Below are 69,272 nucleotides of genomic sequence, written 5' to 3'. Positions count from 1 at the left end.
ACAATCACATAAAATTCTGGGGGTGGGAGAGCGGCACTTCTGGATCACTTGGCTTGGAATCCTCAAGGTACCTCAGTACAATAGTGACATTTTTCAATGTTTCAAATCAGTTACGTTTTGTTCAGAAGCTGTCACGGTATTATACAGAAAGTAGTGGTAATTTCAAGTATTCGTATCATGGCTAGTTACCTATTGGTTCTGAAGCCGCATGTCCACTGAGCACTTCTAATGTCATAGACGGAACCTGTACTTCACTTCAACAGTTTCTCATTCGATCATGACCAGTATCAGTGGCAGTTATGGCACTAGCAGGAATGCAGTATGCAGCTCTAATCGAAGTATTTCTAGCAAATATACTTTTTCTCTTATAGGCTTCGAAAAAAAGGTGTTCGAGAATCAAATGCCCTTACTGAGTGAACTGAGGAGCTTGAGAGCACTTTTAACATCGACAAAGTCCGTTCAACAAATCAGGATTCCAGACGATTGCCCGTCACTACCAGCAGAATCAGTGGAGGAGGTGTTCATGTTTGAGAACTACATATCTGCGGGGGACAGTTTCGAAAAGATGGTAAGAATCGTATTATAGTGGTGATCACTCAGCCTAACCTGTTCAATGCTACTTTACACACACGCACAGGTCTTGTACTTATCAAGGTTCGGGGGCAGAGACATTCAAGACACTGTATGCACTATCCTGAGGCAGCTCCTAGCAAAGAATGCTGCGCTAAAATTCAACTGGAAGGGTTCATGTGGCCTTTCACAAGTTAGAAAACACCATCAATCTAATCATGAGTACGTGTTTTTATTATAGTGTACAATATTTTTTACCAGTTTCTTCAGTTCTGCTAATTTATCAGTGAGCAGCAATGCACCGCCTGACCTGTTCGTGCCTTGGAGTAGTGTGGTCAGAGTTTTTGGTCAGAGTGCATGTGCAGCAAGTTGCAGTGATATGCCGTAAAGCTTACCATCCGTAGTTTCAGCACCTGCTAATATTAAACTATGTAGGCTATCCCCATGAGGTACGACAACTCGGGGAAAGGAGTCAGTTTGATCTATCCCAGACATGCATGCACATAAGATTTGCATCTCGTGAAAGACGAACTTGCATATTTTCTTTTAAATTTGCAGGTTGCATCAAGAATACCTGTGGCAGTGCTACCCTGAAAGAAAAATGTGGTTGGTAGGCGCTCCAGACAGAGATGGCAGCAGAAACCACCGACGTGTGGCCACAGGATCGTCTTCGCTCCGATCGGAGAATGATCAAAACGACAGTGACTCATGAAAGAATGCTCCTCAGACAGTGACACGCAGTGCAGCAAACGGGCAGCTGAACCTGTGGTTATGTGATATCCAACATTTCTGTGCTATGGGGATGTGACTATCACTGTTATGTCGCTGTACAACACTGTGATTGTTTGTTGTGCTCTACAGTGATGTAAGCATTGCAACAACGAATTAACTGGGAATTTGTATGAGGACTAGCCTGAATGCAAATTGGCATGGTCATGTACCTGCTGCTGTGGCATATTGTATCCAGCTTCTGCTGGGATCCAGCCTTCCCTTTCCCAATTATAGGAACTGTCACTTTTTCTGCTATCACTCTGTGCGATGGGTACCTAACCTCCTTTCGTCGTGCAGCGATTGTGCTCAAAAGGTCGTTGCGCGTTATGCTGGCCAGTGGAATAGTTAGGTCAATTATCATGAATTTGAGTAAATTGGGCATGTTCTTCACATTTGGGGGCTCGTTAAAAGGTGGACCTTCACTTGCCAAATTTCACAGTTCATTTCACAAAGAAGTACATAATTTAACTTGGGTTATATGACATTCACGTCAGGAGGCTGCAAAAGCCAAGTAGGAAAAAATGCCGTAGACCCGTTCAGTTCAATGACACGTTTTTGGGGCACCATGTATATGCTTGTCAACTTTTTTCATACTGCTATTTTTGTGGCTATTTGTATTTACAAGGTATACCTATTGACAGCAACTTATTTTGTTATGTGAGATGCTTGCAACAAAAGCTCTTTATATATATATGACTCATGCATTTTCTTAGTCTCAAGAGCACAGCTATCGTGCCAACATTTAATATATTTATGAGAAATGCTGACCACCCCATAACATGTCTATGCTACTAGTCCATCAGGTGACTATGACATCAGTTTTATTTCAGTGTGCTGTATTGAGAGCTATACTAGAGTGGGGTTCGCGCCGACGTTCAGTTTTGCTATAAGAAATACTGGCCACCTCATATATTTCTATTACTAGTCCATCAAATGACTGTTTTGTTTTAATGTGTATTGAGTGTATTGCTGGGGTGCAGTTAGTGCCGAGGTGCAAGTTACTTACGAGAAATGCTGACCACCCCATAACGTGTCTGTGCTACTAGTCCATATCAGATTACTGTGACATCTTCTTTGGTATATTTTAGTGTGTATTGAGTGCATTGCTGGGGTGCAGTCAGTGCCGACATTCAATTTCCTTGTGAGAAGTGCTGACAATGTGATAGCTTGTCTATGCTACTAGTCCATCAAATGACTGTGATATGTTTCATCCCGGTATGTTTTCACTGCATCACAGGGGAGCAGTTGTTGCCAACCTTCAGTTTATTTTTGATAAATGCAGGCTCCCTCATCACATACTTGTGCTACTAGACTATTACATGACTATGGTTCGTATTGTACCTGTGCGGTTGATTCACTCAAATTGCTGGAAACTGCTCTGAGCAATCTACGTGATATGTAGTAGTGTCAGCAAATGCTTCACGAACTTGAATAAAGTTGACTTTTATAGGCTTAACAAGCCACCTTCCTTCCTGTGACCACTACTCCTAATCAGGACCATCCTTATTGCAGACTGCTCAGAATGGCCAACTGCAAACACGTACGTGCAACAAAAAAAGGAAAATCGATGCCATGGCAGACACCCAAAGCATGCTTAGTACCTGATCGGGTCAACAAGTTTTTTAAAACTGGCCCATAGTTGACCCATTCACGAAATTCGCTTATGCTCCATCGCATAGCCGACCCTAGCCCGACTTTTTCCGAAGCTTGGTTCGAGGTTGGCCCTATTTTTTTTTAGGTTGGCTGTATGCAATGGCCCGACATCGGGTGAACGAAGTTGAGCCGGGTAAGGCCATTGTCAATCGCCAGGCTTCGCCCAACCATTTTCGTGTAGACGATTATGTTGTGAAATGGGGGTTCCAGGAGTACCTCGACGGAGCTCGTGGCATCCTCCTCCTCCTCCCCCGCGAACACGGTACGCGATTCGAAGCCCAAAAGCACGGCCAGGTACTCGGAAAGTCTTAAGCTGGAGGTGCCCTCGGAAAGCCGAATTTTACATTTCTGTTCAGTTCCGGCAAAGCTGAAGCGCGCGCGTTCGCCTACGCGCTGTTTAATCGCATCCAGAAGTGCTTGCGGCCTCGCATAATAGCCGGGAGGCAGATGTACTTGCAAAGATCGAGGAATTTTCATCTTGATCGTGAAAGAAAGTTGGCGCGCTACGGGGAAAGAGACGCGTAGCGTTTCTCCATGTCCCTCGACGGGTGTGAGATGTAGCAGCTTGACAAAGGGTTCCGGTACGTGCAACCCTTTCGGTGTTTTCAGAGAGTAGACGTTATCCGCGAATTCTAGCGAGGCGTCCAGCTTGTGCGTCTGGAAATACTTGTAGGGACGTGGTTTCCGAATTCAAAGTGACGTCGCCGAAAGCGACGGGTGCGTCGTGCTCCAATAGGATCGAGGTGGCTTCCTGTTCGCTCAGTTTGGGAGGTTTCACTGCATGACCTGCTTCGCGGGACGCTAGCGAGGCGTCGTGCGCCTCTGCGAGCCGAGGGTCCAATTCCACGGTTTAAACGTCCACCGGTAAGACGAAGTCGTATCGCGATTTATTGTACGCGAAAGAAACGTTGAATTCCGAAAGGGCTTTTCCCAAATCCCTCTCGAGATCCGAGGTGACACGAAAAGTTCTCCCGGCTTCCACCGTGTCCTCGAAAGAAACCTCGATTTTCGCATCTTGCCTTTCGTACCCGATATTTAAAAAATCGTTACTTATGCTGAGATCCATCAGACCGACTTTATAGCGATTCGAGAGCTATTGAAAGCTACCGTGAAGGCGTTGAGTTTGTTCGCGGGAAACTTATCCATGCTGGCGTTCGAGAGCAGGTGGACGTAGATGTATGACGTCATTTCCCAATCTTGACCACGTCGCTGCTCGGAACCCAACTGTCGTGTTCTTTGTCGTAACCGAACCAGCGAACCAAGGAGAAGCTCTGACCGTTCACTTGCTTCTTTCTCAGCACTATCGTTACTTGCCAAAGCTGATTGGCGCCTCGGGTTACGACGAGTACCTCCTCCGGGTAGAAAGATCCGTCCACTTCTTTACCCCGGTAATCTTCCAGGTGCACGACGGGAGGAGAGGTGTCTCTCAGGCGGGAGTGTGGTGAAAATCTGAGGGCTCCAACTCCCTTCCGAGCTCTTATGAAAACCTTTTCTGTGTAGTAGGACCCTCACTTTATCTCCCACATTGAGCTTCTTTTTCACGGAGGGTACGACGGGCTTCCCATTTATCTTATTGAACAGCTCCAATTCGTTTTCGGGTGTGACGTCGGACGGGCTGATGCCCAAAGTCCTGTGTTTGGTGTTGTTGTACTCGCGCACGATCTTGGGAAGCGCGGAAACGAAGTGGTATTTTCCGCTTACTCTTAAATAGTGGAATATTCTGTTGCGTAAAGTGTGTATCACGCGTTCAGCCTGCGATGCTTTGATTACTGGAGAGAAGGTGGAATACATGTGGACCTTCTTTTGTGAGAGATACTCCTTGACGGTCTTGTTGTAGAATTCCCCTCCTCTGTCGCAAAAGATGTGTGTAGGTACGTTAACTCCTCAGGTTAAGGTTCCTCAGCACGTTCGCACCGAAAGTAGATTTGCCGCACATGAAGGGGCTGCTCAAGATACAGCGAAAAGGATGGCGGAAACAAAAAGGTTCGGGGGAAGACATGTTGCGTGCGTACACGTTGCACGAAGAAAAAGAAGAGACTGAGACTCGAAGAGAAATGCATCGCTTTTATTTACACGTCGTCGTCGTCGTCGTCGTCATCATCATCCTCTACATCGGAACTGCGTTCCCAATACAGATTATCCAGGCTAAAGTTGGACTTCTTTTTCGCCAGTCTGTCCGCCGCTAAGATGCGGTCGAGCGTCTTCATCTTGTCCTGACACATTTCTTGATGCGCTTGCAACCATTCCAGGCGGTGGACTTGAAAGGCTTCCTCCACGATGCCGTGAATTAAATACGCGAAGTTCTTCGTTTTTTGTCTTTCCTCGCCGACGAGAAACGCAGAAGAATAAACCACACATGGCGTTTTCCACGTATCTGTCAGAATGATGACGCGAGCGCGGTGCGCGCTGCCTTTATACAGATAAACGCACGCGCAAAGAAAGGACAGCGAAACCGAAACTCAGAAGCCACCCGTGGCCGGTAGGAGCGCGCGCGCACAGCGGAGAGAGGAAACCGAAACCACCCGCCGGTGGGCGGCGCAGAGGGCGCTGCGAGCGCACGCGCATGCGCGGTCGGGTGGAGCAGAGGGGGCTAGGAGCGCGCGCGCATCCATAGCTGCCGTGGCGCGTCGCCTCAGTCAGTTTCTTTCTGGCTGTCGTGGAAAGCAGACGTGCGCTCCCTGCGCTCGCTCAGTTTCTGGCTGGCTGTCGTGGAGAGCAGACGTATGTTCGGGTGCTCCGCGCTCGCTCAGTTTCTGCCTGGCTGATGAGCAGTCGCCGCCGAGAAAAGGTGAGTGATTTGACGCGCTCCTTTTCTCGCATGTTCGCCGTGCTTAGGAGTCACCAACCAGTGATTTGACCGCGCTCATGTTAAGCCTTTTCTCGCATGTTTAGACTTGTTTTGCGGTGAGCAAGCCTTTTGTTCGTGTTGACGCATAGCTGCATAGTGTTGTGACGCTGTGGCTAGGCCTAAGCGATCGCCCCCGTAAGCGATTAGACCTTTTCTCTCGCATGCCTAGATTGTTTAGCAGTGCTGCCATTTTTACCTGCTGCTAGTATCTTCTTCCCTGTCTTTCTCGCCTAGAGCTATGATGATGGCACCATCTGGTGTGATGCCTAGCAACTAAGTGGCCACCTGTCGTCGATCTCTGCAACTACCCGACGTCAACAAGTGCTGGTCACCCCGGAGCCGTTTCTTCGTCACGCCATCTTTGATTTTCGAATAAATTATTTCTCTCCACTCTATTTCTATCTTTTTATTTTATTTTCTACCTATTTTTTATCAGCTCAAGTATCCGGAAACTCACACAGTGATCTGGACACGTCTTAGATGCTCCTCAATTAGTGTAATGACTCCCTGAATGATCCTAATTATTGTGTGGGATTACAAATTGCTCTAATTGCTAATTAATGGCGTCCAGAAGACTGTGTGAGTTTCCGGATACTTGAGCTGATCCTGTACTACTATCGAAAACCTTAATCTTCCTTTTGTATGCAAAGTGCGCACCCAGTTAGAGTAGGATGTAGACCTTGAGGAACCAAGCTTTGTATCTTGGGCTGCTCCAATAGGCATGTTGTAGTCAAAGATGACGTAACATGAAATGTGGTTCATATATTTTATTGTGGCACTCAGATAATATCTTCATAATATGTCTGCACAGATTGTTCCAAAATAGCATATGTGATGCAGCGTCATATATTATTGGGCTTCTGGGGAAAATCATGAATCACCTGATGCAGACCGCAGCCTTTGTAACGGTGTCTGACACATTTTTTTTGCAGCCACTGTTTTAAAATATACATTAAAAATGCTCCAACTATGAAAGTATCACGAAGTTCTTCATTTCATTTGTTTACTTTAAACACCCTTTGTGAAGGGATTGAAATAAAGGGGAGGTTTATCCAAAAAAAGACAAATACCAAAATGATGAACACAAAAATACACAAAATTTGTTCACTCACCACAAAAAAATTCATTCGATCTGAAAATGATCATAGCAATTGAAAATAGATAACAATATATTTTGTTCTGATGCTATGTGGACAGGAAGGTCATTCCAGTTTGACACCATCAGCTGGTGTGGAGAGTAGAGGAATTTTTTGTTTGTGTAGGTGGAGCAAGTACTTTGTGCGGGTCATCAAGTCTTCGAAGTAACTTGTGACGGGATTGACAGTAAGTGGGGTGGGGAGGAGGGTGACTGTAATATACTTACGAAAGAATGCCAGTCCTGATACCTGATCTGGTAACCAAAGTAGTAAGAAAGGGTTGGGCTTTAATGGCTGAGATGCTGGAAAAAGGATGATAATCACGATCAACAAACCATGCGGTTCTATACAAATTCTACTTTGTCGATTAAGAGGTGTTGGGATGGGTTCCAGATTGCAGAGGCATATCCCAGTTCTTTTGAACATGGCAGTTGATGTTCTGAGACTGGAACACATAGAAAACACAAATACATACATAGCACTAAGTGCGTAAGAAATGAATGATGAAAGAAGGCAGTCAATGGAAAGGTTAGCCAGTAGTAGGACCTGAACCCACATCTTCTGTATTACTGATCCAGGGCTCTTGCCAACTGAGCTAAGCTAACACGCCTCTCCAGTGACTTCCAAGGGTGCGGATGTACCCTAGGAATAGGTTTATGGGCAGAAGAACATTAGTCGCTGTTGTTATACAGGCATAGCTCTCTGTCCAGTATGATCACCGCAGAGCACATTTGCAGGAGTTCACAGGCACAAAACTTTCATAATAAATATGTAATAGCCTCAAACAGCTATTATATATAGTAACTAGGACATGGAACTCCAATAGCAGATGTTCGGGCAGTACAACACAGGTAATCTTGCCATCACTTTATATTTCCCAAAATGCTGAAAATAAATCGATAGAATTACTGCAATGAACTGCTCAATTTTTCACCTCAGATATATTTTTAGCACTCTGTCTTTCATTTTTCAAAATATACATGCATCGAACCTGCAGAATCTTTTCTGTGTAAGTAGAGTCACACATCTCATGTGCAAAAGGCAGGTCTAAGTTGTATTGAGATATGTCAAGTCCTTATGCGTTCTCACCACCTGTAGATTCCTTTAAAGGGAACAAAAACTTTTTGTTAGTAACAAATTCACGTTATATACTACATTTATAAAAGGAATTGGTCCCGTACCTGACGGACAAATGTCATGCCGCTACGAGCATACAGCAGATCACAACCACATAAATAAAATACACAATTTCGCCGAGCTGTGCACATTTTCACACACATGCGCACACACACACACACAAAATACATAACAGAGTGTCCTGTCCCTAATAAGACTTATACAAGTTTGTGTAACTCTGTTTTGAAACTGGACACAGGAAGGCCATTTCCAATCAGCTGAAAAAATTTGTTCGGAAAAGGAACGGTTTCTGCTCATTTCCGTAGTTGGTCCGTAGCAGTAGAACCTTGTAAGGTGGTACTACAGTGACGGATATCATACCGTAATAGCAAGTGTTTGAGATTGAGCTAAAAGATCCTGAATTTGCAAGGCAATTTTGTATAAATGCCTGATTTGCAAGTGAACACTTCGTCTACTGTATTTTGCATGTCTTGAAGGAGCTGAGGGGCTGGATGGATTGTAGTGGCAACCCTGGTGGGCCTCTTTACAACGAGGGTCCAGCACATTGCACTTGTAGACGTGGTTTGTTTTACATCAGGGTTTCTTTCTTTTTTTATGTGTGCACTGCAATTTTATTGTAGCTGCACTCTGTGGTGTTTCCCCAGATTAGACAACAATAGTACAGCTTGGGGTAAACTGAGTATTTCAACTGCGTTGGTTTAGAATCCAGAGCCCCTCTTTACTATGTGCAGTTTGCTGCATAATATAAGGAAAACAAATAGGAGAAAACTTGTACCCGATCCCTGCCTTGTATTTCCAACATTTGACTCCACATCTTGTCCAAGGAAGTCATGAACTACATTGGTGCACACTGCTGTGACAATTAAAATGTTACGCCTAGATGCGGAATACACATCTTCATTTCACGTACTACTCATTTCACGTTGCTTACTGCAAAGGCGTGGCTGCATTCTGAACAACACTCGGAATTGTACAGTATATATCGTTTGATTTAGTGCGTAAACTTCAGTTTTCTTTCGTCCTTTTTTTTCTTTGTTGCATAAATGGTCTCCTAACATCTGCATGCCACAACGTAATTCTCACAAGGAGAGCAATCACTATCTAATCCCTAATCTGTATAAATTATACAGAAGACACTAACCTCGTCACGTCCAGATGCAACAGTCTTGGAAGATAGATTCAAGCAAAGCACTGCGGACTGCTGTAGGCGGAAGTTCTTTGTACTCAAACTGAGGGGTCCGTCTGATAGTCTGCATTCTTCAAATACGATTGGCAAAATCAGCTGCTAGCCATACCTGCCGCTGCGGTTGAACGCGCAGTGTCGTACGGAACTGAATGCCCGCTGAGAAATCTCGCTTTGACGAAACCAACCGAGGCACGTCAAATGAGGTCTGTGTACCGCGATATATTGGTCGTTGTTCCAAAAGATATAAATAAAGAGGACTTGGAAATACACACACTACACTAACGCTGTGAAACAGCGCACTGTATCCCGAAAGTCGTCGTAGCTCGTAGCCTCGTAGCTAATTCTTCTTTCCACGGAAGTCGCTAATTGGATTATCGCAGTCATAAAACAGGTCGCAGATTTCGAACTATATACATACTTTTTATTTCCAGACATTGTGACAACACTATATCGGTGTAAAAATGTTTGGTTCCTGCTGAAAGTTGCTGTTGTACTGCTCGATCACGTGACGGCATTCTGCGCGCTGATTGCATGGGCGATTGACGTCATCCCATTGGGATGACCAGATGAGTTTTCTATGTATGCGTACCTTTTCTTGGTTTGACGCTAGGTGTGCCGGCGTTGGCGTGAACCGCGATGTTCAAAATTCGAGTTTACAAAAACTACGAGGTGTTGAAACATGCATTTTCGTATGTGAAGTTGTTTTTGTGTATTCTATCGGTAGCCACTGCGGAAAAGTCTCTCCAGCTTCTGGTCAGAGACCCTTTAAATTCTTGATTCCTCAGCCAAGTGACGAAAACACCTCCCTGTCCAAAGTATCACTATTTGTCGTGGTAAAAGCTCTTGAGCAAGTAATAGGCAGATCCTATCAAGCAAAGAAGCTGAGTTACTGTGCAACCTTCAAACTTGCATCCACGGATCTCAGTGATAGGTCCACGGGACGTCTTTGCTGACGTGTTTGGGACCAAGGCGCTTTTTTGAGTAGGTAGTGCAGTTTTATGTATTGCACTGCTGCTGCTTGCACCAGAATGTTGAACGGACCCTTTTTCTGTGAGCGCACTTTCACATTTCAGGTAGAAAGCAACAGTGCAATAGCTAGCAATTAATATTTATCGAGTACGCTTAATACAAAATGTCACTTTCAACGGTATCCTATCACAGCTGGCTGGCTGGCTTGCTTGCATGTACTTTTTTATATTTGTATTAGTACACTCTATGAAAAAAATGTTGAAAATGGGTAGAAATGCCACACTCCTTCCCGACCTACTTTTTATCTCCCCGTCGTAGGTCGGAGCACTGCATTTCTGCCCCTCCACTGACCTGTCTCCCTTTTAGGGGTCAGTAATTTTTAGAGACAGAGCGAAGGATAATGGTGGAAGTGAACAGTTGCATGTGGTTAGGTGTATTTCGCTTCCCTCTCACTGCCTTTTCCCTCTTTTTCTTTCCTGTTTTGGGTATGTTGGGGACACCGTCACTTTTGCCCTTCAGGAATCCGGACGAAACATGCAGCAATGTTAGGATATAGTATATATAAAGAAAATTGAATACATTATTTCGATGTTAGTCTGTATCAATACCTTCATGCTAGGAAGGTAGAGCATGCCCTTTAGATCGAGGAGTTACAGCTCTTGCGTCTTAGGTAATATTTAGAAATGAATTTTTGTCATGATTATTATATTGAACTTTGATGCAGAAAAAACGGGCCATTCTGAAGAAAGTCTATGTAGTGAATTTCTTGGACACGGTACTAGCAACGAAAAGTATAGAACAGTTAAACCGATACTATTTTCTTCATTATTGATGTATCATAGCATACCGACTGCAAGAAATATACATATTGTCTGAAGAAAGGGAAAAGAAGCCATTAAAGCTGCAAAACTGGGCTCCACACACCGCTTACAAAACACCTTCACCCATCCATTCCCCGACACGAACATACTGAGAGTATATTTGCTGTGTCATCGAACGCGTTTCGCCTGTGACTGCATTGCATCCATTATGGCTACCGAAACACCGAGAGCACGTGCAGTAACAAAACATTTGGGGACGACCAACTTCGTCGTCTTCTAATGGGACAACTCTTATAGGTGCGATTACAAATTTTCGTCATTACCAAAGCGAAAACCTAGTCTCGCACCCTTTGGCTGTTTATCTCCGAGCTGCACGTGACAGGAAGCGAGCAACTTCCTCTTCCTCGTCAAAAGGGTACCCTCTCCACTACGATAGCTTTTTGAATCGCGCTTACGACGCCGTCGTACGCGCGTCACAGGATACGACGTCTTAGCGCATCTTAGCGTAACTTACAATCGCGTTTGTGAATCCGACCCCAGATGCTTCTGGAAGCATCGCTCGCTAATCAGCATGGCGTGTCGTGGATCTCAGCCCGTCGCTCGACGCCTCGCCGTCCGTTGTTACTGTTCCGCGTGGTCGCTTCAAAGATGATACGTGGCTATATAGGAGGATGGCGTCCAGTGCAGACCATGATCTTCTTCAGGAGGATTTGCTCGCCGTTGTCCCGATGGTGTAACACTTGGTTCATGTCTCTCAACATGACTAAGTGCAAGGTCATGTCCCTCTCACGTTCACCTTCACATGTCTCTTCATCTTATCAGTTAGACACCTCCCAGCTGTTATGAGTTCACACCTATAAATACCTTATGCCTCCATTTAGATTCAACAATGCGTTGGTCCCTGCATATTGATAAGATTGTGTCTGAGGCAAACAGGACCCCGGGATATCTTCGCCGCCATCTTGTACTTGCTCCGGCTCACATCAAACTCCTATCTTATCGAGGATTCGTACTACTCAAATTAGAATACGCCTCTGTTTTTTGGTATATACACCAGAAGTATTTGATACAAGCCCTGGAATCAGTTCAGAATAGGGCCGCACGCTTCATCACCTCCAATTACTCATTGCATTGTAGCGTCTCGGGACTAAAACAAGGCCTTGGCATGGACCATCTCACATTCGAACGGTCTCCCGTCTGTGTCTTTTTCATAAGTATTCTATAAGAGAAACACTCGTGATCGTCTTTTCCCCCCTGCGGAATATGTCTCTTCACGTCACGAGCACGCTCACAAGATTAGAATCCCACAATGCCATACTAATTCTTTCATGTACTCCTTCATTCCTGAAACAATTCGGGACTGGAATCACCTGCCGGAGTCACTCGTTTTCATACAAGACCCTGCCTGCTTTAAGGCTGCCATCCACAAACATTACGTCTATATCTCATGATCGCTCCAGCGTCACTTTTCGTCACCTCTTCTTTATTTTATTTTCTCCCCTCGACCGTCTTTTCCTTTTGTATTCATCCAATGTCATTTCTAAGTGAGTACTGGGCATCTTTTCTGTTGTATATTGGTTGTAGATCTGTTGAAATATTTTTTGCTGTTTATGTGTTGTTGTTGTTGTTGTTGTTGTTGTTATTATCATCATCATCATCATCATCATCATCATCATCATGTAATATTATTATTATTTGCATGTTTGGCCTGCTTGTTGTTTTCCTGGTTTATCTCTTGCCCCTCCGTTGTCTAATACCCCCTTCGGGGTCCTCAACGTATGGAAATAAATAAATAAATAAATAAATAAATAAAGAGAACTCCGACGACAACTAGTGCACATTGCTCATGTGACAAGAATGAGTTGTGCCATTTTTCATAGCCTGGCAGTGCATTTTTTAGAAGTATTAGTTTTTCCTTTTTTCTTTTTCTTTTCTTTTTTTTGTGTGTGTGTGTTGCGGAAATTGTCTTAGGAATGGGAATGGAATGGTCTGGGTGCCCCGGTGCAGTTTTTGTTTCAAAGTGCTGGTTTCTGCCCTCGCACCCTTTGCACCGCACCTGCACACGGTCAAGAGTGAAATAGCCTTGTGTTTGTGCCTTTTCCGTGCTTGGTAATGTCAATCTCCTCTAGCGCTGCTGGACTTGCCAGTATGTTTACCGGTCGTTTTATTGAAGGAATTAACGGAATGGAATTGGAATGCTAAGCCATTCAATGGGTCGGAACCGACCATACCTTTTCATTCCGAGGAATTTAAAGAAATTGAGTTATCGCAAATCTCCATTCCTGTGAATGGAATAAGAACGGAATGGGAGACCGCATTCCGCAACTCTGGACGTGACATTTTGGGTGTGATCAATGTGACGTCAAGTGAGTGTAAACACTGGTATTGCGTGTTTTAGTTAACCCCTAGGCCTTGTCCCTTTTCCCATTACCATCATAGACATTGGCAAACTGTAGGAACTGCTAGACAATTGCTTGTCATCGCAAGCCCCTTGTCAAATCCGCATTTTCCTTTTCGTAGGTGCCCTAGACAAAACGCTGCATCAAATTGTTTTTTATAGGTCTACAGGAATTGTTTCTAGAAATGAAAATTGTCCGAAGGTAGTGTATTCGAATAATGGACATGCAGTGACCAGCTTCATAGCGTGCTTCTTGCTAATGATATATGCAATATTTTCACATAAAAAGGAGTCCGAACTGACAGCAGAAGAGATTCTGGTAATTTGAACAAAATAACTAGTCAGACACAGTACAACATACGAAAGCGCTCCCGGGTGTTTTATTATATATTTGCTGTTGAGAATTGAATAGCAGAAGGTAAACTGAGAGAAACCTAAGCAGCTCCGTACTTTGAAAACGTCCGAGTTTCTGCAGAAAAGAGAACGGATGACACCGCTGAGCAGAATTAATCTATGTGAAATGTGCGCAAAGGGGCATGCATGTTTACATCGTGTGTAGCAAAAGACCTGCTATAAGTAGTGCAGTGAAAATCATGCTGAGAATATATGCAGGCAAATCCGAAATTAAAGGCGCACGATGTACTGGGCAAAACAATTATATTCGACAGATCATAGACCATCTGTCAGGGAAGGAAGTACATCATTTCCAACTGTTCGTTTTAAATGTCATGCGGAATATCGTGCGAAACCCACTTGAATTTCGTGCGGCGAAGCCATGGTAACGTCGTTTCTTCTGCTTTTCTTCTTGCTTAGTTATCTTCTGTTTTTACTTTGGTTCTTTCGTCGTCCCCGAGCTTCAGAACATTCTTACGCGAAAAGTTCCTCGACCTCGCTTTTAATGACCGCCACTGTGAGACTAGGATCTTCCGCGGGCTCCAACCCCTGCAGCTCCTTTGCTCTCTGGAATTTTTCCTCTCTTTCTCCAGAACGCCTTCCAGGCGAATTCTGCGACATTTCTGCTCAAAAGCACCCATGACACATACTAACGGCCGTCTTCCTCCATGCTGGCTGCTTTCCCCTCTGTCCGTCTGTAATCATTTCTGCACTGCGCATAGATAGGTTTTGATTGAAATCGCTAATGCGATATGAACAATTAACAAATAAGTTTTCATTTTCTTCTTTTACTCAGCATTATATCTTACAGATACTTTTCTTCGTCTGTAGTGGGTGCAAGAGATTTCATGTTTTACTATTTTACAAGGAATGGTACTCCAAAATCGTTGCAAGTCGAGGCAAAATACCTGTCACACTAAATACCTCCATCAATACCGAATCTATATCGTCATAGGATAAATTTTCATTATTTTCCGCCAATTTAAAATTTTGTCGTGGGACTTAGTCTCTCACTGCCCAACCCGGAAGTTAAAAGTGCTCAGAACCACCTGGTTGTGAACTGCAAGGTTTTTCCACAATAACCCGAAAGCGCTTAAAGATACGAAGAAGGATCCAGAGGAAGATCTTTTTAGAAATCTCATGACGCATCTTTTGATTGTGGTCTCAACTTTATTGGACAAGTTGGTGAATTTATGTGAATTTTTATAGCAGAAAACTCCGAAAAATGCTGAAAAATAGAAAATTGGCCCCAGAATGAAGAGAAAGGTGTCAAAATGAAGAGGTCCCTTCGTACTTTCTTTGCATCAAAGAACCGTATGTCTCCCGGTTATGAGGAGCCTACAGGACGCTTGCAAAGTGAATGTACTTGTTGCTGATCCGTTTTCCAGAAAGTTTGTTAGAAAAATTTTGAGATACGGGTTTTTACCCCTGAGAATGAAAGTTGTATAACGTCGAGTGCTATCGAATGGCACGTGTCTCGAACGCGTAACACAAATTGTTGACTGTCTACAACGTATTTAAGCGCAAAAAAGAAAAATTCGTAGAAAATAAACGGTGCAGATTACGCCTAAACTAAAAAAGTACTTTTTAGTTATTGCCCCAATAGTTCTGCTGACTGTATCATCACGCTATTTTCACCAGTGCTTTTTCCGAAAACTCGGTTTCAAAAAAGTCGATTTTCAGACTTCTCACTTTTGGCAAAAGTAAGACACCCCCGAAACTTAAAAAAAAAAAAAAAAAAAAAAAAAAAAAAAAAAAAAAAAAAAACTGTGTGCCCCTTTAAACCCTTGCTGAGTCCCTTACCGACTCATCCCCTTTCTTGTGATTATTATTATTCCTTTGGTTAGCGGCAATTTGACATCTTTCGCCTCTGCGCTAAGCCGTCGCGCTCTCGCCGTCTTTCCCACGCTCCTCGCTACCTGCTCCAATAGTTTGTTTGTTTATTTTTCCCTCCGTCCGACTACGTCCAAAAACCGCAACGTCGTACAGCCGCGTTCTCCAAAAATTGGACTCCACGCCGCCTCTACATGCGATTTCCGCTACGCGCCGCTTCTCTCTTTCTTGCTATCGTCGTTGCTAGTATTCTCGTCACTAACATGACAGCTGTTATCATTGCACGTAACCATGCAGTAGCCCCACAAACGAGGCGCGAGGTGCTCCGTTTATTTCTCCGCCGAAATACCAACGTAATAGCGCGCAGGGTACAACCAAATGCGCAAGGCGTTGGTTCGAGTACCGTGGCTGGCTAACCTTTTCACTGGCATCCTTCTCTGTTCAAGAAAAGCGCGTTCAACTGCGCTTCGTCCGCCAGCGCACGATACAATTCGTGCAGTTAAGCATGCCCTCTCGCCATCGGCCATACCATGCTGAATACGCCGGTTCTCGTCCGATCACCGAAGCTAAGCAGCATTGGGCTCGGTCAGTACTTGGGAGGGAGACCACCTGGGAACACCGAGTGCTGATGGCATCCTTTTCTCTTTTCTTTTTTTTTCCTAGTCATTCACTGTGTCCGCATGATTTTCGCTGCCTGCAACAGTGCCTCCTGTTATTCTTTCTCTCTCTTCCTTTAATTTCCACTATTGTTTTCGCACTCCGCGCGCCATTGGCGCGAGCGCAACGGTTTGCAGTTTCGTGCGCATTGTGTTTGTGTATTTATTTATTTATGTGTTGGTTGGTTGGTTGGTTGCTTGCTTGCTTGCTTGTTTGTATTCTGTTTTTTTTTTTTTTTTTTTTGTATCACTCCCGCTTGTCTGCTAATTTATTTGTGTCGCTCCCTCTTTATTACTATTATTATTATTATTCTGCCGTGGCGTCGCACCACACGAAAGAAAAGAGAGCACAGCAGTAAATAAATAAATAAATACATACATACATGCGTACGTACGCAAACGAATAAAGAAAAAAGCAAAGAGTCAGGCGCGCACAGACAGAGACACACACACACAAGAGCATTTTGGGTTTTTTCTACATGTCACGCAAGAACGCTCCGCCCCTGCGGAAAGCATTTGGGGTGGCCCTGAAAAGGGCCTTTGGTTGTTCTGGGTGGTGGTCGAACCGCAGCTTACTTGGAGCTCGTGTACTTGGTGACGGCCTTGGTACCTTCGGACACGGCGTGCTTGGCCAGCTCGCCGGGCAGCAGCAGGCGCACGGCGGTCTGTATCTCCCTACTGGTGATGGTCGACCGCTTGTTGTAGTGCGCCAGGCGCGAGGACTCGGCAGCGATGCGCTCGAAGATGTCGTTCACGAAGCTGTTCATGATGGACATGGCCTTGCTGGAAACGCCCGTGTCGGGATGTACCTGCTTCAGGACTTTGTAGATGTAGATGCTGAAGCTCTCCTTCCTCCTGCGCTTCTTCTTCTTCTTGTCCGTGGCACGGACGTTCTTCTGCGCCTTGCCGCCATTTCAGGTGTTTATCAGGCTTTAGAGCAATAGTGCTCATATGCCTACACTCATCATTAATGGGGGGGCCCAGGTGACGTTGGGCCACAGGTCTCTTTTCATTCCTGCAAAATAGAACTCGAGGAAGAGGCTTTAGTGATCGTCGTACGCTCCAGAAAAACATGTCATTCAAACACGCATTTACACAATGGGCAAAGCCACATTTTCCATGCATACTTCATTCATTCACACATTCATTCATGGCTATTTGGTTTTGTTATCGCCCCTGGAAAGAAAAAGAGAATGAACTAAAAAGAAAAAAAATTGTCATTCGCTGGCTGGCTGTGTGCTTTACGCCGCGACAGTCGCCCCTCATTCACTGGCTTGCGAAGCGTTATGCCTCCGCAGCGGCCACTCTTTCATGCCAGAAAAATTATAAAAGAATAAAAAGCACACATTTGCTGGCTTATGTGAAATTATTCCGCGACAGGGGCCACTCTTTCATACTTCTACAGGGGCTTAAAACCATTGCCTAGTATGCATTCATGGTGGCTTTTCAGCCACCTTTCTCATTTGCTGGCTTGCGTGCGTTATGCCGCGGTAGGGGCCACTCTTTCATACATGCATCCGCGCATCATTCATGCTGGAGTGATATACGACATAATTCACCAGTTTTCCTGTTGTTTTGACCTGTTTTTGTGTACGTTTTCTTGTTTCAAGTTATTTCTTTTTGGCTACCCACTGCGTAATTTCAGCAGTGGGTTGTGATTATGATGTGATGAGTAGTGATTTCATGAGAGGTGATTAATGACTTGTGACGGTGATGGGTTAAAAGTGAGTAAAGATGAGATAATTAAAAATATAAAGGTTATGAGTATAATGGTGTGACAATGATATGTGAAAGCATGACAGATGAAGGTGAATGATTATGTCCGCGAAAAAAAAGGATAAGAAGCCGTTGCCCGAGGGAAGCCAAAATAACCAAAAAAGAAATGGCCGGCATAACGGAAAAATAGAAAAGAAAAAGAGAAGAAAAAGAGAAGAACACGCTGCCCAAAAGGTGCCAAAATAACCATAAAGTAAACGGCGGGCGTAGCGTGTGACGGACCCTTTGAGTTGCCAAAAGGACTAAAAATAATGTGGCAGGGTACGTAAACTTTTGTAAAAGAACGCGATGTGGTGGTAGTTAAAAGGTTAAATAACAAAAGTTAAATTAAAACTTGATAAAAATTTCGTCGTTGCGCAGGTCCAATAGAAGTGCTGGGTTCATCCATTTATTTGTAAATTCTGAACTTTGCATTTTTCTTTTTTCTCTTTTCAGTACCCATTTAATCGACCTGCTGATCATGGCAAGAAATCCGGCTGTATCTGGTGGGCTGCCTCCGTGCGCAACACCACATCTCATCAACCATGTCTGGTATGATATTTCCACCAAGAGCAATATAATTTGCCTCTTTTTACAGGCGCTGCCTGGTACATCGTCGAGGTAGCGTATCATTCCGTAATTCAAGTTTCCGATACTTAATGTGTTTTTAACTTTTTCTTTTATAGGTCTCATGAAGGAGCACGTTGAGAAGAAATGCTGGAGAGACTCCTTTCCTCCACAGAGGTTACATCTATTTACGGTATGTTTCACGTTACGATGGTAGTTTAAACGTGGCAAGATACCGTGGGCGAAACGCCACGCAAACGTTTTCCTATTTCCGTCCAGGAATTCGGCGTTTATGTTAAGCCAGTTAGGACTTCTTCCAAATATCGGTTCTCTAACCTGGAAGTCCTTTTTAGCTTCGAGAATCTTTAATATCTCCTTTGATGTCAGATTTCGAACGTCGTCTCCGGGTTTACTTTTCTTCAGCTGCTTACATACCTTTACCACATCACTGTAAAACTGCCTTACACTCGCTGCTCGTGGCTTCGTGTTATCTACTTTTCCTTCTATTGTGATTAATCCGGCGCCAAAGGAATATCGCGAAAAATTTCTTATCATAGGGCTGTCGCATTCGATGGCCTTGAGGGCCCATTTAACATGTTTGGTTTGCGTTAGGAGTTCAAGTTCACCTATGTTGTAACCTCCGTTCTCTTTACTTTTTTTCATCCAGTCTCTGGCTACTGGTTCGACGCGGCTTCCCCAAATGTATGGGAAGATCAGTTTGTCGATTCTTTTGATATCATCTTTATCTGGTTTCAGCACATCGGCAACATACTGCAGTTTTGATAAGAGATGCACTCGAGCCATCTGTATTCTTGCAAACATTGAACACTTTATCTTCTCTAGCCGGTCAATCGTTGTTTTCATCTTATTTATTTTCGTGCTCCAGTTTTGTTTGGAAGGGCCTTCGCCATTGAAAGTTATTCCCAACACTTTGACCTCCTTTTTTACCGGCAAACCGTATATACTATTTTGGTTGACGCGCTTCGAACCAAACAGAAGAATTTCGCTCTTATCTTTATTTATTCGTGCACCACTTATCTGTTGGTATATTTCGCAGGCGTGCAAGATTTTTGCGACGTGCTCAACATTGTCAACAAGCACCGTTACATCATCGGCAAACGCCAGCACTGGTGTTATCATACCTACTGAAGGTAAGTGTATCCCAGGTGTTAATCTTTTTATTAGTTGTATAAAGGGTTCCATAGAGATGATAAATAATGCTGCTGATAAAGGGCAACCCTGCCTCACTCCTCTTTTTATTCCAAACGGTTTCGTGTTAAACCCGTTAACTGTTACTACGCCTTCACAGCCTTCATACAAGGTGCGCACCTTTTCAACCAGGTGATCATCGAAGTTCGCTTCTTTTAGACAATGAAACAAGTAAGAGTGATCAACTCTGTCGAACGCCTTCTCGCTATCAATGGTGACCAATGCACCCGGGTTGTTTGACTTGTTTACCCAGTGCATAATATCTGTTAATGTTATTAGGTTTAACTGCGCAGAGCGAAATTGTATATTGGCACCCTGCGTGTCGCTAACTACGTCTACCAACGAGTCCTGTATCCTATTTGCTAAGGCTTTTGTTATTATTTTATAGTCTGTGTTCAGTAGGGACACTGGTCTCCAAGCTCTGATATCTGTTTTCTTTTCAGTGTTCTTACATATTAGCGTGATACGGCTTCTTTTGAAAGAGTCCGGTAAGTGTTTTTTGTCAAATGCTTCATTTATCATTTTTGTGAATGGTTTCGAAATTAAGTTCCAAAATCGTTTATAGAAGATCGGGGTCAATCCGTCTTCACCGGGTGTCTTTTTTTCGTTTAACTGCATTAGTGCATTTTTTAATTCCTCTTCTGAAAAACGACCCCCATCTGTGCTCTTTGCCTTCCCCGCGAAGGTAATATGTTCGTCGATTAATCGTGTACTTTCCTTTCCGTAAAGTGATGCATAGAATTTTTCCACGTAGTCTTCTATTCTCTCCTGGGTTTTATATTCGTCTCCATTACGGTGGTCAGTAAGGCTAAGTATTTCTTCCTTACATTCCCCTAGGCTTTTATTTACCAGCCATTTACTTGCCCAGTTCTCGAATTCCCACTTTTCTGCTTTCAGCCGTAGTCTTACACTGTCCCATCTCTTTTTTATCAGGCCTCTATGTTTTAATTTTAACCGTTGTATCGCTTCTTCAAATCCCGGACCAGTGTTCTGTGACATACTTAATAGCGCTATTGCGTCGGCAACCCTTCTAATTTCCAGCCTTCTCTCCTTTGCTAATGCCTTGCCCCATTTTTTACAGATTTTTGCCACCTCTTTTTTTAAGTCGTCCCAGCTTCGTGGCGACAAGTCCTCCCTTAGTCTTTCTGACAAGAGGATCTTAATCTCACCACTTACTCTTTCCTCTTGTAGCAATGTGGGGTTCAGCTTCCATGTGCCTTTCCCGCGTATCTGTCTGCTATCTTTTAAGCAGCACGAGACTATAGCATGGTCTGATAGGGGTGTAAATTCCACTTTCATAGATTTAAGGTTTTCAAGAACGTTCTCGCTAACGTATATTTTGTCTAATCGTGCCTGGTAGCTTGAGCTTCTCCAGGTCATTTTGGGTCTGCCTGGGTGAGTCTTATGCCAGCCATCAATGAGATTACATCTGTTTTTAAATTCTATGAACCTCCTTGCCCCGTAAGTGATCTGTCTATCTCTGGGTGGATTTCTGTCTGCGATTTCGTTCTCCACACAATTAAAATCACCTAATACTATTAGCTTCCGGGTATCATTGACGTAGTCATCTAGGTTTTCAAAGAAATCTGTTTGCTCGTGGCTTCTCACTGGGGCGTATACATTCATAATCTTAATGCCCGTTTTAAGTTTTACTGATAGGATTCTTCCACTGTAGTCTCTTTCCATTCCTATCATCAACTGCTTAGTACTTCCGAACAGTAATATGGCTGTCCCACCTTGTTTGCCATTCGAGAAACTCCATGCGCTCTTAACGTTAAAAGTCTCGTCGAAGTTTTTTATATATTCTACGCTATTTACATACGTTTCCTGAAGTGCCAAGATATCAATTTTATTTTCTTTCGCTATTTCTATCGCCTCGTTTTGTTTTTCCTTTTGGCGAAAACCCCTAACGTTCCACGTAGCTATTTTCAAAGAGCTGTCGTTCAGCGCCATGAAAAAGAGTAAAAGAATTCTAATCATAGGCGTGACTGACATGTTAAAGTAAAGAAGTTTTGTCTTTTTTTTTCCTTATAAGGTATCTTGTAAGTAATCACCTTCATTGTCTCCAACCAGCGTATCAGCTGACGTGTCCCACGCCAGGCTTTGGTAGCTATCATCGTTTGAATCGCTCGTGTTTGCTTCCATCTGTTCCCGCGTTGTTTGTGTAATCTCCTCGTTATCAGTAGATTGGTCTGAACTTCCTCCTGCCTTTTCTGCTTTTTTCTTAAACTGTTTAGCTGCCGGTGACTTATCATCACTTTCTGATTCTGTTTCGCTTGATAGCTGGGGCATGTTTTGATGACTTTCAATGAAAGCAATTGTTGCTTCTATTGATGACTTTTGTTTTGTTCCCTTTTGTTTCTTTCTGCGTACTCTTTTCCTCTTGGGTTTTGGTGCCTCCTGATTATTAGCTTGTTCCCCCGGGGCAGTTTCGCTCTCTTCATTTGTTATACCTCTAATTGGCTCAACCTCACGCTCTACCCTTGTAGTTAGGGCATTGCTCGCATGTGCTGCATCGCCTGCAGTACCCAGAGATGCTTTCTCAAAAGTAAACTGCACTGTAGGTAAGTCAAGCGGTTCTTCAGTGCTTACTGACCCACTTCGGGGTTCTTTCACTGGTAGCTGTCCCTCTTGTATATCAAGTGGTATAACAGGTATTTCTCTCTTTTTCCTATTCATCTTTGTTGAACAATTCGCCGACACCTCATCATCATCTCGTGATCTAAGTAGGGGCCATGAGTTTTTGTCGAGGTGTGGTTCCTCGCTAGTGGGTTTTTCGTTTGTCTGTTCGTCGCTCCCGCCATTGATTGGCACATCCCTGTGTTGTTCGTTATTGTCGATTTCATTTACGCTTTTCTTTCCGACTTCAGGCGGTGCCGCGACTTCATCCTCGAGATCTGTAGTGTCCGGAATGACGTCGAGTGCGGGCACCAGTCCCTTCGAGTAGCCCAAGGCCGCTGCGAAGGTCCTTTGCCTACACTCGGTTACTGGGTGATCGCCTCGACATCTCGGGCAGGGGTCATTGCACGACGCATGGCCGAATATCCCACAACGTGTGCATTTTGGCGTATTGCAATTACTGTTTAGATGACCCTGCCGTCCGCACTTCCGGCACACTCGAGTGACTCCCTGGTACTCGCACTGGACGACAAAGCTACGATTCCCAGCATTTACCTTGAGGTAATTCGGGACGCTTTTCTCCATTTCCATGTATACTTGAAAGACGCCACTCCCCCATTGTTTATGCTTTTTGTACATGGCCTCTTGTACTTTCACAATTTTTCCATACTGGGCCAACGCACTTTCCAAAAAGCTACTGTGTTCGTCTACAGGATAATAAAACACCGATATTCTGGTAGTTCGGTATCCCAAATAGTTAAGTTTATACTCTGTCCCTTTGACTACAATGGTCGACTCTTTTGCTAAGTCCTCTGCAATCTTTTCAGTCTTCGTTTTAATTTCATACCGACCGAAACCGTAGTGTGACACCCTTTCAAAATCTTCATATCTCCTCTTTGCTACCAAAGCTTCTGCTAGGTCGTCGAGCGCTACTCCACGTGGTAAAGCGATAGTAAAAACCAGCGGCCTGACCGCCCTAATCTGGTTCATTTTAGTCTACAAAGAACTTTTTTTTCAATTTTCCTGTTATTTTATTCTAGAAAACTTTAGTCAAAAGCAAAAACAAAAGGAAAGAAAAAAAAGAAAAAAAAAATGAGAAAAAAAGGAACCTGCCCTGCCGGGGATCGAACCCACGGCGGGACGGGACCATCTTTCGGCGGCGGCCGAGCTGCCTCTGTTTACTACCTTAGTAGGCCTAACACGATTAACAAAAACTCAAGTTCTGACATTATTGTAGCAGTGCGAACGGAAATTTTGCTTACCTTACATGCCTGAAGTATTCATAGATGTCCACGCACAAAGGAAAGAGCTCCACACACAGAAGAAACGCCACAAACTTCGCTGGAACACGGAGCTCAGAACAACGTGACCCGCCGTGACGCCGCCTCTTCTGCGCCTAGCCGGCCTTCTTGACCGCTTTGCCCGAAGGTTGGGGTGGCATGATGGCAGTGCTTCCAGCAACGTACTCGGAGAGGAATGCCCGTTTCCCTTCTCGAACCGCCCGTCGCTCGCTGCAAGCCTTGCTTTTCGGGGAACCGTACGCGGGAACGCCATTCGCTGCTTCCCGCCGGGCTCAGTCGCGCCGTGAGCGGCCCGCCATTGGTGCGCTTTCTCCGCCACGTGACCGCGCGTCTCCCGAATGCCGGCCGGCGCCGCAAAATGCTCGCCAGCATTGCTTAGTGGCTTCGGCCAGTCTGTCGTTAACCTCTCTAGCGTCAACATCATGTCAGGTCGTGGAAAAGGTGGAAAAGCCAAGGGAAAGAGCAAGACCCGGTCCAGCAGGGCAGGGCTCCAGTTTCCCGTCGGTCGTATTCATCGTCTCCTGCGCAAGGGCAACTACGCCGAGCGTGTGGGAGCAGGCGCCCCCGTTTACCTGGCCGCCGTGCTCGAATACCTCGCTGCTGAAGTGCTCGAGTTGGCGGGCAACGCCGCTCGCGACAACAAGAAGACGAGGATCATCCCCCGTCACCTCCAGCTGGCCATCCGCAACGACGAGGAGTTGAACAAGCTGCTGTCGGGCGTCACCATCGCGCAGGGTGGCGTGTTGCCCAACATCCAGGCCGTCCTCCTGCCCAAGAAGACGGAGAAGAAGGCCTAAGCCTACCGGACACCGCGAGGAAGAACACAAAACGGTCCTTTTCAGGACCACCACATGTTTGTCACGGTGGGCTAGCGCACTGCGAGTAGAAAAAACCCTGAATCTGCTTTGTGTCCTGTTTCTTGCATGCATGACGGCGCGTTTGCGCCTTTTCCTGTCGCTCGAGTGGTGACAACGTTACCTCCCACCCCTTTATTTATTTATCGTTAATATTAGTCGTCGTCTGTCTTGTTAACGGTAACCTGGTCTTCTCGCCGTCCCCTTTTGTGCAAAAGCGCGTCAACATACAGACAGAACCGCGCCATGGCTGGCGGCTCTCGGAATTCCGGAGCGGTCGGTCGAATGCCGCGCTTCCCGTTCACTCGTTTTATTATTCATTCCTTCATTCATTTATTTAGTCAGTTATTCAATCACCTATGCAGCTGAGGGATCCGCTTTAAATTTTTAAAAACCTGATGGAACAAAACACACCGCTTTGGCGCGTGTAAAAAAAAAAAGGCACCTTTCCTTCTGTTTATTAGCGCTGTCGCTTATGAGCATCATGGGAAACGTTCGCTTCCCGTTTCGCTGGCGGCAAACTCCTTGGGCGTTTGGGACAACGAGAGCACTACGAAGAGCGCGCGCCACGCACGACAATAAAGGCCCCGTGCTCACGCCAGCCCAAGAAATGTGCCCCCAGCAAAACTTACTTGCTCTTATGCGCATCCAACAGCTCGCGTTTGGGTTTCAACGCAGTGCAAAGCCTTTGCAGTAAGCAATTGGGTGGCCCTGAAGAGGGCCGTTTGTTTGTTGTTGTTGCTGCTGTGTCGAAGCGGGCCGTCTAAGCACGTTCGCCGCGGATGCGACGAGCCAGCTGGATGTCCTTTGGCATGATGGTGACGCGCTTGGCGTGGATGGCGCACAGGTTGGTGTCCTCGAACAGGCCGACAAGGTAGGCTTCGCTGGCCTCCTGCAGTGCCATCACGGCGGAGCTCTGGAAGCGCAGGTCGGTCTTGAAATCCTGGGCGATTTCGCGGACCAGCCGCTGGAAGGGCAGCTTGCGGATGAGCAGCTCCGTGGACTTCTGGTAACGGCGGATTTCACGCAGGGCGACCGTGCCGGGCCTGTACCTGTGAGGTTTCTTGACGCCTCCGGTGGCCGGCGCGCTCTTCCTTGCAGCCTTGGTGGCCAGCTGCTTCCTGGGTGCCTTGCCACCGGTACTCTTACGAGCAGTCTGCTTGGTACGTGCCATTCTAGCCTGTGCTGTAGCCGGGACTCAACGAAAACGGTGTGCCGCGACGCTGGGACGACTTCAACTGAGGGGCTCCCACGTCCACGGCACGATTGCTCGCCGCGCCGACCAATCGGGGAGCAGCTGCAGGTCGCCAGAATGCCGGCGGCCGCGGCGCGCGATATGCTGCTCCCGCGACGATCGCTGCCCTTTTTAAATTAATTCTCTGTCATTGTTTCAATTTGCGTAATCTGTCACCGTGTGCGTCTGCCTGTCCTTCCTTCATTTATCTACTGATGCACAGCCCTTCTTTCTGCCACGCTTTCAGGCGATTTTTTATTTATTTTTATTCTTCTTCTTTCAAGTGCAGCACTCTGGTCCCTTGTGGCAACGGCCACAACAGTGCCGACGCTAACGAACGTAAATGAATGAGCCAGCGAACGAACGAAAGCATGCATTTCTGACACGTCGATACTGCTCGTGGCGTCCGCTGCCCAAAACGGCCCCCTAATGGTGCTCGTACCTTTGCTGCAGCCGGCCAGGCGCTTTATTTTGCACTGTGCGCGTCGGCACCGGGAAGCAAAAGGTAGCGAGCGAACGCAACACTAACACTGCAAAACCTCTCTCGTTGGGTGTTTTCCATGCTAACGCATAGGCGAGCCTCACGCTCAGGCTTTTGGGTGGCCCTGAAGAGGGCCGTTTTTTGTGTCTGCTGTTTTCGTGGACGCTGGTCTGGATATCCGCGGAGCGAGTCGCTTAGCCACCGAAGCCGTAGAGGGTGCGGCCCTGGCGCTTGAGGGCGTACACGACGTCCATCGCAGTCACCGTCTTGCGCTTGGCGTGCTCGGTGTAAGTCACAGCGTCGCGGATGACGTTCTCCAGGAATACCTTGAGCACTCCACGGGTCTCCTCGTAGATGAGTCCAGAGATGCGCTTCACGCCACCGCGGCGAGCCAGACGGCGGATAGCAGGCTTGGTGATGCCCTGGATGTTGTCCCGAAGAACCTTGCGATGACGCTTGGCTCCTCCTTTGCCGAGACCCTTGCCACCTTTTCCTCTGCCTGACATAGCTGCTACCTCTGCTGGAATGCGATGCGAGCGAGCGACTGATGCTTGCATACGGCGCTCGCACGCCGGCCACGACGGAGGCGCCTCTCTGGCCAATGGGGAGGCAGTTCGCGCGTCCCGCAAAATGCTGCGCCAGCGGCCGTCGGCGGAATGCCCGTGTCGTCTGCTGCATGTACTCGCTTTTACTGTTCTCTCTGTTTAATTTATTTATTTATATATTTATTTATTAAAAACCGGGGCCGCTTATCTAGCTAGATGTATGCATGTGTGCCCCTTTAAACCCTTGCTGAGTCCCTTACCGACTCATCCCCTTTCTTGTGATTATTATTATTCCTTTGGTTAGCGGCAATTTGACATCTTCCGCGCTTTCGCCTCTGCGCTAAGCCGTCGCGCTCTCGCCGTCTTTCCCACGCTGCTCGCTACCTGCTCCAATAGTTTGTTTGTTTATTTTTCCCTCCGTCCGACTACGTCCGAAAACCGCAACGTCGTACAGCCGCGTTCTCCAAAAATTGGACTCCACGCCGCCTCTACATGCGATTTCCGCTACGCGCCGCTTCTCTCTTTCTTGCTATCGTCGTTGCTAGTATTCTCGTCACTAACATGACAGCTGTTATCATTGCACGTAACCATGCAGTAGCCCCACAAACGAGGCGCGAGCTGCTCCGTTTATTTCTCCGCCGAAATACCAACGTAATCGCGCGCAGGGACAACCAAATGCGCAAGGCGTTGGTTCGAGTACCGTGGCTGGCTAACCTTTTCACTGGCATCCTTCTCTGTTCAAGAAAAGCGCGTTCAACTGCGCTTCGTCCGCCAGCGCACGATACAATTCGTGCAGTTAAGCATGCCCTCTCGCCATCGGCCATACCATGCTGAATACGCCGGTTCTCGTCCGATCACCGAAGCTAAGCAGCATTGGGCTCGGTCAGTACTTGGGAGGGAGACCACCTGGGAACACCGAGTGCTGATGGCATCCTTTTCTTTTTTTCTTCTTTTTTTTCCTAGTCGTTCACTGTGTCCGCATGATTTTCGCTGCCTGCAACAGTGCCTCCTGTTATTCTTTCTCTCTCTTCCTTTAATTTCCACTATTGTTTTCGCACTCCGCGCGTCATTGGCGCGAGCGCAACGGTTTGCAGTTTCGTGCGCATTGTGTTTGTGTATTTATTTATTTATTTATGTGTTGCTTGCTTGTATTCTGTTTTTTTTTTTTTTTTTTTGTATCACTCCCGCTTGTCTGCTAATTTATTTGTGTCGCTCCCTCTTTATTACTGTTGTTATTATTATTATTCTGCCGTGGCGTCGCACCACACGAAAGAAAAGGGAGCACACCAGTAAATAAATAAATACATACATACATACGTACGTACGCAAACAAATAAAGAAAAAAGCAAAGAGTCAGGCGCGCACAGACAGAGACATACATACACACACACACACACAGACAGACACAAGAGCATTTTGGGTTTTTTCTACATGTCACGCAAGAACGCTCCGCCCCTGCGGAAAGCATTTGGGGTGGCCCTGAAAAGGGCCTTTGGTTGTTCTGGGTGGTGGTCGAACCGCAGCTTACTTGGAGCTCGTGTACTTGGTGACGGCCTTGGTACCTTCGGACACGGCGTGCTTGGCCAGCTCGCCGGGCAGCAGCAGGCGCACGGCGGTCTGTATCTCCCTACTGGTGATGGTCGACCGCTTGTTGTAGTGCGCCAGGCGCGAGGACTCGGCAGCGATGCGCTCGAAGATGTCGTTCACGAAGCTGTTCATGATGGACATGGCCTTGCTGGAAACGCCCGTGTCGGGATGTACCTGCTTCAGGACTTTGTAGATGTAGATGCTGAAGCTCTCCTTCCTCCTGCGCTTCTTCTTCTTCTTGTCCGTGGCACGGACGTTCTTCTGCGCCTTGCCGGCCTTCTTGACCGCTTTGCCCGAAGGTTGGGGTGGCATGATGGCAGTGCTTCCAGCAACGTACTCGGAGAGGAATGCCCGTTTCCCTTCTCGAACCGCCCGTCGCTCGCTGCAAGCCTTGCTTTTCGGGGAACCGTACGCGGGAACGCCATTCGCTGCTTCCCGCCGGGCTCAGTCGCGCCGTGAGCGGCCCGCCATTGGTGCGCTTTCTCCGCCACGTGACCGCGCGTCTCCCGAATGCCGGCAGGCGCCGCAAAATGCTCGCCAGCATTGCTTAGTGGCTTCGGCCAGTCTGTCGTTAACCTCTCTAGCGTCAACATCATGTCAGGTCGTGGAAAAGGTGGAAAAGCCAAGGGAAAGAGCAAGACCCGGTCCAGCAGGGCAGGGCTCCAGTTTCCCGTCGGTCGTATTCATCGTCTCCTGCGCAAGGGCAACTACGCCGAGCGTGTGGGAGCAGGCGCCCCCGTTTACCTGGCCGCCGTGCTCGAATACCTCGCTGCTGAAGTGCTCGAGTTGGCGGGCAACGCCGCTCGCGACAACAAGAAGACGAGGATCATCCCCCGTCACCTCCAGCTGGCCATCCGCAACGACGAGGAGTTGAACAAGCTGCTGTCGGGCGTCACCATCGCGCAGGGTGGCGTGTTGCCCAACATCCAGGCCGTCCTCCTGCCCAAGAAGACGGAGAAGAAGGCCTAAGCCTACCGGACACCGCGAGGAAGAACACAAAACGGTCCTTTTCAGGACCACCACATGTTTGTCACGGTGGGCTAGCGCACTGCGAGTAGAAAAAACCCTGAATCTGCTTTGTGTCCTGTTTCTTGCATGCATGACGGCGCGTTTGCGCCTTTTCCTGTCGCTCGAGTGGTGACAACGTTACCTCCCACCCCTTTATTTATTTATCGTTAATATTAGTCGTCGTCTGTCTTGTTAACGGTAACATGGTCTTCTCGCCGTCCCCTTTTGTGCAAAAGCGCGTCAACATACAGACAGAACCGCGCCATGGCTGGCGGCTCTCGGAATTCCGGAGCGGTCGGTCGAATGCCGCGCTTCCCGTTCACTCGTTTTATTTATTTATTCCTTCATTCATTTATTTAGTCAGTTATTCAATCACCTATGCAGCTAAGGGATCCGCTTTAAATTTTTAAAAACCTGATGGAACAAAACACACCGCTTTGGCGCGTGTAAAAAAAAAAAAGAAAAGAAAAGGCACCTTTCCTTCTGTTTATTAGCACTGTCGCTTATGAGCATCATGGGAAACGTTCGCTTCCCGTTTCGCTGGCGGCAAACTCCTTGGGCGTTTGGGACAACGAGAGCACTACGAAGAGCGCGCGCCACGCACGACAATAAAGGCCCCGTGCTCACGCCAGCCCAAGAAATGTGCCCCCAGCAAAACTTACTTGCTCTTATGCGCATCCAACAGCTCGCGTTTGGGTTTCAACGCAGTGCAAAGCCTTTGCAGTAAGCAATTGGGTGGCCCTGAAGAGGGCCGTTTGTTTGTTGTTGTTGCTGCTGTGTCGAAGCGGGCCGTCTAAGCACGTTCGCCGCGGATGCGACGAGCCAGCTGGATGTCCTTTGGCATGATGGTGACGCGCTTGGCGTGGATGGCGCACAGGTTGGTGTCCTCGAACAGGCCGACAAGGTAGGCTTCGCTGGCCTCCTGCAGTGCCATCACGGCGGAGCTCTGGAAGCGCAGGTCGGTCTTGAAATCCTGGGCGATTTCGCGGACCAGGCGCTGGAAGGGCAGCTTGCGGATGAGCAGCTCCGTGGACTTCTGGTAACGGCGGATTTCACGCAGGGCGACCGTGCCGGGCCTGTACCTGTGAGGTTTCTTGACGCCTCCGGTGGCCGGCGCGCTCTTCCTTGCAGCCTTGGTGGCCAGCTGCTTCCTGGGTGCCTTGCCACCGGTACTCTTACGAGCAGTCTGCTTGGTACGTGCCATTCTAGCCTGTGCTGTAGCCGGGACTCAACGAAAACGGTGTGCCGCGACGCTGGGACGACTTCAACTGAGGGGCTCCCACGTCCACGGCACGATTGCTCGCCGCGCCGACCAATCGGGGAGCAGCTGCAGGTCGCCAGAATGCCGGCGGCCGCGGCGCGCGATATGCTGCTCCCGCGACGATCGCTGCCCTTTTTAAATTAATTCTCTGTCATTGTTTCAATTTGCGTAATCTGTCACCGTGTGCGTCTGCCTGTCCTTCCTTCATTTATCTACTGATGCACAGCCCTTCTTTCTGCCACGCTTTCAGGCGATTTTTTATTTATTTTTATTCTTCTTCTTTCAAGTGCAGCACTCTGGTCCCTTGTGGCAACGGCCACAACAGTGCCGACGCTAACGAACGTAAATGAATGAGCCAGCGAACGAACGAAAGCATGCATTTCTGACACGTCGATACTGCTCGTGGCGTCCGCTGCCCAAAACGGCCCCCTAATGGTGCTCGTACCTTTGCTGCAGCCGGCCAGGCGCTTTATTTTGCACTGTGCGCGTCGGCACCGGGAAGCAAAAGGTAGCGAGCGAACGCAACACTAACACTGCAAAACCTCTCTCGTTGGGTGTTTTCCATGCTAACGCATAGGCGAGCCTCACGCTCAGGCTTTTGGGTGGCCCTGAAGAGGGCCGTTTTTTGTGTCTGCTGTTTTCGTGGACGCTGGTCTGGATATCCGCGGAGCGAGTCGCTTAGCCACCGAAGCCGTAGAGGGTGCGGCCCTGGCGCTTGAGGGCGTACACGACGTCCATCGCAGTCACCGTCTTGCGCTTGGCGTGCTCGGTGTAAGTCACAGCGTCGCGGATGACGTTCTCCAGGAATACCTTGAGCACTCCACGGGTCTCCTCGTAGATGAGTCCAGAGATGCGCTTCACGCCACCGCGGCGAGCCAGACGGCGGATAGCAGGCTTGGTGATGCCCTGGATGTTGTCCCGAAGAACCTTGCGATGACGCTTGGCTCCTCCTTTGCCGAGACCCTTGCCACCTTTTCCTCTGCCTGACATAGCTGCTACCTCTGCTGGAATGCGATGCGAGCGAGCGACTGATGCTTGCATACGGCGCTCTCTCTCTCTCTCTCTCTAGAATCGTTTATTATTTCAAAAGGAAATGTACAGCCATGTGGTTTGCCTGCCTAAGTGGCGGCATGGTACACCAACTGTGGGAAGGGGTTGGGGAGAAAAAGGTGGGGGGAGGAAAAAATAAGAGTAAAAAATGAGATATATACAATATGTACAATAAAAGTGGCACGTGTTGGTGAAGGCAGAGTCAGTTGGGTCAGAAAAGCCCTTGACATTGTAGCACAGTAAGTTACAATCGGTCTGCTAGGCCTGTGGCCTTTAAAAAAGCTAGTAGTTCGTACTGGATGAGCCGCCGAACTCGCGTTGTGCCGGTCGGGTAGATAAGATTCACTACACTAACGTCACTGATGCCTGCAGAGTGTAAGCGGGCGTGAAGCAAGGATCGAGCACTGTCGGTGTCCGGGCATGCAGTTAGTAGGTGTGTGACAGTTTCAACAACCCTACAAGTGGGGCACAGGGGACTTGGGACCCTGCCAAGAAGGTGCTCTCGTTGATAGGTGCGGGCGCAGTCGAAACGGAGTCTCAGGAGGAGCGTTGCCTCGTGTCTCCGGAGCCCGCTTGTTATGCACAGCGGGGGAGCGGTGCCGTGTGCAGTAGGAATGTCCGGGTGGAATGTCTGCAAGTGAGCGCCGATCCTTTTACGTAGTTGTCGTTGTGAGACGGGCGCACAGTGTTCTGGCGTCTCGGTGGTGGCCTGCTTGCAGAGCTGGTCGGCTAATTCGTTCCCTTTGATCCCTTTGTGTGAGGGAATCCATTGCAGTTTGATAGTCGTGCCGGTGGAAATTAGTCGTTGTAGCCTTAGTCTCGCCTTGTACGCAAGTATGCATTTTTCATAGGCGTATTCGATGCGTTGGAGGGCTGAACGTGAGTCAGTGCAAATGACTGCGGCCTTGATCTTCGATTTTCCTATCTGGTCGAGGGCCTTGCAAATTGCGAGAAGTTCGCCTTCGGTTGAGGAAGTGGGGCCGATGATAGGTGAAGCCCACGCGAGATCGAGAGCTGGGATACAGTACGAAATGGCACAAGTGAGGATCACAGGTGTGAGGGACGCATCTGTGTAGATGGGAGTGAGTCCTGGGTACTGGTCAGTTAGGCAGTCTTCTGCCGCAATTTGTGCGACGATATCAGGTGTGTCGTGTTTGATGCGGACACCCGGTAGAGTTGTGGCTATGGCGACGTCGTGGTAAGACCAAGGCGCTTGGAGTGTAGGGACCTTGGGCTTGTCTAGGGATAGAAGGGTGTATGTATCCCAGGTGCAATGAAACCGGCTAAGGCTGCGGTCTTGAATTTTACACAGCAAGTCCTGGCCGGCAGGAGTGCAGTGGAGCCGGGCTATCTGTTGGAGCAGGACTTGTGTGACGCGGAGTTGCAGCGGGAGGGTGGCGGTCTCCGCGTAGAGGGCCACCGTCCGAGCCGAGGAGGGTAAGCCTAGGGAATGCTTTAGCCCTTTTCTATGCAGTTGCTCAAGCGACTTCAATCTTGTGGCGCTGGGGGAGGCGTATGGAAGAGCATATAGTATGCGTGCTACCGTTGTGGCATTGTGGATGCTAAGAAGAGTGCGTTGAGGGCAGCCAGAAGAGGTTGCTCCCAATCGGCTGACGAGTTGGATTGTCGGTTGACATTGTTTCCTGACGTCTATAGTGTATGGCACCCAAGAGAGTTTGTCATCCAAGGTGATTCCGAGGAACTTGGCGGAGTGAGCTAGCTGGATTGGTGAGCCATTGAGAAGTACAGGTGTGTCATGCTTCCAGCGCAGCCCACGGCCGAACATCATGAGCTTTGTTTTTTCCACTGATAGGGAGAGTCCTTGACTTGCTGTGTAGTTGGCTACAGCGTCGACACCTTGTTGTATGGCCTTTCTGAGAGTAGGTTTCCGTTTCCCGCTGACCCAGAGGCAGATGTCGTCTGCGAAGATTGAGCAGTTTAGCTGGTAAGTGGTCCTAGGTATGAGGGCGGGGAGAGAAGCCATGATGAGATTGAATAACAGTGGGCTGATAGCGCTCCCTTGGGGAAGGCCAGTGGACAGCTGTCGCGGGGAGCTGAGGACAGTGCCGAGGCGTACTTGGAGCGTTCGGTCGACGAGTAAGTTGTAAATGTACATAGTGACGTGGCCCTGTATTCCCAGTCGCGCCAAGGATGAGATAACGGCGTGAATAGGCACAGAGTCGAATGCCGCTTGAATGTCAAAAAGGACAACTGCTGTCTTGTGCTTGGATTTTTTAGCTTGCTCCAAGGATGAGACCAGATCCAAGATAGCGTCTTGACAACAGAGTTGGCGTCTGAAACCTTTCATGGCGTGAGGAAGCAGGGAGTTTGTTTCCAAAAACCAGGTGATGCGACGGTTAATCATGCGCTCGATGAGTTTCGAAACACACGAGGTAAGGGCGATGGGGCGGTAGGAGGAGGGGTTCCCCGGTGGCTTCCCTTTTTTCAAGATGGGAACAATGACGCTTTGTTTCCATTCGGGGGGAGGGATGCCAAGGGTCCAGTGGTGGTTGATGTGAGTGAGTAGATCGAAGAGGGCACTGTCTGGGAGGTTCTTCAGCGATTGGTTGCTGATGCCGTCAAGTCCTGGGGCTGATTTGGACTTTAGCTTCTTGAGGGCAAACTTTAGCTCTGCCATGATGAAGGGCGAATCTAGCTCTCCCTGGGTGGGGGTTGGGGGGCTAGGAAGTTGATCACTGCTGCATGGAGCAAAATGATCAGCGAACTCTTCGGCTAGGGTGTGCACATTGGACCCTTTCCTTAAGGCCAGTGAGGCGTATTCTGTAGGCTTCTTAGAAAACCCCAACAGGCTGTTGGCGATGTTCCACAGTCGCTTGCTTGGAGTGTGGCTGTCTAGGGAGGCTGAGAAGGATTTCCAATGGTTCCTGAGGAGGGCGTTGGAGTATCGCCGGAGGACGGCTGAGATGCGTCGGTAACGTGTGAGGTTTGAGGCGGTTCCCTTCCTGCGGAGTATCCGCTGAGCTCTGCGTCGAGCCGCGCTGAGCTGAAGGTATTTCAAGTCTGGTGTAGGAGCTCCAGCTGGCAGGGAAACACGCCTGGTGGCGGCCTTGAGTGCCAGTTTGATTTGGTCACAGAGGTCGTGACCGTCTGGCCTGCACTGTAGTAGCCTGCGGTACTCGTCCCAGTGGACCACAGTGTAACTCCTTTTAGGCGCGACGTTTTTGTAGGCGAGCGTGATGTGTATGGGGAAGTGGTCACTTCCCCATGTGTCGTGTTCCAATTCCCAGTGTGCTGGAATGTCAGGTGAGTGTAGTGTGACATCTACAGCACTAGCGTTGGGGGAGGAGAAGAACGTGGCTTCGCCCGTGTTAGCTACTAGCAAGTCAGTTCTATCGAGGTCTGCGACGATGACGTTGCCCCGTTTATCACTGTAGTTGGAGCCCCAGACGCCATGATGCGCATTGAGGTCACCACATATCACCAATGGACCCAGAAGGGTGTCTCTTAGGCGCTGGAAAAAGTTGTTTGATAGGACTAGGCCAGCTAGTCTGCGAGGACGAATGTAGATGGACGCCACAGTAAAGGGGTGGTGATTGCAGAGGACCTTTGCTGCAACCACTTCTAAGTCGGGAGTGCAGAGGTGCTGCGTTGGTATCTGTGCGTGTGGCAGGTGAGCGGCGATGAATAGGGCTGCACAGCCGTGCTTGTAGTGCGGTATTGTAGGGACAGTGTACTTTCTGTACCCAGTTACTGTACAGGTGTCTGGGAGGTTGACCTCCTGCAGAGCGAGAACACTGAAGGCGGTCTTACGCAATTGCAGTTTGAATTCAGATAACCTAGGCCTGAGACCAGCACAGTTCCACTGCAAGATCTTGTGGAAGTCAGCTTGCAGTGAAGAAGAAACACGTTGAGGGGTAGAAGAAGTAGCATTGTTGTCGTGTGCGGCCATGGTGGTTCGAATGTACAGACAGCCTTTCGGCGAAGAGCTTGTCGTCCGCAGGAGCGCTAGGATGCACTCAGGCGGAGAAGCAACGGGTGATACCGTCCTGGAGGGGGATAAGTAACGTGAGAACCGTCTTGAGGACTGCTGGGAGCCCTGGGCAGTCGACGAGAACCTTGATTATGGTAAACGCTAGTCCAATGAATGTCACTAGTGTCGACTGAGTCGAAGGTGAAGTGGAGCGCTCTGTAGTGCCTTCTTGTTGGTTTGTACTCGGCCGAGGTTCCTTAGTGTACGCGGTGAGTGCGGGCTGGGCAACCGGCTTCTCCAATGGAGTTGTAGTTGTTGTTTTGGGCTGCTGGGTGCCCTTTAGGACGCTACAGTAGGTAGGGGGAAGTTCCTGTTGAGCGATGGGTGGTAGGGCCGGAGCTCCGCCTTGTTGGCTGTCACCTGGCGGGTTGGAAGCAGCAGGTTTTTTTGTTCGAGGTTGCGACTTCTTAGCCATGGATGGGGGGGAAGCAGCGGTTGACTTCTTTTGTTGACGTAGTTTCTTTCGCGCCTCGTTCGTTGAGATATCGTCTTTCCGACTAAGGCGGTGCGCGGCCGTTTCCAGCTGCTTCACTGGGCACTGTTTGTCAAGCGCCGAGTGCGGTTTTCCGCAATTGCTGCACTTGTACTCTGGGTTGTCGGAGCACTCACTCACGTCATGCGCGCCCGCACATCTGAGGCACTGTTGTGGGCGAACACAAGTCGCCCCAACGTGGCCGAAGCGACCACACTTGTAGCACTGTAAGGGCCTGGCCCTGAAGGGATGCACTGGTAGCTTTGTTGAGCCGATGTGCACGAACTTAGGCGCTGGGCCTGCAACAAACGCCAATTTCACGCACTCGGTATCACCAAGACGCTTAACACTGGTTACGGACACACCAGAGCGTAGGTGTTGAGCTAGGATTGCATCAGTGAGTGACTTATCCGGCACATTCACGACACCAACTGCGGCCTGCTTAGAGGACGGGAGAAATGCGCACACTGGGGTGGAGAGGAGACGAGTAAGACCCATGAGCTTATTCACACCACCTGCACTTTTCACATCCACAGCGATGAGGTTTTTGGCCTTGTTTATGCGTATTTCCGAGAGCTCATTGGGAGCTTCGGAAGCGATGAACTCCTCAACCTGTAGGAGCTGAAGCCTTGACACGTTGTGTTCTTTCCCAACGGGACGGAAAAGCACCGTGAGCCCGGGGGCCCGTCGGTGAGAAGCTGCCGAAACAACGGTGTCGCCGCTGGACACACTTTGGCGGCGAGCCGCCCGTTTGCGTCGCTTTCTTTCCTCGGAAGAGAGCTGAAATCCATCGTCGTCTTCGTCCCAAGACGATGTCTCGAAGAAGTCGGAGTTACGGTCGTGTTCCGATCCTGTGGAGGAAGACTCGGAGAGGTGGTCCATGTCCGGGTTGTCCCTATCGTCGAGCGAGTCGGCCTGTTCTTGCGAGCCGTCCGTGTTGGCGACCGTGAGTTCCGCTGCTTGCCGAAGAAGTGCCATCTTGCCAGGAAGAACAGCTTCAAGGCGAGCCACTACAGCAATAGGATCAGCCGCAAGCATCCGTCGAAGCGAAGGCTGAAGCCCTGAGAAGGGCTGGCGTGAGAGGCGCTGGCGCGCCGCAGAGCCGGAGCGATGCGAACAAGCGTCCGCCTCGGAGGAGAGCTGGCGAGCAAATGACGGGCGTCCGGTGAGGAGAAGAGCGGAGACGCGTCCTCACTCTCCGAGGCACGCCGGCCACGACGGAGGCGCCTCTCTGGCCAATGGGGAAGCAGTTCGCGCGTCCCGCAAAATGCTGCGCCAGCGGCCGTCGGCGGAATGCCCGTGTCGTCTGCTGCATGTACTCGCTTTTACTGTTCTCTCTGTTTAATTTATTTATTTATTTATTTATACATTTATTTATTAAAAACGAGGCCGCTTATATAGCTAGATGTATGCATGTGTGCCCCTTTAAACCCTTGCTGAGTCCCTTACCGACTCATCCCCTTTCTTGTGATTATTATTATTCCTTTGGTTAGCGGCAATTTGACATCTTTCGCCTCTGCGCTAAGCCGTCGCGCTCTCGCCGTCTTTCCCACGCTCCTCGCTACCTGCTCCAATAGTTTGTTTGTTTATTTTTCCCTCCGTCCGACTACGTCCAAAAACCGCAACGTCGTACAGCCGCGTTCTCCAAAAATTGGACTCCACGCCGCCTCTACATGCGATTTCCGCTACGCGCCGCTTCTCTCTTTCTTGCTATCGTCGTTGCTAGTATTCTCGTCACTAACATGACAGCTGTTATCATTGCACGTAACCATGCAGTAGCCCCACAAACGAGGCGCGAGGTGCTCCGTTTATTTCTCCGCCGAAATACCAACGTAATAGCGCGCAGGGTACAACCAAATGCGCAAGGCGTTGGTTCGAGTACCGTGGCTGGCTAACCTTTTCACTGGCATCCTTCTCTGTTCAAGAAAAGCGCGTTCAACTGCGCTTCGTCCGCCAGCGCACGATACAATTCGTGCAGTTAAGCATGCCCTCTCGCCATCGGCCATACCATGCTGAATACGCCGGTTCTCGTCCGATCACCGAAGCTAAGCAGCATTGGGCTCGGTCAGTACTTGGGAGGGAGACCACCTGGGAACACCGAGTGCTGATGGCATCCTTTTCTCTTTTCTTTTTTTTTCCTAGTCATTCACTGTGTCCGCATGATTTTCGCTGCCTGCAACAGTGCCTCCTGTTATTCTTTCTCTCTCTTCCTTTAATTTCCACTATTGTTTTCGCACTCCGCGCGCCATTGGCGCGAGCGCAACGGTTTGCAGTTTCGTGCGCATTGTGTTTGTGTATTTATTTATTTATGTGTTGGTTGGTTGGTTGGTTGCTTGCTTGTTTGTATTCTGTTTTTTTTTTTTTTTTTTTTTGTATCACTCCCGCTTGTCTGCTAATTTATTTGTGTCGCTCCCTCTTTATTACTATTATTATTATTATTCTGCCGTGGCGTCGCACCACACGAAAGAAAAGAGAGCACAGCAGTAAATAAATAAATAAATACATACATACATGCGTACGTACGCAAACGAATAAAGAAAAAAGCAAAGAGTCAGGCGCGCACAGACAGAGACACACACACACAAGAGCATTTTGGGTTTTTTCTACATGTCACGCAAGAACGCTCCGCCCCTGCGGAAAGCATTTGGGGTGGCCCTGAAAAGGGCCTTTGGTTGTTCTGGGTGGTGGTCGAACCGCAGCTTACTTGGAGCTCGTGTACTTGGTGACGGCCTTGGTACCTTCGGACACGGCGTGCTTGGCCAGCTCGCCGGGCAGCAGCAGGCGCACGGCGGTCTGTATCTCCCTACTGGTGATGGTCGACCGCTTGTTGTAGTGCGCCAGGCGCGAGGACTCGGCAGCGATGCGCTCGAAGATGTCGTTCACGAAGCTGTTCATGATGGACATGGCCTTGCTGGAAACGCCCGTGTCGGGATGTACCTGCTTCAGGACTTTGTAGATGTAGATGCTGAAGCTCTCCTTCCTCCTGCGCTTCTTCTTCTTCTTGTCCGTGGCACGGACGTTCTTCTGCGCCTTGCCGGCCTTCTTGACCGCTTTGCCCGAAGGTTGGGGTGGCATGATGGCAGTGCTTCCAGCAACGTACTCGGAGAGGAATGCCCGTTTCCCTTCTCGAACCGCCCGTCGCTCGCTGCAAGCCTTGCTTTTCGGGGAACCGTACGCGGGAACGCCATTCGCTGCTTCCCGCCGGGCTCAGTCGCGCCGTGAGCGGCCCGCCATTGGTGCGCTTTCTCCGCCACGTGACCGCGCGTCTCCCGAATGCCGGCCGGCGCCGCAAAATGCTCGCCAGCATTGCTTAGTGGCTTCGGCCAGTCTGTCGTTAACCTCTCTAGCGTCAACATCATGTCAGGTCGTGGAAAAGGTGGAAAAGCCAAGGGAAAGAGCAAGACCCGGTCCAGCAGGGCAGGGCTCCAGTTTCCCGTCGGTCGTATTCATCGTCTCCTGCGCAAGGGCAACTACGCCGAGCGTGTGGGAGCAGGCGCCCCCGTTTACCTGGCCGCCGTGCTCGAATACCTCGCTGCTGAAGTGCTCGAGTTGGCGGGCAACGCCGCTCGCGACAACAAGAAGACGAGGATCATCCCCCGTCACCTCCAGCTGGCCATCCGCAACGACGAGGAGTTGAACAAGCTGCTGTCGGGCGTCACCATCGCGCAGGGTGGCGTGTTGCCCAACATCCAGGCCGTCCTCCTGCCCAAGAAGACGGAGAAGAAGGCCTAAGCCTACCGGACACCGCGAGGAAGAACACAAAACGGTCCTTTTCAGGACCACCACATGTTTGTCACGGTGGGCTAGCGCACTGCGAGTAGAAAAAACCCTGAATCTGCTTTGTGTCCTGTTTCTTGCATGCATGACGGCGCGTTTGCGCCTTTTCCTGTCGCTCGAATGGTGACAACGTTACCTCCCACCCCTTTATTTATTTATCGTTAATATTAGTCGTCGTCTGTCTTGTTAACGGTAACCTGGTCTTCTCGCCGTCCCCTTTTGTGCAAAAGCGCGTCAACATACAGACAGAACCGCGCCATGGCTGGCGGCTCTCGGAATTCCGGAGCGGTCGGTCGAATGCCGCGCTTCCCGTTCACTCGTTTTATTCATTCATTCATTCATTTATTTATTTAGTCAGTTATTCAATCACCTATGCAGCTGAGGGATCCGCTTTAAATTTTTAAAAACCTGATGGAACAAAACACACCGCTTTGGCGCGTGTAAAAAAAAAAGGCACCTTTCCTTCTGTTTATTAGCGCTGTCGCTTATGAGCATCATGGGAAACGTTCGCTTCCCGTTTCGCTGGCGGCAAACTCCTTGGGCGTTTGGGACAACGAGAGCACTACGAAGAGCGCGCGCCACGCACGACAATAAAGGCCCCGTGCTCACGCCAGCCCAAGAAATGTGCCCCCAGCAAAACTTACTTGCTCTTATGCGCATCCAACAGCTCGCGTTTGGGTTTCAACGCAGTGCAAAGCCTTTGCAGTAAGCAATTGGGTGGCCCTGAAGAGGGCCGTTTGTTTGTTGTTGTTGCTGCTGTGTCGAAGCGGGCCGTCTAAGCACGTTCGCCGCGGATGCGACGAGCCAGCTGGATGTCCTTTGGCATGATGGTGACGCGCTTGGCGTGGATGGCGCACAGGTTGGTGTCCTCGAACAGGCCGACAAGGTAGGCTTCGCTGGCCTCCTGCAGTGCCATCACGGCGGAGCTCTGGAAGCGCAGGTCGGTCTTGAAATCCTGGGCGATTTCGCGGACCAGCCGCTGGAAGGGCAGCTTGCGGATGAGCAGCTCCGTGGACTTCTGGTAACGGCGGATTTCACGCAGGGCGACCGTGCCGGGCCTGTACCTGTGAGGTTTCTTGACGCCTCCGGTGGCCGGCGCGCTCTTCCTTGCAGCCTTGGTGGCCAGCTGCTTCCTGGGTGCCTTGCCACCGGTACTCTTGTATTGCAAACTGTTAGGATGGAACACCTATAGAAGGTGCCCATCTCCCCAACAATTTTGGCCCTATTTACTCTAGATGTCCCCATTGACTTAAAAAATTTACTCCCTTGTTCTAACAAAACGCAACTGAGACCACCTTATCAAAGGAGACTCATTACTCTCGCACTTGGGTCCAACAGGGACGCTCTTACTCAAAGCGCTCTGCCATGTCCCTTGTGCTTGTCTAATTAGTGCTATTTCCCCCCGAAAGCCCCAGTTACTTACCATTCCCCCAGGATACTTACCCCTTTTAATGTAAACTAAATTTAATTGTTCCATGGAGGATCTTGAAGCCTTTGCATTGCCATCTTTTCTTAAAATCCTCTTCTCCAAGCCTCTTTAATTCCCTACCCAACCATAATCTAACACAATAACTAATCTTGGCTTTTACTTCTCTTTCGTCGCATGCGACCCCCCCGTGAGCAATGCGGCATCTGTTTAGCCAGCATTGGTAAACAGTTTCGGTGGCTGTAAGTTGGAAAAGGTTCCTTTCCCTTGTGTTCATTTTGACTAAGTGAAAGCCCATGGCTTCCTCGTATGTTAGGGAATTCAAACCGAAATAGTCGCTAACACTTTTCCAGATTCTTCCCACCACCATGCATTCAAAAACTGCATGCTTTACCGTTTCCGGTTTGTGGCAGGCTGTGCAATTTGCGTCGGAATTTTTTTTCCACATATGAAATTTATTTTTAACGGGAATTACCTCGTGTGCCACTTTCCACATTAAAGACTTTCTACTGTCTTCTATCCAAAATCTATTAATTCTTTGCCAGGCTTGTGGTACCAAACCACACTGCGGATTTCCTGTGCCTTTTGTGCGTAAAGTTTCGTAGATTTCCTTTACCTTGTAGGTTGCAAAATCTACGTTGTCGTTTACCGCTTTTAACTCCTTTAGGGTGTCTTTACCGGCCTTGTAAAACCATGGGAGGTAAGCGGATTTTGGGCCGCCTAAGCCAACCCGTTCAGTGGTGAAAGACCTTAGAGTCCACCCTAGCCAGAAGTGTGCCAAGTCTTTACCCACCTCGTTTCCTTCTAATGAATTATAAATTCCTTTTACAACGTATGCTTTGGCAAGGTTGGTTAAGTCTGGGACGTTCAAGCCGCCTTCATCAAAGCTACGCATAATTTTTTCCTGTTTGATCCACTGAGTACGTCCGTTCCAGAGGAACTGGAAAATACTCTTCCTCAGTGAAGTCAAAACAGGTTTTTTAACGGCTTCAATAGCAAACAGGAAGGTCCATTTGGGTATGATAATTCTATTTATTATTTTTGCCCTAGTAAATATTGGAATATCGGTTTTGGCATAATCATCCATTGATTGGGAACTCTCTCTAAGTTTTGTTAACCAATTGCTGTCCGCTATCCCCTGGTGGTTAAAACGGACTCCCAGTATTTTAAGTTCTTTAACGACTGGAATACCAATGTCCCTTTTTTGCGTTAAACCACCAATATACATACCTGCGCTTTTTTGATTATTTATCCTGGCCCCACTACATTCTCCCCATTCTTGTATTGTTTTTAGGGTTTCAAGTGCCGATTGTTCGTTTTTTACTATGACTGTTAGGTCATCAGCGTATGCTACTATACTTTTATTTCCTCCTTCTATTGGGAGGGGTATTGAATGTATGAGACTGTTGTTATTGATTTTGTTTAGGACAGCATCAAAGGCGACGACATAGAGCAAAGGCGACAGCGGGCAGCCCTGTCTAACTCCAGTTTGAACCTTCAAGGGTTCACTAACTGCACCGTTGATTACCACCCTGCTGCTTGGCGCCTTATAAAGCGCTCTGATGCCATTCACTAACGCAGCCTCAATACCTAAATTCTGCAGTTCGGCGAATAAGAACTCGTGCCTAATTTTGTCAAAGGCTTTTTCTTGGTCTATAGTAAGCGCGATGCCTCCTATCTTTCTATCCGCCGCCCAAGTTAAAGTGTCTCTAACTTCTGCTATTTTCCTATGAATGTTTCTACCGGTAACCCCTGCTCCCTGGAATGGGGAGATTTTATCTTCTATTTCTACAGCCAATTTGTTTGCCAATAATTTCGCAAGAATTTTGTGGTCCGCGTTTAATAAAGTAATAGGTCTCCAGGCCTCGAGATGCTCCTTCCTTTCTTCGTTTTTACAAATTAGAATGATATGCCCTTCTAGGAAATGTTGACCGAAGTCCCCTTTTTCTAATCCCTCATTAAATACGCTCGCGAGTATCGGCCCCACAAGTTCAGCATATTTGCTGTAAAAGCCGTAGCCTAACCCGTCGGGTCCAGGCGCACTGCTTTTACGCACGCTTTTTATCGTAGCAACCACATCTTTCGTTCGTAAGTGCAGGCTCTGGCCATCGAAAGGGGCGTCGCAGCCAACTGTTTGTTGGAACTGCTTTGCGAAGTAACGACAGGCCTCATTGGCCATGTCTGTGGCTGCTTCTAGCCTGTCTCCCTCAGATGATATGAGGGAGCTCATTATGCCCGTCGCCCGCCCCGCCGCTTTGGCAAGCAGCTGTCGAGAGCACCACGCCTCTCTTTCAAAGTCGTCTCGCGCGAGGCGGTACCGCAGCCCATCCCAGCGCTCCTCCCAGAGCCGCCGGAGGTGCTCATTCGCCTGCGCTTTGTTCACCCCGGCCAGTGTCGATTCCCCTCTTTCGAGGGCACGGAGATGCCTTTGCAGGCGTTCCGTTTCCTGCCTTTTAATAGCTGCTTTTTCTTTGCCCCATTTCTGGAGGCACCTTTTTATGTGGTTTTTTGCTCTTGCCCACCAGGCAATCCAAGTCTGACTCCCGTGGGGCCGTCCTCGGAGAATGTCGCGCACGTCCTTGTCTATTTCCTGGTGCTCTAGCAGTGCCATATTAATTCTCCAAGGGGCAACCCGGGAGCCGTGGATACCCATTCCACCTAAATTGGCCAGAACTGCCTTGTGGTCTGTAATTCCGATTGTATCAATAACTGCAACGTTGTTTTTCCTTTTGCTTAATGATTCGGTGCAGTAGATACGGTCCAGTCGGTTACCTGCTGTTTTTCTGAAGCAGGTATAACCCCTGTCGCCGTTTGCCGTATGTACCCATAGGTCCTTGAAATTTTTACATTTTAATATGAAATCTAATTCTTTGGCTGCAGCGGCGTTGTTGTGTCTGCCCTTGGAGCAGTCGTTAGCTGTGTCTATCACACAATTAAAATCGCCGGCCATTATCGTGCTTTGGTTGTTTATTAAAAAATTCGGTAGTTCATCTTTGTAAAAACTAAAAGCTGCTTTGGAGTTATTGGGACCATAAACGCTTAGAGCAACTACTTCCTCTCCATTTACCTTCATCACTACCTTGATGATTCTTCCATCAGTGTCTCGTTCCCATTTTACGACTTTGATGGTGTTGCTATTGAGGATGATGATGCCTACACCTCTGGAGTTGTGAGTTCCGAAACTCCAGTAGGATTTAACTCTGAAATTTTTTTCCAAATTAACGATTTCTTCACGTTTAAAAAGGTGGCATTCTTGAATAAATAGGATTGAGACGCCTAAGAAACGGGCCAGATCAATAATTTCGTTTTGTTTAGCTCTATCTCGCATGCCTCTTACGTTAATGGTTAAAATTTTAAGGTCCATGAATGGGTTAATTTGGGGTTAATTTTGTTTTCCTTAAATTAAATTTACCTAGTTTTTTAAAATTACAATCCACTCAAAGGGGTCTTACTGTTTGCTCTTTGTGTCTTTTACCTTTCGCTTTTTTCTCACACTCCGTCTGGGAGTGCTAGGCGGGACAACCTCCTTGTCAGATTCCGCTTGCTCTACCAAGGTTTTGTCACCTTCGTTTTCGGAATCTGTCCAGGTGACCGCCGACTCTGGGGTGGTCTCAACAGTCGTAGTGGACTCAATGTCCGACTCCTCTGTTGATGCCCCCCGATCCTCAACGGTCTCTGGAACTACATTCGTTTCCTCCTCCTGTGGAACGACTGTTTCGTCCTCTTTACTTTCTACAGGGTGTTGTACAACGACCGCTGCTTCCGCCTCAATTCCCTGCTGCGCTCCCGTTTCGTTACGCTCGATTGCTGCCTCTTCTACGTTCCCACTCGTCTCTCCCGTCTTTTCAGACACTTTCCTTGAACCGATTCCGAAGCCAAGCTTGGGAAACCCATTTTTATCAAGCCAAAAGCTTCTTGTAGGGTCATCCTCAGCTTCCCTGGTTACCTGAGCCACCTTTGCACCCCATGCTGTTGGTCCATTACGCCCAACAACCCTGTTTGGTTGCTTTTGCCCACACTCGCAGTCCCCTTCAGTCATCTTCCCACAACCCCTGCATTTGCTGGCTTGGCAGTCCCTTGCCACATGGGATGCCGCTTCGCACCTAACACAACGTTTCTCTACCCCACTGTAGAAACATTCTACCCGAACCTTCCTTACAGTCATGAAGTTCTGCACGGCCGTGTTCATTTCCATCAACACCAGCCGGTTGCCGCTTTCGCAGTCCGCATGTTCGCCCGTCAACATCTCCCGCTTCGTCTTTATCACCTTCCCGTACTGGCTGAGAGCGGCCTCGAGCTCAGTGTCGGGAAAGTCTATCGGGTATCTGTATACCGTCACTCGTTTGACTTTGGAATCAAGCGGCCACAATTCTACATCTTTGCCGCCGATTTTCAATTTTCCCTGTTCCTTCAACAGCCGCGCTCCCTCGAGGTTGTGGCAAACCACTTCATAGAAACCCTTGCCCAGAGCTTGGCCTCCTCGTATGAGCCCAGGTGCCACTACTTTCGCCGCAGCTAATACCTCTTTCAGGAAAGACCCAATTGGGGCCCTCACCTTGAAAGCGAGGGGCCGTTCAACGGCCACCTCGTCCATGACTCTTTGTTTCTGCTCTCCCTTTCTTAACGCTTATAACGCGCGAAATTTATGAGTTAAACTTTCAACTCAAGTATCACCAGGGAGCGAAATGTTTACATTGCAATGGTTAGCAGAAAATGTGTACTACAGCCAATCAGTGAGCGCGTTACTTGGCGGACCTGTGAGAAACGAAGGGTAGCGGCGGACCGATGAGAAACGCCTCTCGGTCGCCCGAATGCTAACCGTTGGAGTCACCCGCACGAGCAATACCGACACACACTGAGTTCTGCCTATGCAACTAGAGAATACGTAAATGAGTGAGAGGGAGAATAAATGAATGCAGATTACATATTCAGGCTGTCTTGCTCTGAATCTTGATTATATAAAAGAAATCAATAAGCAAAAGAGAGTATGCAAAAAACCGCTAAAGTTAGCGAAAGGTGCCGCTAAGGAGCGCAAATTAGACTGATTTGGAAGGGAATTATCCCTAAGGATGAATAGCTCTACGCTACTTGTTTATTACTAGCAGCAAAGCTATCAATTAACGGTTGCTCACCGGGACTCCCTCGAAGAGGAGCACACGGTAAAAGACTTGAGTGCACACGCGCACAGTAACAATAGCCGCGGGTTATCACTGGTTTAACCGGTACTCTTACGAGCAGTCTGCATGGTACGTGCCATTCTAGCCTGTGCTGTAGCCGGGACTCAACGAAACGGTGTGCCGCGACGCTGGGACGACTTCAACTGACGGGCTCCCACGTCCACGGCGCGATTGCTCGCCGCGCCGACCAATCGGGGAGCAGCTCGAGGTCTCCAGAATGCCGGCGGTCGCGGCGCGCGATATGCTGCTCCCGCGACGATCGCTGCCCTTTTTAAATTAATTCTCTGTCATTGTTTCAATTTGCGTAATCTGTCACCGTGTGCGTCTGCCTCTCCTTCCTTCATTTATCTATTGATGCACAGCCATTCTTTTTGCCACGCTTTCAGGCGAATTTTTTAATTTATTTATTTTTATTTTTTTCTTTCAAGTGCAGCACTCTGGTCCTTTGTGGCAACGGCCACAACAGTGCCGACGCTAACGAACGTGAATGAATGAGCGAACGAATGAAAGCATGCATGCATTTCTGACGCGTCGAGACTGCTCGTGGCGTCCGCTGCCCAAAACGGCTCCCTAACGGTGCTCGTACCTTTGCTGCAGCCGGCCAGGCGCTTTATTTTGCACTGTGCGCGTCGGCAAAGGGAAGCAAAAGGTAGCGAGCGAATGCAACACTAACACTGCAAAACCTCTTGTTGGATGTTTTCCATGCTAACGCATAGGCGAGCCTCACGCTCAGGCTTTTGGGTGGCCCTGAAGAGGGCCGTTTTTTGTGTCTGCTGTTTTCGTGGACGCTGGTCTGGATATCCGCGGAGCGAGTCGCTTAGCCACCGAAGCCGTAGAGGGTGCGGCCCTGGCGCTTGAGGGCGTACACGACGTCCATCGCAGTCACCGTCTTGCGCTTGGCGTGCTCGGTGTAAGTCACAGCGTCGCGGATGACGTTCTCCAGGAATACCTTGAGCACTCCGCGGGTCTCCTCGTAGATGGGTCCAGACATGCGCTTCACGCCACCGCGGCGAGCCAGACGGCGGATAGCAGGCTTGGTGATGCCCTGGATGTTGTCCCGAAGAACCTTGCGATGACGCTTGGCTCCTCCTTTGCCGAGACCCTTGCCACCTTTTCCTCTGCCTGACATAGCTGCTACCTCTGCTGGAATGCGAGCGAGCGACTGATCAGTGTTGCCACACCAGTCGGAGGAAAACTACGGAGATCACTTGTTAAAAATTATGGAGATTTCCGTAAAAATCTGTAGATTTTAGTAAAACATACAATTTGCTTAATTAACACCGTTTTTAGGCCAGGATTTAGTGCGTTTCGTGGTCTGACATTTTGTATTTCGCTCTTGGAATCGAATCAACGGAAATATGTGATGGAAAAAGTTATATTTGGGAGCTGCGCAGGATGGATTGACTCTCCCGGGTCCAAATCCTGGTGCCGGCTGTACTGTCTGGGAAGAACCGAGCAACAAGCCGTCAGGCAAATCACTCTGAATTAACACACCACCACCACCTGATTGTCGGTGCCATGGCCGCTGCCAATGCGTCGGCGACTGCGTAAGATCTATATTTGCTTCCAGTGGAGGCATCAAGGATAAGAAAAGATCAAGTATCATCACCAGACAAATCAATACATCAAATGATGATTAGTAACTACATCGTATAATTAAGTGCAAACAGCCTCAGTGCCACGAGTGATACAAAATATCCAATATTATATGCTGACAGTCATATATACCGACACACCAGGCGAAGCAAACATGAAATTAAAAACTCATTGCTTTTTGTTTTTTCACCACAGAGTGGAACATGGTGAATCGGACTTCTCGTCACAACCTTTTTAACGACTGTCCGAAGATATGACAACATAGCGTAAACACAGGCTCGCTGGTGCATGAAATCCACGAAACGAGCCTGAGCATGGTAACGATCTTCGTGTATGTTCGTGTATTTCATTCTCAGATTTGTTGTCATCAAGGAGTCAAAAATCTGTAGATTTCAAAAATAATCTGTAGATCTGTAGATTTTGCCGGAAATCTGTAGATTTCCGTATAAATCTGTAGATGTGGCAACACTGCGACTGATGCTTGCATACGGCGCTCGCACTCCGGCCACGACGGAGGCGCCTCTCTGGCCAGTGGGGAGGCAGCTCGCGCGTCCCGCAAAATGCTGCGCCAGCGGGCGTCAGCGGAATGCCCGTGTCGTCTGCTGCATGTACTCGCGTACTCCGCTGGCGCAGCGGTAACGCGTGCGCTTGGAGACTGGGAGGTCCGTGGTTCGAATCCGCGGGCCGGCTGTGCCGTCTGGGGTTTTTCCTGGGTTTCCCTTAGATGTGTAATAGGCGTATGCCGGCACAGTTCCTCTGAAGTCGGCCCATGGAGGCAGCTATCCTCCCCCCGAGCGGATTCCGCTCGGTCTTCCACTTCACCCTTTCCTCTCTTCCTCTCCACCACCTTTCCCCTCCCGAGAAACATGCCGCCTAATCAGGCAGGCAGACCTCTCGGGTTCCTCCCAACGACACTCTTCCTCCTCCTCCTCCATGTACTCGCGTTTACTGTTGTGTCTGTTTAATTAATTTATTTATTTATTTATTAGTTACTACGAGGACGGTTATCTAGCTAGATATATGCATGTGTGTCCCTTTAAACCCTTACTGAGTCCCTTACCTACTCATCCCGTTCTGGTCATTATTATCATTCCTTTGGTTAGCGCCAATTTGACATCTTCCACGCTTTCGCCTCTGCGCTAAGCCGTCGCGCTCTCGCCGTCTTTCCCACGCTCCTCACTACCTGCTCCAATAGTTTGTTTGTTTATTTTTCCCTCCGTCGCACTACCTCCGAAAGCCGCAATGTCGTACAGCCGCGTTCTCCAAAAATTGGAGTCCACGCCGCCTCTACAAGCGATTCCCGCTACGCGCCGCTTCTCTCTTTCTTGCTATCGTCGTTGTTAGTATTCTCGTCACCATCATGACAGCGGTTATCATTGCACGTAACCATGCAGTAGCCCCACAAACGAGGCGCGAGCTGCTCCGTTTATCTCGCCGCCGAAATACCAACGTAATCGCGCGCAGGGACAACCAAATGCGCAAGGTGTTGGTTCGTGTACCGTGGCTGGCTAACCTTTTCACTGGCATCCCTCCTTGTTCAACAAAAGGGCGTTCAACTGCGCTTCGTCCACGAGCGCACGATACAATTCGTGCAGTTAAACATGCTCTCTCGCCAACGTACCATGCTGAATACGCCGGTTCTCGTCCGATCACCGAAGCTAAGCAGCATTGGGCCCGGTCAGTAGTTGGGAGGGAGACCACCTGGGAACACCGAGTGCTGATGGCATCCTTTTCTTTTTTTCTTTTTTTCCTAGTCATTCACTGTGTCCGCATGATTTTTCGCTGCCTGCAACTGTGCCTCCTGTTATTCTTTCTGTTCCTTTAATTTCCACTTTTGTTTTCGCACTCCGCGCGTCAGTGGCGCGAGCGCAACGGTTGCAGTTTCGTGCGCAGTGTGTTTTGGGTATTTATTTATTTATTTGTTGGTTGGTTGGTTGGTTGGTTGTTTTCGGTTTTTTTTTCTCTATCACTCCTGCTTGTCTGCTAATTTATTTATGTCGCTCCCTCTTTATTATTCTGCCGTGGCGTCGCACCACACAAAACGGGGCCCACGAAAGAAAAGAGAGCACACCAGTAAATAAATACGTACATACATACGTACGTAAGTAAACAAATAAAGAAAAGCAAAGAATCAGGCGCGCAGACAGACAGACACACACATAAGAGCTTTTGGGTTTTTTCTACATGTCACGCAAGAACGCTCCGCCCCTGCGGAAAGCATTTGGGGTGGCCCTGAAAAGGGCCTTTGGTTGTTCTGTGTGGTGGTCGAACCGCAGCTTACTTGGAGCTCGTGTACTTGGTGACGGCCTTGGTACCTTCGGACACGGCGTGCTTGGCCAGCTCGCCGGGCAGCAGCAGGCGCACGGCGGTCTGTATCTCCCAACTGGTGATGGGAGATACCCGCTTGTTGTAGTGCGCCAGGCGTGAGGACTCGGCAGCGATGCGCTCGAAGGTGTCGTTCACGAAGCTGTTCATGATGGACATGGCCTTGCTGGAAACGCCCGTGTCCGGATGTACCTGCTTCAGGACTTTGTAGATGTAGATGCTGAAGCTCTCCTTCCTCCTGCGCTTCTTCTTCTTGTCCGTGGCACGGACGTTCTTCTGCGCCTTGCCGGCATTCTTGTTTGTTTGTTTGTTTGTTTATGAGGAAAAGAGAGGTTGGCCATGCTCAGCAGGCCTGCTACTCTTATCGGGAGGGGGGGATCGGGAGGAGTGAGTTAGGAGAGGGAAAGGGGGAGTGTGTGTATGTTATCTAGAATGCAGGAGGAAGGAGAGGGAATGTAATGATCATGATATTGCTCTGTGGAGTGTATAGAAGAGCCCGGGGCTCATTCCCACTTGATTCAGTTGTTTTTCCTTTAAAGTTCATGTAGGTTGCATGTATTGATATAATCTAGTAAAAGCTTGCAAGCAGTGTGGCAATCATCTGTTGAGGGCCATGAGCCCAGGATTTTTCGAAGGGTTAACCTTCCTGTATGGAGCTTTTGGAGTCCCTTCTCAAGAGTGTTTCTTTGGGAGGTGTATTTTTTGCAATGCAGAAGGATGTGTGCCTCGTCCTCCGGTGAATTGCACGTGTCACAGTGTGGAAATGAAACTATTTTGAACTTGTACTTTAGTGCTTTCGTGTATGCGGCTCCGAGCCTGAGTCGGTGGAGGAGGGACTCCTGGTTCCTATTTAAAGCCCAAGGTACAATGAATTTCACGTCCCGGTCAAGGTACCTGAGGCGGTTGTTTCTCCATTGTGGGTTTTTGTAGGCCTGTTCCATTTGGTCTTGGACAATTTTTTGGATGGTGGCTGAGATGTCTGATTTGGTATGCGGGATTGGAGTTTTTGTTTCAATTGAGTGTGCTTGATTTGGAGCTTTGTCTGCTTGTTCATTTCCAGGAATCAGGCAGTGCCCTGGTATCCATTGAAGACGGATTGTGTGGCCTGCATATATGAGGTGCGTATGCTCTGTATGTATTTGCTTAACTATTTGCGTGCACTGAGCCTCATGTAGTGAGGTGACCGAGTCAATCGCGGCTGTCGAGTCAGTAAGAATCGCCCATGGGTCTGGTTGTTCCTGTTCCTTTATGTATTTGAGGGCCTGGAGGATGGCACGTAATTCAGCCGATGTAGATGAGGTTCTATGACTTAGGTTGTGTGCAATGTTTACTTCATTTGAGGGATCATAGACTGCTGAGGTAGATCCTTGTGATGTAGTGGAACCATCCGTATATATGACATGATGGTTTTCCTTCAGTTTATCAATGACCTCAAGTGCAAGCTGTTTGGCTATGGGCGTTGGAAAGTCTGCTTTTTGTGCAGGCCAGGTATTGTAGTACAAGCTTGAGGGACGGTTTGTCTCCATGGTGGCATAGTGTCTCGAACTGGAGTTTTATAATCAGGAGGTATGTATGGGGTGTATTTCAGAATGGCCCTGCTCATTTGTGACCCCATCCTCTTTGTCCCTAGACTTGCCAAATGGTGCTTCACATGCCTGCTCTGGTGTCTGAGGTGAATTTTCATAATGTCTCAGTCTATCATGGTGGGGATGTGGACTTCACATGCCTCTTCGATGAGAGCGGAATGCCCAGTTGTATGTGGGACTCCGAGAACAATTCGGATCCCAGCAGCCTGTATTTGTGACAGGATTGTCATGTTCGTTGGAGCAACACTTCTTAGTAGAGGGAGACTATACTGGAGGTTTGCAAGTATGAGGGCGTTGTATGCCTGTTTGATGATTGTTTTGTGTGGTCCCCACGAGGGCCCAGCAATGATCCTAAGTATATTTAGGTACCCTGCAGTTTTGCGTCTGATGGCATTTATTTCATGCTTCCAGCAAAGGTTTCTATCCATTGCTATGCCCAGGAACTTGTGCTTGTTCTTCATGGATATTTGTGCATTATTTACAGTGACAGGATATTTGTGGAACTGCCTTTGTGTGAATGGAAGGAGCGCTGTTTTTTCGGCTGATACTAGCATGCCACGTTCCCCTAGGTATTGCTCTGCAGTGCTGACTGCCGCTTGTAGGCGGGCCGTCAGGGTCAGGCGTTGTGTGTGAGCACTCCATACGCAAATGTCGTCGGCAAACATGGCGATGCTTATGTCTTTTTTTCAGCCGTGCCGACAACGATAGCATGACTACATTAAAAATAACAGGGCTGAGGATACCACCTTGTGGAACCCCAGCAACCACTTTGTGCCTGGAACTTGGGTCATCAGTGGTTTCTATGTAAAGGTACCTATCTGTTTGGTAGCTACCTATGATTTTGTACAGACGACCGGTAACTCCCGTCTGTTGCAGATCGTGTAGAATGGATGTATGGGAAACAGAATCAAAGGCCTTTTTTATATCTAAAAATACAGCAGCGGAAAAACGATTAAATGTATTGTTATGTTCAATGGAGGAGACAAGGTCAACAATGGAATCTATCGTGGAGCGGCCTTTCCTGAACCCTGCCATGCGTTTTGGGTAAATGTAGTTGTTCTCCAGAAACCATTCGAGGCGAGATTTTACCATTTTCTCAAATATTTTGCCAATACAGCTGTTAACAGCAATTGGTCGGAAGGAGTCTAGAGAGGTGGGTGTTTTGCCTGGTTTCAGGATAGGCTTTATTCGTGTTAGTTTCCATTCCTCAGGGATATCACCAGCTTTCCATATGTTGTTGAACATGTGCAGAAGGCAAAGGAGAGTGTCTTCTTCCATGTTTCTGATCATGTCATAGCTGATACCATCGGGACCAGGGGATGAACGTTTGGGGCAAGTATTTATGGCCTTTTTAAGTTCAGATAGAGTGAAGTCGTCATCCATCTCATTATACCATGTGTGTGCTTTTGCAGCGCGTGGGACGACTTGCGGGATTTGTGTGAGAGTGATCGCTGTAATACGGCGGCAGAATTCATCCGCCAGATCTTGGATAGGAGTGTTTGTGGCAAGTGAGAGGCTGACAAAAGGGGGAGTTTGCTCTGAGCCCGTAAGCGTCTGACGGACATGGTTGAATAGTTACAAACAGATTACCTTTTTTGTAGCCCATCACACAAGCTGCGCCACCTTTTTTCTGAAAGTTTCTTTAGGAGTCTTCTGATTTTTGCTTGAATTCTGTTTGATTCACGTACATGATTTAGGTTTTTCGTTCTCCTTGCCAGCCTCTCAGCTCGCCGTCTTATCGCGCGCAATCGTTCATATTCCCCATTTATGTACGGGACGCTGGCAGGGATTATGAATTTCTCAGTGTGTTTTTTATGGCAGTTCTTAAGGTGCTCTGTGAGGGCTGCAATTTTAGTATTGCTGTCTATTTGGTTGCACGTGTCAGCCCGAAAGCGTCCCCAGTTTACTTTTTTGACCTCATGTTTTTTTTGCGTTTTTGAGAGTGATTTTTCATTTTCAACAGGAGTGGAATGTGATCCCTCCTCACTCATGGAGACGCTTTCACTGACGAGATCACTGACGACACGAGACTGACGAGATCACTCATGGAATGTGATATGTGGGGGCACCGTCATTTGTGATACAGAGGTTTAACTCATCCAAGAGTTTTTCCAAGTCTGCCCCCCGTTTGTCAGTCTTTTTTGACCCCCAGATCTTATTATGGGCATTAAAATCCCCACACACTATATAGGGTGGTTGGAGCTTTTTGATTTCTGTGATTATGAATTCAACATCAATGGGTGTGGTGGGCTGCAAGTACACACTGACAATGGAAAGATCAGTTTTGTGGAGGCGAATCCTGCAGGCACACAGCTCACAGATATCAGTGTTGGCTATATTCATAGCCGTCTGAGGAATGTTATCTCAAATCAGCAAAGCAGCCCTGCTGGGAGGAGTTGGCCTTGCTGATTCATACAGGAGATAGTGGGGCAATGTGAATGATGAAGGGAACATCCCTTCGGATATGCGAAGAAGAGGAAATTCATGGCGAGAAACAAATTGTGAAAAGTCTGCGACTTTGCCCGTGATCCAATGCGAGTTCCATTGGAATATGGTAGTGTTGGAATACCGTTTGACACTGTGTGGGGTTGCTGCTATAGTTTGGTTGCTAGCCATGGTGGTTGGAGGAGAGCATTTGCAAGAGTTGGGTCTCCAGGGCCAGCGCTTGCTGTACCTCTAGTACATTACGAGCAGTTGGAATGGCAGCAATGATTGCCTTGAGCGCCATGAAGATGAAAGGAATTATTTGTAGCACCAGTTGGGCAACTTCAGGAGAGCTCGAGGTGGGTGGGGGAGGAGGGGGCTTTGGACGATCTGCTTGAGCGCTCTGAGTGGGCGGCTTCTCCCATGCATTTGGGGTGGAAGTTGAGGGCTCTGTTGTTCTTACTACCTCCTTCTTCTTCCACGGCGCGTTTTGGGGTCGCTGCGGAAGTGGAGGGAAGGCAACGCCAATTCTCTTTGGGATGGCGGGCGACTTCACCATTGTGGGGTTTATTGGCCCACACTTGAGAGGCTTTTCATCACAGCATTCTGTTTTGACGGCAGCAATAGCGGCTACACGACGAAGGCAGCGGCCGTAAGTGGCAGGGTGAGGTCCCCCACAGTTTGCGCATTTGGCCTCGTTGCGCGAGTGACACTGCTTGTATGAGTGCGAGCCCGCACAGACTTTGCAACGACTTTGCCCACGGCAGTGTTCGGCAGATTCCCGATCTTTTGGCACTTGAAACACCGCGTGGGAGTGAAAAACTCTGTGACTGGGTACTTATTGAACCCCAAGGTCACTTCCTCTGGCATGGGGATGTCTGACTTAAACGTCACGATGACGCTATGTGAGGGGCGAGGGTGATAATCACCGGTATCATCCCTCTGGTATGCTCGCTGCCTGCGTACTTCTACGGCGCCAACAGGTCTTAGGTATTCGAGCAACTGCTCATCACTATATGGAGTACGAATACCCGAGATTTTGCCGACGTTGCGCGCATATGACTCGGGTATACGCGTCGTGATAGCAATGTTGGCCAGACATGTCAGATTGAGAAGTGCTTTCGCAGCTGCCAGAGAACCCACAGTCACTGTTAGGCTACCAGTGTTTGCAATTCTGTGGTTGCGGATTCGCACTTGTGTAGCAGAGAGCACCTCTGAAGCTATCTCGTTTGGATTTACAGCTAGGAAGCTGTCTTCTTTCTTTACTGGCGTGAGGATGACGGGGATGCCCGCTTTCCTCGATTTTTTATGAACCACCGTGATAAACGGGGTGGTGTCATCATCGTGTTCATTTTCGGACTCCATTGTCTCGTGATTCGGCACAATGCTTACTTTGTCAGAGTCGTAGCGACGTCTTTTCTGCGAAGAGAGCATTTCTCCTTCCTGATTTGATGGGGGATTTACCCTCCTGGGTGTCGTCCATTGTCTTCGGCTACTTGAAAGCCTAAACCCAGGACACATTACTGCATACTGTTGTTCACAGCGATGCTCACAGTAGCACTGAAAAGTGCTGTTTATTCCAAAGCACTGCTCTCGACGACGCGCGGGTGCACGTTCAACTCGCTGAACGCTGGTTCACACTATCCCTTCTTGACCGCTTTGACGAAAATTGGGTGTATCGAGTTCTGTGCAGGACCAACTCCACATGGGAGAAGATCCATAACCCTCTACAGATCCGCTAAGCTAAGCTAAGCATTTACATCGCCTTTGTCTATCCTTACGTTATGGGTGCACAGATTAATACCCCACTTGCTCTCCGGAAATACTTCCGAGGCAGTTGCTTTCGGCTTTTATGCCGCCACTTCCGCATTCAGCGTAACTAAGCAAACATTGCCGCCTTGTAACATCATGTAATAACCCAGTTATCCTGAAATATTTTTTTACAAATTTTTGCATTCATTGGACTAAATCTTAAAGAAAGGAGTGTGACCCAATTTATTTTTTTCCGTTTTCCAGATTGCTCTAAATCTTTCAGAACCCCATTTAAAGAATTCCCTCCCAAGCCATATCCTAATACAAAAATTGATTTTCCTAGTTACTATTAACTCCTGGCTTCCCGACCTATGGAAATGAAATCTTCTCTGACATCTGGCGTACCATATTTGGTATACCGTTTCTGTCAGTACCAACCAATACAGTTTTTTATCCCTATTTCTCAGCTGAGGCAGCTCCAGGTTTATCAAGTCCTTTTTGGTTAACTGAGGTAGATTGAAAGCTGTCCGAATTTTCCCCCATAAGAGTCTGGGTAGCTTGCATTCGAGGAAGCAGTGTTCTAGCGTTTCTGTTTTCCCACACTCAGCACACCTATCGTTATCGCTTACATGCCTTCTTTCCAGGAAAGATCCAACGGGTACTATTCTGTGAGCTATTTTCCACAGTAAGGTTTTCCGTTTTCCTTCTATCCATTCGCTGTTCAAGCGTATCCATAAACCGCTGTTGCTGTTGTTAATTGTTCCACCTGTTTCTTTATTCAAGAGTTTATTGTATATGTCTTTAGCTGACATACTCATACGTCGCCAGTTATTTTTAAATTTCGAACAGCTTGTAGGACATCGTTGTATTGTCTTGGTTTGTCTGTTGCCGATGGTCCGTTCAAGTTTGTGCGTTCTCCAGTTATAGTTTTTGCTTCGACAGCAAGCCAAAATTCTGCCAAATATTTTGTTAATCCTTCCTCTGTATCCTGTTTACTGTGACCTGCACCTTTAGAGCTGTAGCATAATTTATTATGTCACGTATTCCCCATCCTCCGTCTTGTTTGGCATTTTTAAGGACACTCTGCGAAGCAAATTGTGTTTTTTCATTCCACGCAAACTGGAAAAACATCTTTTCCAGTCCCCGTGCAATGTCCTTTGTTGGTTGTTCAATTGCTGCTAGGTACCACAACTTGCTGTGTACTAATACATTAATCAAATGTGCTCTCACTGAGAGCGGGGCTTCCAAGGCTGAGTATTCTTTTAAGATTTCTTTGACTTCAGTGATTTTTTCAACCCAACTGCTTCTGCTGACGCCGTTTGCGTTGTATTTAATTCCCAGAATTTTTACTTCATTTTTAATCGAAATTCCAATCTTAACTCTTGGTTTGAGACCTCCAATGTACATCAGAGCGCTTTTGTTTTTGTTTATTTCTGCTCCAGATTTAATACTATACTCATGCATACTGTTTAATATTCCTTGTACTGATTTTTCGTCTGGAACCAGCACAGTCAAGTCATCTGCATAGGCTAAAATTGCCTTTTCCTTCCCCCCTCTAGGTAGTGGAAATACCTTTATTGCACCATTGCTCTTTAACATTTTGATTAATCTTTCAAAGCCCAAAACATAAAGAAAGGGTGACGGAGGACGCCCCTGTCTTACTCCATTAGTAATTTTAAAGGACTCATTACAGGGTCGGCCGTTCACTAGGACAGTGCTGGTACTTCCCTTGTATAGACCAATTACCATATTTATAAATTCTTGACTCACGCCTACATTTGCCAATTCGCTAAAAATGAAATCCGATCTTATTTTATCAAAAGCTTTCCTCTGATCGATGGTGGCTACGATCCCCTCTATTCTCCTCTGACCTGACCATAACAATGTGTCCCTGATGGCAGCAGTCTGTAGGAAGATATTTCTTCCCTGAACACCTCCACACTGGGCTTTGGAAACCATGGAGTTCATCAATGGAACTAAGCGGTCTGCCAGAATTTTTGCAATGATTTTGTAGTCAGCGTTTAGGAGCGTTATGGGTCTCCAAGCATTAATCTCTTCCCTTCTTGATTCTTCCTTACAAAGGAGAACCACATAGCCCTCATTGAGGGAGCCAAGAGAGCCCCCACTCTCTAAAGCCCTGTTGAAAACTTTAACTAGATGCGGCCCAATTAGTGACCAGTATTTCCGATAGAAGGCCATCGGTAAGCCGTCTGGGCCAGGGGAGGAGGTTTGTTTCATCCCAAGTACGGCTTTGAGAGCCTCCTGGACGGTTGCCGGGGAGTTTTTTCCTCCGGCCGGGGTGGCGGGCGCCGTCCTCGTACTGAGCGTAAATATCGCTGTAGAAAGTAGTGATAACCTGCTCGATTTCATCGGTATTTGTTACCCTTTGGCCGTTGTCGTCGTACAGAGCTTCGATTGGGCTTTGCGTTTGGTTCAGGAATGCTTTTATAAGCTCCCTGGAGCACCATGTTTCCATTTTGTGCTGCTTGGTCTGAGTGCGCATTTGCATGGGGAGCCAGCTCTGTTCCCTTAGGGCTTGGAATTCGTTTTTGAGGGCTTTTATTTGCACCTTATAGTCGTCAGCAGCAGTGTCATTTTCTAATGTACGAATCTTGGACTCTATGGCCCCCACTCTCCTTCTCTCCTCCTCAACTCTCTGCCTTCCCTCTGTTTTCAGTAGGTTCTTTAGGGACTTCTTCACGCCCTCCCACCAGCCCACACTGTGGTCACATGTTTGGGCCGCATCACCAAGAAGTTCTTTCATCTTGAAATCTATTTCTTTTATTTCTAATAAATCATTGTTTAAACGCCATAGTCTCCCGTGGAACCCAATCAACGGGACATTGTTGAATTTCACTTCCACTGCCATGTGGTCAGAAACTGCGGTTGTGTCAATTGTTTTGGTTTTGACAGCACTCTGAGTCCATCTTCCTCTTGCATAGACTCTATCTAGTCTGCTGGCGTTAGTGCCACTAAAATGGGTGAAGCCCTGTTCATTTCCGTTGTTTTGACGCCACAAGTCTACAAAAGAAACGTCTCTGATTAGCTTCCTAAATTCTTCACTTCCCTGTTTATTCTTATGATGTCCCATTAATGTATCTAGGTTGTCATTTAATACACAGTTAAAATCCCCCCATTATTATGTTGGTTGCACCCGCTAAATAATAGTCTACTCCTCTAAAAAATTCTGCGGATTCCTTCCTGTCGATGGGAGTGTATACGCTTATTATTCGTACTGTGCTGCTTTCACACGACAAGTCGACTGCTACAACCCTTGCATCTGTGTCTCTTTTGCTATTTATTACTTTACTGGTCAAGTGTGGCATAATGATTATGCCTACTCCTCCCCAGTTCTTTTTCCCAAAGCTCCAAAATGATCGCACCCCAAAATCCCTGTCTATTTGATTCACTTCTTTACGTTTTGTTATGTGTGATTCTTGTAAAAGGATGATTGCAACCCCCCGATTATTCTAATGACTTCGTTCCTTGTCAATTTATTTTTAAAACCCCTTACATTTAATGTTAATAGCTTAAGATTCATGTTGGTGAGTTTTGGTGCTTTGGGATCCTGTTTTAGGTTTCGCCTCTTTCGAGCGCATGCGCAGGGAAGCTTAACGCTTATTCTTTTTCCTTCTCAAACGGCGCGGTGTTGGTTCACCCGCTGCCTTCCGGTTCTATCTACTGGTCCACTTTCCACATCGCTGTGGACCTCGACGCTTTCCTGTACCAATCCCTTTTCATTTTCATCGTCTAATTCTGTGCCCAGCGATGTGGTGCTAGCGCTAGAGCTCTCAGTAAATGTGCTCCCAGTGAAGGAGCCCAGGCTGCTCCTGGATTCGTTCCCTCGCGTTTCTTCCGGTTCCTCCTGTGTTTCAGGCACTGTGTTTACGTCCTGAATAACTTCTGGTGACCCAGCCACTATCTCGCGTGGCTCTGTTGCTTTCTCAACAGCTTCCTCAGTTTCTACTGCCTTTTCTATCTCCTGTACTGTATCTCCCACTTCTATTTCCCTTCCAATTCTGGAAGTTGAGGTACTTCGTTTACCCTCTTGTCCTTTTGTCCTTCCTTTTCTTTTTCCACTCCTGCTGCCGGGAGTGGAGGAAATTCTTCCTCATCTAACACTTCCTCGCGTTGGTTTGGCCACTGGCCGTAATCCAGCTCAGCCCATGCAGAGCTTCGCGGTTCCCATGCCGCTTCCTCCTTTTCTTTGCATTCACCGTCGCAAAAAGCGGTTACAGCTTTTGCATTTCTGCACCTCACAATCTCTAGCAATGTCGCCGCCTGCGTTACATCTTGCGCAACTCCTTGCCACTCCCACGTAATAACACTCCACTTTCATTCCTTTGATGAAGGTGAAGCTGGGCAGTGGGGTGTCCATTTCCATTAAGACTTTTCGTGTGCCTGTTTCCAGGCCACTATGTTCACCTCCGTAGAATTCCCTCTCTACTTTCAATACTTTGCCGTATTTTTCGAGAGCTCTCTGCATGTCCGTATATGCGTACTCTGCAGGGTAACGAAACACAGTGATCATCTTTACCCTCCTTCCAAGTGAGCGTAGCTCCACTTTTGTTTCACCGATCATTACTGATCCGGCCGCTTTGGCCATCCGAACGCCTTCCATATCATGGAAGGTGACATCGTAATACCCGCCCTTTAATGGGCACACCGTCTTTACCTTCTTAGGAAAAGACTTCTTTACCGCCGCTGCGAGTTCAAGGCTAGCGGTGCCTCTCGGCATGCGCACCCTGAACGTCAACGGCAAATCGAGCGGTTCTTTTCCCTCCATCGCCTTCTGGCGTTTCTTTACACTTATTTTTACAAAGCTACTTACAAAGCTCACTGTGCCAGTGACAACTCTTGTGCCGTAAAGCAATTGGAAACAGCTGCACACCGCTATGCCGCGAAAAAGAACATTACCACTACTGAAGCGCGAAAGATTCCCATGCCGTCTCCTCTGGCCTGTGCTCTGATATTAGGTCAGCCCTCCCTCTGCTACCCGCACTGCTACAGCCCCGCCATCTGGTCTCAAATCAGATCTAAAATACCTACAGCTATGTGCCAAGCGACGTAAGGCTCCAACGGGACCTCAGAAGATCTCACTCCCAATACCACCGCACCATCTACCGAAGAATTTCGGCAGTTTTACGCCGATATGCGAACTCTCTTTATCGCTCTCAATGGAGAAACTTCACCGCGTCTCTTACCCTGCACACCCCTGGGAGTAAAATCTGGGCAGTGGCTAAATCCCTTATGGGGACAAGTAGACCACTCTCTCCTTTCCCCTCCCTGGCACTAGCCCGTGGCACTACCACCAGAGAGCTGGCCGAAAACTTCGCTGATTTCTTCAGCACGGGCAGGGATGTACCCTCCCCCCCACCTCTCCCCCACAGCCATGGAGTTCTGGATGACCGTTTCACCTTCTCTGAGCTTCGTTATGCACTGAACTCTCTGAAATCGAAATCATCTCCAGGTCACGATGGCATCTCCAATCAAGCCTTGCCTAACCTGCCTGACGCTTGCCTCAGCCGACTCCTATCATTTGTCAACCATCACTGGTGTCTTGGCTCTTGTCCGCCTGCTTGTAAGCTATCTGTAGTAGTCCCCATCCTTAAAATAGGCAAGCCAGCTGCGGAACTGTCTTCATACAGACCAGTTTCCCTTATCTCATGCGTCGCAAAGCTTGTAGAACGCCTCCTACACAGACGGCTCACCTGGTTTCTCGAGACCAATTCAGCACTCCCACACTGCATGACGGGCTTCCGTCGTCATCTCAGCTGTCAAGACTCAATCCTAGACCTTGTGTCAAGTGCTGACGAGGCACTTCGATCTAAACAGAGGACTGCTGCTGTCTTTTTTTATATTAAGGCAGCCTTTGACAGTGTTCCCATTGAGGCAGCTATGCGCACTCTTATCCAGCTCGGCATCGAAGGCACTGCAGCGTCTTTTATCCAGGACTTCCTGTCAGATCGCTCCTTGCAAGTTCGTCTCGGACACTCATACAGCTCGTCACGAAGACAAAGCCTTGGCCTACCTCAAGAACCCCAATCCCTTCGCCTCACTAGCACTTGCCCGTGGCTCCTCCCTCCCAGAGCTAGCAGAAAACTTCGCCGACAAATTTCACAACACAACAGGCACACCTGCTAAGTCCACCACCCTCTCTTCCAACTGCTCTCAAGACCAGCCATTCTCCCCACACGAACTACAACAAGCCATTCGCCGCCTGAAGACTAAGTCAGCTCCAGGGCTGGATGGGATCTGGAATCAGGCTCTTCGAAACCTCGCAACCGAGGCTTTCTCCAGACTCCTGCGCTACATCAACGAACACTGGAACGTTGCCATGCCCCCACCCGCTTGGCGGGAAAGTGTCCTCGTCCCCCTCCTCAAGCGCGGCAAACCTACCGCCGATCTGAACTCTTACCGGCCCATTTCGCTCACCTCCTGCCTGGCCAAAGTCGTAGAGAGGATGATCCACGCTCGTATCACTTGGACCCTGGACCAAAAGTCCTACCTGCCCACCTGTATGACTGGCATCAGGCGTAACCTAAGCGCCCAAGATTCCATCCTCAACTTCATCTCTGATGTTGAGGATACACTCAAGAGCGGCAAGAGAACAGCTGATGTCTTCATAGACATAAAAGCCGCCTTTGATAATGTCGCCGTCCCTGTGATTATGGAGGCTCTCCAGGCTGCTGACGTTGGTGGCAAGACAGCCACCTTCATCCATGGCCTGCTGTGTAACCGCTCTTTGAAAGTACGCCTTGGAACTACTCTCAGCACTCCTAGAGACCAGAATATTGCCACCCCCCACCCCCCAGGGCAGCGTATTAAGCCCGCTACTCTTGAACCTTGCCATGGCCACTCTTCCAGCTCACCTGCACAACACCAATAAAGACATTAAGCTGTCTTTAAACGCCGACGACATATGCCTCTGGATCCGCGGCAAGACACCGGGAACTCACAGAAACGCCATACAGGAAGCTGTTAGTGCCACAGCGGACTTTCTATGCAGCAAAGGCCTCACCATATCTGGGGACAAAACCAAGATAATGTTACTCGGACCCGGCCCAAGCGGGTCACACCTGTGTGTGTGTGTGTGTGTGTGTGTAATTAAAGGTTTTATGGCGCAAGGGCAGTTTGGTCACACCTAGCCCCTGTAACCGTCGATGGAAACACCATTGAAAGGGTCAAAGAGCACGACTTCCTGGGTATCACCATAGACAGACGACTGTCATGGGCGCCTCACGCGAAGCGACTTAGAGCAAGATGCATTCCTTCCAGCAACCTCATCAGACGCCTTGGCAGCTCCCAATCCGGTTGGCCCCAGAGGACAGCTCTTAACATATTCAACGCAACCACAGCGGCGAAGATACTCTACGGACTACCATACACCTGCCCCAGCGCTTCAGCACTCGAGTCCCTGGAAAAGCTGTACAGAAGTGGACTGCGTCACGCCATCGGAGTACCCTCTGCAGCACGAAGCGAAGCCGTCCACGCTGAGACTTCCACACTACCTCTCCTCCTACGCTGCGCTGTCCAGACTCCACAGATCTAGCGCTGGCACATCGCTCATTAGCCGCCTCAGAGAACGCAACCACAGTCGCTTTTCGGCCACACTGCTCACTTTCTCCGAGCTTGTTCCATCCACCCCCTCAATCCCAAACAAGAGCCCACCCTGGCAACTCAGCCTACTGAGCATCCAGCCTAACATCAAAGGAATTTCCTGCAAACAAAACGTTCCGGATATAGTTGCGCAAGTACTTACTGCAGACTGCATACAAACAAGCTACCCAGGCCACACGGAAGTCTACACCGACGCATCCATCAATGGGAACCTTAACACGAGTAGCATCGCCGTCTACATCCCTTCCCGTCAACTTAAACTCGATGACTGTTTCAGTGGTCCTACCTCCTCCACTGATGCCGAACTCCTGGCTATCTGTAAAGCCACCAAAGTCATCAGCCAACTAGACGTCACAAATGCAGTAATCCTTACCGAATCCAAAGGTGCCCTCTACAGAATCCAGCCCCTTTACGACTCCTGCCCCATCGCCTCCCAAGCCCGGAACAACATACAAGCCCTCAGCAACAGGGGTCAAATGGGTGCCCTCTCATAAAGGTATATCCGGAAACGAGACCGCCGATGAACTATGCAACAGAGGTACACGCTTGCCTCTAACTGCCGCAGCCCTCTCTACCAATGCCACCGTCAGAAAAGGCATTCACAAACACCTCTGGCAGCTGCACCCAGATAAGCCTACTGCCATGGGACAGCACCTCCACCATGTGCCACAGCGGGTCTATCCCGTCAAGACGCAGCCCTGCTATTCTGTTTGCGCAGGCTACCACACTCACAAAGCCACTGCCTCTACAGCCCCCGCCCTGCTGCACCAGCATCCACGCACTAGCCCTGCCAGTTGACCTTCCCGCCTTTCCCACTTCTCTACATGCTAAAACCTCTTTCACTTTCACGCCCTCATCACCCACCCCTCTTCACAACGAGCGAAACCTGCCATCCCCTGGATAGGCTGACCTCGCCCGCTTCACTACGTCACTCCACTCCACTCCACGCAAAATGCTGGCAAGCCTTGCTTCCGTCGTCACCTCAGCAGTCAAGACTCAATCCTAGACTTTGTGCCAAGTGCTGACGAAGCACTTCGATCTAAACAGAGGACTGCTGCTGTCTTTTTTTATATTAAGGCAGCCTTTGACAGTGTTCCCATTGAGGCAGTTATGCGCACTCTTATCCAGCTTGGCATGGAGGGCCCTGCAACGTCCTTTATCCAGGATTTCCTGTCAGGTCGCTCCTTGCAAGTTCGTCTCGGACACTCATACAGCTCGTCACGAAGACAAAGCATTGGCCTGCCTCAAGGGAGTGTTTTAAGCCTGCCCATTTTCAATATAGTGATAGCTGGACTACCTTATGCTCTCCCTGCTGTCTCTCCCCCTCCTCAATGCTGAATATATGCAGATGACATCTGCATATGGGCTAGTCAGAAGCACCAACCCAACCTACGCAAATCCATTCAAGCTGGAATCAACTCTGCTGCTGTCGTCCAGGACCTTGGCCTCACCATGTCCCCAGAAAAATCTAGGCTGATGCTCATCGGTCCTGGAGCCACCTGGAAGCACTCCCGCCATGTCACCTTAAATGCTCACCTCTAGAAACCGTGAGATCCCACGCCTTCCTGGGCATCACTCTGGACTCCAGACTATCCAGGTACCTTTCATCAGAGAATGCAAGAAGCGCTGTCTCACCTTCTCTAACCTGGTCAGACGTCTCAGCAGCTTCTCCTCCGCATGCCCTCCGCGTACCCTAGCCGCTATCCACAACGCCACCACAGTAGCCAAACTACCGTACGCTCTGCCTTTCACATCTCCCTCCAAGTCCTCCTTCAAGTATCTCGAACAGATAAACCGCAAGGGGCTTCGCCAAGCCTTTGGACTTCCTCCATCCTCTAGCTCCGAGACCCTCTACGCCGAGTCAGCTTCCCTCCCTCTCGGGCTGCGAGTCACTCAGCTCCTCCTCAACCAGCTGGTGAGGCTCAACCTCACCCCAGCCGGCAGAGCACTCATTCTCAAACTTGAGCAACGACCGCCTAGTAGTTTACACTGCACTCTCCACACCCTCCAAGGGCTCAACTCCTCCCATCCTAAACTCCCAAGCTTGCACCCTCCCTGGACTCTGCACGCATTCCTGGTCTGTCCAGTAAACGGCGGACCCCAGATATAGTTGCCAGATCCCTTGCCACCGAGCGCATTATGAATTGTCATCAAGAGGTCATCCAAGTCTACACTGACGCTTCTCTGGACCCAGTTAGTGGAATTAGCGCCATAGCGATCCACATACCCTGCCGCAACCTATCAGAAGCTCGTCCTCTTGTAGGAGCTCACTCCTCCACCGAGGCAGAATTGCATGCTATCTACATTGCTCTCCAAGCTATAGAGGATTCAGATATCCAAACAGCCGTTATCCTATCTGCAGTTGTCTGTCTGCTTTTCACACGCATTCTCTACCTCTCGGCAGCAAAAACCGTGGTATCCATCCGTAGTATCCGTCGGTTTGCATTTCGCACATGAACACCTGCATTAATCCGATTAATCTCTGGACGAGGAATCTTCTGCTGCTGCGAAGACACTTTCCAGCACGCTCACGCACGAACCACAGTTCTGTGTGAGCGACAGTTCTCTAATGCGGAATTCCAGCGCACTCATGTTCAAGAGGCTCGACATTCTCGACGTAGAAAGTGGTCACAAATGCCCACTGCCATTTTCGCTTTCACCGGATTAGCGCCCGGAAGTGCGTGAATTACATGCGTCCTCGACAGATGGCGCGGGGTCACGCAATTGTTGACAGACTGCCCGGTTTGCTACTAGGTCCTTGGACATGCAATTATGGAAAATTCTAGTACAAAAAAACTGCAGCGATTTCAGCGGAGTTCTTTGATACTTGAACTTTTGAAGGTTCAAGCTTTTCGCTGGACATAAAGTTTCGATAGGTTTATATTCACTTTTGGGTCCCCTGCGTTGAGCAGGGTAATTGACCTCCATGCCTCCACACATTCCTTCCATTTTTACAATTTTTTACAAATTTTTACAAATCAGAATTATATGTCCCCTTACAAACTTTTCACTAAAATATCCCCTGCTCAGACCTTCATTGAACACATTGGCCAGTACCAGCCCCAAAACCTGCTAAGGCCGTCTGGCCCAGGAGCCTTTCTGTTCTTTATCTTTTTCATTGCTCTGTGCACCTCGTCTACTGTTTTGCTTATTTTGGACGGGTGTCCCACCTGCAGGGTGTCTGGGTTACCATCGTACTGCCCCTGCAGGTACTCCCTAACCACTTCCACCATGTCTTCGGCTTTGTAAAGCCGCTTTCCCTGTTTATCGACCAGAACCTCCATAGCCTGTCTTACTTTCGAACGCTCATTGAACAGGAGCTCCCTCGAGCACCAAGACTCGTTCGCAAATGCTTCCCGTGCTTGACGGTAACGCATTCTTTCCCACCTCTCCTCCCAGACAAGTCTGAGGTGGGCTTCGGCGCACTCTTTCGTGACGCTGGCCATTGTTGACGTGCCTCTTTTCAGAGCTCTGAGGTGCTTTTGTATTTTGCAAACTTCTCGCCTTTTTTCATATGTCATTTGTCTGCCACATCTTTGCAGGTATTGCGTTATTTTTCCTTTTCGTTCCTCCCACCAGGCAAGCAATCCGGTGCCGTTTCGGGGTCTGCACTGTGGAATGTCTTTAACCTCCGCGTCTACCTGCTTATTTTCCAGTAGCTTACAATTAATTTTCCACAGAGGCCTTTGTGGTCCAGAGCAGCCTACCCCGCTTAACGAGACAACGACTCCTTTGTGGTCGGTAATACCAGTTGTATCTATTACTGAGATATTCTTCTTTTTCTTGGCCATTTCCTCTGTTGCATAAATCAGGGTGTTGGAGCGAACCGAAAACCAGAACCGGAAACCGAAAAAAAACGCTATTTTGGTGCGAACCGGAGCGGAATCGAAACCGTATACGTTTTTTTTCGCTCAGGAGGGAAACCGAAAAATTTATTGAACGGTCTTCGGTCCAAGAAAAAGCTTCGCCGGTTTGGACTACGAATGAGCGAATGAAACTGACGTCGTGTGTTCTGAACTCATGTCACGGATACTTTACGAGGGTTACGGTTACGGTGGAATGTATGTCGGTATACTATGACCCCTTGGTAACGTTTTATCGTTCGCGCGCATATACTTACAGGTACATGTGACCGGTTGTGACTCTCTACCAATGTGCCGTAGTGTTCGCTTTAATTTCATCCGCCCAAACCCTCCTGAACTAAACACGACCCAAGGGGGCTGCGTAACGGCTTCTCTATCGCTAATGTCGCGCAACGCGTCTCTTGTTTTAGAACAGCGAAGTTGAATATATTTACGTAGCCGCGAGGGCAAGCGCGTACGAAGTGGTGCTTCTTTTGTGGACAGGACACGAAGAAAAGAAAACGGAGCCATCGAGCGCGTTTGTAAGTGAATGTGTTCATCGATTTGCGTCGTACTCGTGCGGTGGTGCTTGCTGGCTAAGAAGCAGCAACAGGTATTCGGATGAGACGCGATCGCACCAATCCAGCAAGAAAGTACTTTACGTATGACATCACGACAAACAAGTCCGTCTGTATCATGGGCTTCAAGAAAGGGGAAAGCCTATTTGAACAGACAGTCACCTACAGGAACCAGGAGCTAACAATTTCACAGCTGCCTATTAATATTAAACACCATGTGTGCGGAATAAACGGGTTTACATTTTGCAACATTGATTTTTTCTGGGAATGAATATGCCCACCAGAAGGGGAACCGGTTCAAAACGCAGATGCTGCAAAACGCAGAACGCAGATGCTGATTGTTTGTGGCTAAAGTTTACGCATATTGTGAATGAATGCATTGACAAGTTCGTGCCAACTAAGGTTAAGAAGGTAAAAACAGCAAATCCCTGGGTTACGCGAGAACTTATTCATTTAAAAAGAAAGATCAAGAGGTTGCGGCTTAATAAACGTCTGAATTCAACGGAGAACATAAGAAGCCTGGTCTCAGAATTTAGAACTAAAATGCGACAAGCTAAATACGATTTTCATAATGTAACTTTGCATAAATTTATGAAGGAGAATCCACCCAAGTTTTGGCGTCACATTTCCCCTGCAAATAAGGCGATCGACAACCTTGTGGTCGACGGAAAAGTTGTTGGTAATGGTAGGGAAATGGCTGAGGCGTTTAATGGTTATTTCTCCACGATGTTCACATTAGAAAACGGTATACTCCCTCATTATCCGCCGTCGCATCTATCTGGAATTCCAGACTTGGAAGTAAGTGAAGAGGGTATATTAAACCTTTTACTCCGACTTGATGTAAAAAAGGCCACCGGACCAGAT

General features: G+C 48.4%; 8 protein-coding genes, 3 non-coding genes and 2 pseudogenes across 11 annotated transcripts; 7 read left to right on the top strand and 6 right to left on the bottom strand.

The window, feature by feature from the left end:
- Positions 1 to 16,230: 16,230 nt before the first annotated feature.
- LOC135379806 (5S ribosomal RNA) lies at positions 16,231 to 16,349 on the top strand. Its single transcript, XR_010419261.1, has one exon. It is a non-coding gene; the product is annotated as a 5S ribosomal RNA (ribosomal RNA).
- Positions 16,350 to 24,176: 7,827 nt separating this feature from the next.
- LOC135378787 (histone H2A-like) lies at positions 24,177 to 24,726 on the top strand. Its single transcript, XM_064611871.1, has one exon. It carries the CDS (start codon positions 24,245 to 24,247, stop codon positions 24,617 to 24,619), a length of 375 nt encoding a protein of 124 aa, XP_064467941.1. The 5' UTR covers positions 24,177 to 24,244; the 3' UTR covers positions 24,620 to 24,726.
- Positions 24,727 to 25,077: 351 nt separating this feature from the next.
- On the bottom strand, positions 25,078 to 26,137 carry LOC135378785 (histone H3). The gene has a single exon (XM_064611869.1). The coding sequence runs from the start codon at positions 25,848 to 25,850 to the stop codon at positions 25,440 to 25,442; it is 411 nt and encodes a 136-aa protein (XP_064467939.1). The 5' UTR covers positions 25,851 to 26,137; the 3' UTR covers positions 25,078 to 25,439.
- A 192-nt stretch (positions 26,138 to 26,329) lies between these two features.
- Positions 26,330 to 31,782, bottom strand: LOC135378788 (uncharacterized; annotated as a pseudogene).
- On the top strand, positions 27,749 to 27,867 carry LOC135379795 (5S ribosomal RNA). The gene has a single exon (XR_010419250.1). It is a non-coding gene; the product is annotated as a 5S ribosomal RNA (ribosomal RNA).
- Positions 28,183 to 30,322, bottom strand: LOC135378786 (histone H2B). The gene has a single exon (XM_064611870.1). It carries the CDS (start codon positions 28,833 to 28,835, stop codon positions 28,461 to 28,463), a length of 375 nt encoding a protein of 124 aa, XP_064467940.1. The 5' UTR covers positions 28,836 to 30,322; the 3' UTR covers positions 28,183 to 28,460.
- LOC135378784 (histone H2A-like) lies at positions 28,945 to 29,599 on the top strand. Its single transcript, XM_064611868.1, has one exon. It carries the CDS (start codon positions 29,034 to 29,036, stop codon positions 29,490 to 29,492), a length of 459 nt encoding a protein of 152 aa, XP_064467938.1. The 5' UTR covers positions 28,945 to 29,033; the 3' UTR covers positions 29,493 to 29,599.
- A 6,517-nt stretch (positions 31,783 to 38,299) lies between the features above and the next one.
- LOC135379783 (5S ribosomal RNA) lies at positions 38,300 to 38,418 on the top strand. Its single transcript, XR_010419239.1, has one exon. It is a non-coding gene; the product is annotated as a 5S ribosomal RNA (ribosomal RNA).
- A 506-nt stretch (positions 38,419 to 38,924) lies between these two features.
- Positions 38,925 to 39,588, bottom strand: LOC135378779 (histone H2B). Its single transcript, XM_064611865.1, has one exon. It carries the CDS (start codon positions 39,378 to 39,380, stop codon positions 39,006 to 39,008), a length of 375 nt encoding a protein of 124 aa, XP_064467935.1. The 5' UTR covers positions 39,381 to 39,588; the 3' UTR covers positions 38,925 to 39,005.
- Positions 39,589 to 39,594: 6 nt separating this feature from the next.
- LOC135378778 (histone H2A-like) lies at positions 39,595 to 40,144 on the top strand. Its single transcript, XM_064611864.1, has one exon. It carries the CDS (start codon positions 39,663 to 39,665, stop codon positions 40,035 to 40,037), a length of 375 nt encoding a protein of 124 aa, XP_064467934.1. The 5' UTR covers positions 39,595 to 39,662; the 3' UTR covers positions 40,038 to 40,144.
- A 7,318-nt stretch (positions 40,145 to 47,462) lies between these two features.
- Positions 47,463 to 47,814, bottom strand: LOC135378782 (histone H4-like). The gene has a single exon (XM_064611866.1). The coding sequence runs from the start codon at positions 47,812 to 47,814 to the stop codon at positions 47,503 to 47,505; it is 312 nt and encodes a 103-aa protein (XP_064467936.1). The 3' UTR covers positions 47,463 to 47,502.
- Positions 47,815 to 49,892: 2,078 nt separating this feature from the next.
- LOC135379946 (5S ribosomal RNA) lies at positions 49,893 to 50,007 on the top strand (annotated as a pseudogene).
- Positions 50,008 to 50,460: 453 nt separating this feature from the next.
- LOC135378783 (histone H2B-like) lies at positions 50,461 to 50,915 on the bottom strand (the record flags this gene model as incomplete). The annotated part of the gene is made up of 1 exon (XM_064611867.1): positions 50,461 to 50,915. A coding segment is annotated over one exon (357 nt), but the record flags the coding sequence as incomplete, so codon positions are not given.
- Between the last annotated feature and the right edge of the window lie 18,357 nt (positions 50,916 to 69,272).

This window comes from Ornithodoros turicata, chromosome 1 (assembly GCF_037126465.1).
Source record: "Ornithodoros turicata isolate Travis chromosome 1, ASM3712646v1, whole genome shotgun sequence".
In the NCBI taxonomy this organism is placed as follows: domain Eukaryota; kingdom Metazoa; phylum Arthropoda; class Arachnida; order Ixodida; family Argasidae; genus Ornithodoros; species Ornithodoros turicata.
The sequence above is the reverse complement of the archived record's forward strand: the minus strand, read 5'-3'. Positions and strand labels throughout refer to the sequence as shown.

What these genes read in the sequence shown, in the direction of transcription:
- LOC135378787 (XM_064611871.1), top strand. Translation starts at nt 24,245, where the DNA reads ATGTCAGGTCGTGGAAAAGGTGGAAAAGCCAAGGGAAAGAGCAAGACC.
- LOC135378785 (XM_064611869.1), bottom strand. Translation starts at nt 25,850, where the DNA reads ATGGCACGTACCAAGCAGACTGCTCGTAAGAGTACCGGTGGCAAGGCA.
- LOC135378786 (XM_064611870.1), bottom strand. Translation starts at nt 28,835, where the DNA reads ATGCCACCCCAACCTTCGGGCAAAGCGGTCAAGAAGGCCGGCAAGGCG.
- LOC135378784 (XM_064611868.1), top strand. Translation starts at nt 29,034, where the DNA reads ATGCCGGCAGGCGCCGCAAAATGCTCGCCAGCATTGCTTAGTGGCTTC.
- LOC135378779 (XM_064611865.1), bottom strand. Translation starts at nt 39,380, where the DNA reads ATGCCACCCCAACCTTCGGGCAAAGCGGTCAAGAAGGCCGGCAAGGCG.
- LOC135378778 (XM_064611864.1), top strand. Translation starts at nt 39,663, where the DNA reads ATGTCAGGTCGTGGAAAAGGTGGAAAAGCCAAGGGAAAGAGCAAGACC.
- LOC135378782 (XM_064611866.1), bottom strand. Translation starts at nt 47,814, where the DNA reads ATGTCAGGCAGAGGAAAAGGTGGCAAGGGTCTCGGCAAAGGAGGAGCC.